This window comes from Malania oleifera, chromosome 9, assembly GCF_029873635.1.
Source record: "Malania oleifera isolate guangnan ecotype guangnan chromosome 9, ASM2987363v1, whole genome shotgun sequence".
Lineage (NCBI taxonomy): Eukaryota > Viridiplantae > Streptophyta > Magnoliopsida > Santalales > Ximeniaceae > Malania > Malania oleifera.
Genome location: NC_080425.1, coordinates 63,446,954 through 63,519,042, shown reverse-complemented (window position 1 = coordinate 63,519,042; position 72,089 = coordinate 63,446,954). Strand labels below are relative to the sequence as shown.

The 72,089-nt window shown below is 34.5% G+C and overlaps 1 protein-coding gene across 1 annotated transcript; it reads left to right on the top strand.

The window, feature by feature from the left end:
* Positions 1-32,778: 32,778 nt before the first annotated feature.
* Positions 32,779-33,414, top strand: LOC131163479 (21 kDa protein-like). The gene has a single exon (XM_058120075.1). It carries the CDS (start codon positions 32,779-32,781, stop codon positions 33,412-33,414), a length of 636 nt encoding a protein of 211 aa, XP_057976058.1.
* The last annotated feature ends 38,675 nt before the right edge of the window (positions 33,415-72,089 follow it).

Here is a 72,089-nt window from a genome sequence, read left to right as displayed (position 1 = left end):
AATACAACAGCATTTCTCAATAATGAAACCGATACAGTGATTATGCTTCTCAGTAAAGCAGATATGTACCCATCTAATCAATGCACCACTGAATGATATAATGAAGTAAGCTCAATGTGGCATAAGTGTCTACTCTCAAATATTTATGCAAATATTGCAATCAGTGCGTGAGAATGTAAATGATATGATCTTTGTGTCAAAATAATGATTTCAATCACAATGTATAAACAAAATCTTTAGCTCCTTAGCACACTTTAAATATCTCAACAAATATTTTTGTACAAATATAAACCTCAAGAGATATTCAAATTTAATTTATAAAATGAATTGATCTTTGTGTTCAATAAGATAAAATCAATCAAAGGATATTTCAACAAAGATCTTTTTGCATATGCACAAATGTCTCAACAAGATATTTCTCAAAGTAAATCACACGAGATATATGAAGATGATTTGAAATATGTTTTAGCAATCAAAAAGCAATGTGAACTCCTTGAGATATTGTAATGAGAATGCAATACTCACAAGATCAAATGAAGTTTCCTTAAGGAAGACTTATCAATAAAGTCTCCTAGGAAAAACTTAAAGCTTTGCTCTAAAAAAAAAATGTAATCTCAATCAACCAAGCATGGGAGAGCAATAGCCTAATAGCGAGAACACTCAAGCACACACTTACGAATGATTTTTGCAATAAGAACTAGCAAGAGTGAGTGTAAGAGGCTTCAAAATGAGTATATAAGAATTTTGAATTTCAGAGAAATTTTCTAATTAAGATTGCTAATTAGATGCTAATCTTTTCAAATGAGGGGGTATATATAGATTACCTAATAATTATAACCGTCCAAGACACATAGGGTATTATTAGTATTGTTTTAAAATATTTTAGCACAATTAACCCTATTTTAAAAAATATAACTGCGGTAAAAAAATTTCCAACCTGAGAGCACCGATAGACCAGACTTGAGCATCGGTTGACCAAGTGACAAAGTTTGATCGACAGGGAGAAGTTTGAACTGATAGTTCGGTCGACCAGACTAAGGGTCCCCAAGGGCGATTTTTCCATTTCTGCACAGTTCGGTCGACCATGTGATCTTGAACTATGAAATCAAAGAGGACTTGCTAAAAGTTTAGAGAATTTGAAGCTCAAAGTTCAAATGACTCAACAAAAGACCAGCATAAAGACTTCATGCTTAGAAAGTGTTTTATAGTCTTAAGAGAGTCTCTATGTAAGTACTTCATTCAAAATGATAATTTGATTGGATTTGAATCTCATTAGGAATCTCATTGACCTAGAGACCATGTTTTGAAAAACCCCGAAAAATACTTTTCAAAAGACAAATTATTTTGGGGAAAGCATAAAAACAAAAAGAATTTGGAAATAAATTTAAAAAAATCATTTTTTGGTCTTTCAAATCGAATGACAAGGTTTTCCTAATCGACTAACAAATATTTAAATTGATTTTGAAACAACCCAAGAGGACCCAGTCGACTGACACAGTTTTTCCAAGCGACTGACAAACATTTGAACTAATTTTAAAACAACCCAAGAGGACCCAATCGATTGACTCGTGTCTTCCCAGTCGACTGACTCGCTATGACTTTGAAAATCTCAGTGTTTTGAATGGATCCAGGTGACTAACTCATATTTTCCAGTCGGCTGACTCTTCAAGATTTTAATTTTAAACATAACGAGTACTTTCCAAATTTGATTTTTTAAATTCTAACCATTATGAAAACTTGGGAAACACTCCAAGTCACTTGGGGAACATGAATACTCTTGATTAATCATCTATAAATACCTCCCCAAGGCTAAGGATTCAAATACACCAAGCAATTACAGCAATCAAGCATTTTTGCTTTCAAAACACTCAATACTCTCAAAAGCTCTCTTGTGCAATCACTTTCTGAATTCTTTACTGCGGTTTTCTAGGAATCTCTCACCCAATTCATAGCCTATACTAAATTCTTTCAATGTAGAAAGAATGCTCACGGTGATGTACTTCTAAAGGCTTCCAATTCTTTCAATTGTAATTTTGAATTAAACTAAATTTCAGTGCTTAATTGTTATACTAATTTGCTCTTTTTGAGAGTGTCTTTGTGCACCAAAACTTGTTCTTGTTTTGTAGATGGTTCAAGTTTTTAAATCGTCGTTGGACCAAACATGGGGTATCGTTTGGAGAGGCGCACTCTAGCCTATTGAAGGAGAGATTGCAAGGCTGCTCCTGTCTATCAAAAGAGTGTGTAAGATTTCTCCTGCCCATAGAGGAGTGGTTATAGTCGAATCCTTGGGTGATTTAGCCTAAGGCGAGGACGTAGGCGGGTATAGCCAAACCTCGTAATAACTCTCGTCTCACTCTCTTCCCTACTCTCATTTAATTTCATGTTTATATTAACTGAATGGTTGGATTTTAATTTTTGATCATATACACTACGTGGATTGGAAATTAAATAAACCAATGTTTAATTTGACTTTGGGATTGTGGAAACCGAACGGGAGTACGTTGGTTGATCAATATATACTGTGGAAACCTTACATGGAGTACGTTGATTGGTTAACACTCAAGACTAATTAACTGAAAGTGTTGACCTAGTTGGTCATATCCCAGTTTTGATGATGACAAATATATTTCGTACTGATGTTTGTCATTAGCTTGCATGCAAGTTCACCCTACGTGTGTATTTGAACAGAAAGTTACATCATGATGGCGTATAGGGATTAGGTAGAAGAATGAAGAAAATTGTGTTGTATTTGTAATTATTTTTATATTCTTCATTCTGGGTTGTAATTTAATTATGGATTGTACCTCAATATGGCCTATAATAATCTACATCATGCATGGTAGGTAGATATGCTCAAACATGACCTTAGTTGGACTTTAGGTTCCTACACATAGTGCACTAAGTCCCCAATATCACATAATTTATTAGGGGAATTATTTGAAGTAAAAATGGACTTATATTGCACAATTGTGAGGTTTCGGATGACCAAACCCCTAGTGTTCAAAACACTGCGGGCAACCGAACCTTTGACTAGTCAGAGTGTTGACTTGGATTCGGACAACTGAACCCCTAGTGTTCAAAGCACTTCGGGCGACCAAACCTTTAACCAATCAGAGTGTTGACTTGGTTTCGGGCGATCGAACCATTTTGACCATAGCGTCCACAGGCGACCGAACCATTACTCTAACTTTTCCCACCAACTCGGCAGCCCGAATTTATACGCTCAAAAAAGCCTCAAGCTACCGAACACATGAGTTTGGCAGACCGAACTCAGGACCGAGCGACCGAACCGCAGTCTTTTGAAATGGCCTTCAGTTTAGCAAACTGAACTAAAATTCAAGCACCCGAACCTAGAAAATACCTTTTCTTGTTGTGTCCGTTCGGGTGACCGAACCTCAGGTCGAGCTCCTGAAACTCTTGGGTTGCACAATTTTTCACCGCAGTTAAGAGGGGTTAAATAGGGTTAATTTTCCTAAACATTTTTAAAACAAATTTAATAATTACCCTTGAGTCCCCAACGGCTATATTTCCCCCCATGTCTATATATATGGGATCATTTGCTCAATTAGTGAGTGATTAGCATATGGATTAGGAGAAAAATCCTCTAAATTTTTCAAAGCTCATTTTTTCAATACTAATCCCATACACTCATCCATTTGCTCTTCCTTTGCAAAATCAAAGTGTTTTTGAGTGATTTCATATTATTCACACTTAGCTAAAACTCTCATTGTTTATTATGTGTTTGATTTTGATTTGAGATTCTATCAAAGTTTTTCCCTGGTTTAACTCAATAAATCCATTGTGTGGGAAACTTTGTAGCTTGTGGGCCTTTGCACTCACATTGCAAGACACCTAAAGCTTAGATTTTTGTGTGTGCAAAAAAATATTTTTCCTAAGCTTATTTTCAAACATCTCTTGTGCTAGTATCTTGAGAAAATATTTTTAGAGATTGTTTGATTTCATTTACTGAAAATCTTTGAAACCCTACGTGTGATTGAGATATTGTGATTGATTGTTTCAAAGATTTTTTGAAAAAAAAAATACACTCATTGCTTTGATTTCCTTTTGACGTTAGTAAGACTATAGTTGGACACATTTTGCCCTGATCTTATAATTCCTATTTGTTTGAGGTGCATTGATTATACTGTGTTATATTGTAGTACTTATTTGCTTGTGTAGAAGCATATTTTCATGTACGCAAAGTTTTACATTTGTTGTATTCCAGGCGTGGCCCTAAAGAAAGAGACTAGTTCTGTTGAATAGTTCTCGATTGGCTTAGACCCGGTTAGAAAAGTTAGGTGCACCATCTTGGTAAGGTGTGTTTGTAAGTTGAGGTCAACCTCGTTAAATAACCTGGTTGTAATCAGTGCCACTCCACCTATTAAGTGAACATTAGTGGAATCCTCGAGCTTGCAAGCTAGAGGCGAGGACGTAGGCAGTATTGGCCGAATCCTAATAACATATCGTATGTGCATTTTATTTTTCCACAATTTATTTCCCGCACGTGTATGTTATATTGTGAATGTTGCATATGATTTAATTTATGCACATTTTATTTGTCTGCGCATTTGGAACTGTATAGACAAACCCTAGGTTGTGGATATACTGCTGCTATTTAATTTAACCTATGAAGAAAGTTTAAAATTCCAATTCACCTCGCTCTTAGGAATACACCAAAGTCAACAATTAGTATCAGAGCCTCGTAGCATTGATGTAACGTTTTTGCTAAAGATCGGGATGGCTCACATTGGTGTATCCCCATTCAGAAAGGGACAGTCACCTTCCAATCCTCCTTTGTTTTGTGGTGTAAATTATACCCATTGGAAAATTCGAATGAGCACATTTGTAAAATTTATGAATTGGAGGGCCTAGTAGATGATTGATATGGGAATTTGTATGCCCGTTAATGAAAATGATACTAATATGCATGCAAATTCATATGCCATGGAGTTATTATATTGTGCTTTAGATTCTGATATTCTTCATGAGATTATGGCATCTAGTAGTGCACAGGAGATCTGGGATGAGCTAGAAAAGAGATATGGAGAGACCTAGGAAAAGGAGATTGCCACTCTAGAAGCTCCAAGATCAGATGATCCGGTAGTGGTGAATCATGAGCTAGTAATCAACGAGGAGGTATGTGATTGACCTCCTGCTTCAGTTAATTATGCAGTTGACGATTCTTATGTTAATTGTTGCAAAATATCATGAGGTGAATCATCTGTCGAACTTTGTGAAGATACTGTTATTGTTGAATGCAATGATTCATGTGAAAATTATTGTGTTAATTCTTTTGTTGAATCATGTGCTGAATTGAATAATGAAAGCAAGCTATCGTATGAAAAACTAGAAAAGACCTTATTGAAAATGAATAAATTTCTAATTAAGTTATCTAAGCAAATATCATTTCTATAAAGTGAGAATAAAAGGATGGCAAAGCAATTAGACGAATTAAAAGATTATCAGGCTATTCTTGGAAAGAAAAAAAATGAGAAGATTTTGAAAATCACCTGCTTACAGAAAGAGATAAATGATTATTCTAGAGGTATAATTAAAACTAAAAATGACAAGAATAATCATAACGAACCCTTCTTAGTTAAAATGAAAAATATTTTCAAAAAGGGTTCATGTTCAATCTATCAAAACCACAGTCATATAAAAATGCCTCATTGAACAAAAATAAGACTTGCAAGCATATTCTTTCAAGCATACATAAAACATGTTTATCTTGTAAAATGATGTGGCACATTCAGTTCATATATCCATTCAGAAGTGCCAGCGGTTTAGACAAAGAAATGATGTAGGTAATCATGAAGGCGAATTCCATAGGACCTAAGGAAGATCGGATTCAAATAGAAAATTATATAAATATTTTAATCTTCCCTTAGTTCCTAGGTTTAGGATTTGTGATAACTGTAGGCTTAGGAAGTGGTTGGTGTTTAAAATAAAAATTCTTAATATATGCATTCACTGTACTCTATATTGAATACTAAGAATCTTAAATAATTAAACCAATATGAGTATTCAAGTAATGTATCCAACCTAAACTTAATACGCACATATTTATATTTATATATATATATATATATATATATATATCATAATGGCTGGATAACATATGATAAACATTGGCTATAACATAATTGAATGAAATCCACTTCCAAATGGACAAAGCATTATTTTCTTGGTAAATAAGTCAAATTGCTTAACTCACGCTTAAATATAATCATCTAAAGTTAAGCATACTCTGTCCATTGCACAAGTTTGAGTTTTAAAAAATGAATCCTTCTAGTTAAACATTTGATCCTAAACTCATCTTAAAAACCTAAAATACCTAATAAAATGTTTAGCCATCACACTAGGCTTGAAGCACTATTGATCATAAATGACTAATATATATTGAGTGCTCATCATAATACATCCCTCCTACTCGCCAGTTGTATCCTTACCTCATAATTATAATTATATCTAAAGGATACATACCACTATTCAAAGAGTTGTATTCAAAAAATTCATACTCTCCTAGACACTCTTTGCTCATACCTGGACACGATTACTAAGCACGAAAATATTTTGAAAAATGTCCACTCATAATGAATACTCTTCAAACCTAACAGAAATTTTAATCCTTAAGAGTAATTAATCTTGTGCCTCTCACACGCATTGAGATTCATAAGAAAAGAGGCAAGGCAGGCTTACGACCTTGAAAAATATTGTTTGTGACTTTTTGGTATGATAAGCCTAAAGCAGTCATAGCCAAGCTTGAATCATCAAAAATATTAAGATTTGTGGCTAAGACATTTTGAGATGAAAAATGCATAAAATGATTAAGTGCATAACTCAAGGGGAGCATCTTCCTTTGATTGTCATATTAACTAAATGCTCTCAAAATCATACTACATGCTTGAATGTCTTAATGAATAAGTGCTAAACTCAAATCTATCCTATGCTCTCTACTATTTATATTCATTGATGGATGGATTATGTATTGTTAAGTTGTTTATTATTACCTGATTGCATGCTTAGTTTAGAATGCCTCCTATATGGCGGATGCAGTGGATGTGAATTGCATTCTGGTAGTGGATTATAGGTTGTTACATGCCTTATATGAATATTTTGTTGAGAACAACCATCTATCAGGTACAGGTTTTATGGAAAACGTCCAATTTACAGATGGCATGTTGCCAAAATTTTGGTAGATTTTTTCCAAAGTAAAACCTTGTCCAAAGATGATTATATTAAAATGAAAGTTAAAATATTTTTGAAAGGATGAGTGAAAATCATTTGAATAATTAAACTTCATCCTGACATAATCATCAGACATTTAGAGGAGCTTAGCTCCATCCTTATAGAAAAGTCTCAAAGAAGTCATATGCATCAATTCATTTCTCGAATATTGAGGCTCTTCTGATACCCTTGAACATTATATCCTGCACTTGAAGTTCTATGATTTGACATGGAATGTTCTTGGGTCATGAACTACATTGCATGCCTTAATATATATCCTCGGATGCATCTATGGTCTATAGGGACAACTATACTGATAGGATAAATATAGTTTATTAATAATTAGTATGGTTGGTTTAAAATTTTCAAGTTGATGGCTTATACTACTAGGCATAATGAAATAAATCTCTAACTAGTATAAACAGTTTACTTCATCTAAGTTAGGATTCAAATCGATAGGGGGAGCATCCAAAACTAAATGTCTATCATATTAAGCTCACCAATATGTTTAGCTTAGATCTTGGATATACTTTTTGTGGCGTGTGTTATAATATAGTGACTTTATTGAAAATATTGAGTTGAAGAGTTTATATATATTGCTTTGCCACATGTTCTTGGTGTTGCCATATGATTTTGCATGTGACTGATAAATTTTTAGGATTATTATGGTTGTGGTTTTCTGGTTATATTTTAGTAGGTCCTTTATTAACAAACCATAAAATTTGTGCTTGCTTGCTTTAAATTAAAATTTCCTTTTCAGCAAGCACCCCCCAGTACCATTTTGCAAACATTATAAGGGATATACATTATATCTTTAAATTGCATAATTGGTTTGGTAAATCATTTTAATAACTAGTTATTGCCCAAGCACCCCTTCTATTAGCTTTCGTATGTCGTGTGCTTTGAACTAAAATCTTCCACGGGTCTTATGAAATATTTGAACTGAAATGGTTTGTGGATAATTCTAGTCTGACCTTGTTTTCATGTCATTTAAATCATTTTAATAACTAGTTATATAATTTGTGTGCTTAATTGCTAAACCTGTCATTGCTTTATATGTTATGAATTTTTTTATGGTATGAAATGCATAGCTATCATATCTCTTTTGCATGTTGAAAGTCATACTTATGTGTTGAGAATAATGGGCTGTTTTAGTAAGTAGTTGTGGATATATTGCAAACATAAAATTCAATCAGGTCCCTTAGGTACAAATTTATTTTGGGAAATGCTCTATTTTCAAACGGCATGCTACTAAATTTTTTCAAAAATCTTCCCAATTTATCTTTTGTATCTAATTGATTGTTGCCTTCATGTTATATTTCTTAACCCTTTTTTCTGTTACCAAAAGAGGGAGAAGAGGAAAAATTGGGTACATTAATAAATAATTGAGTTTTAATTCTCTTTACATATATAGTCAGGGGGAGTCTTTCTTAGTTGTATCCACTTTTGCATAAAGTATTTGTTATCATCAAAATGAGGGAGATTGTTGACCTAATTGGTGAAAACTAAGGTGTAGTCCCAAGAGGGGGGTGAATTAGGTTATTAAAATTTCTTCTAAATCCTTTTATGAATTCTTGATCTCTTTTAAATTATTTCAAAGATTTTCTTGACTTCTTTTCTATTTAGCACACACAAAACTTAATGTTCTTTTATTCAATCCACAACCACACAATCATTCAATTAATCAACCAAACCAATTAACCACAATATATTTAAACAAGATACAAGATTCAACTTTCAGCTTTTGCAGCCCTGTGTATATGAAATTTGATTCAAGCCCTGTAGTAATGAAATTTTTTTTTTCAATGCAAACAACAACTCAAAATTTAAATAAACTCTTAGTTAATTTGTCTTTGGGTGTTAACCAATCAACATACTCCCTTTGAAGTTTACGCAAAGTATTGATCAACCAACGTACTCCCTTCCGGTTTCTGCAATCCCAAATCAAAATTAAAATTTAGTTTATTTAATTTCCAATCCACATCGTTTTTATGATTAAGGAATTTAAAACATCCACGCAGTTTATATGTTTTTTGGAATTAAAAGAGAGTAAGGGAAAGAGAAGAAGACCGTAATTTTTACAAGGTTCGGCTTATCCCCAGCCTACGTCCTCGCCTTTGGCAAACCACCAAAGGATTCCACTAAACCTGCTCCTTTCCGAGCAGAACAAAACCTTTACAAACACTCCTTCACTAGGCTAGAGTAATCAACTCCCCAAACGATACCCCACACTTGGGCACTCCTTCAATAGGCTAGAGTAGTCACCTCTCCAAGCGATACCCCATGCTTGGGCAATGATCCAAATCAACCTTGAACTGTCCAAGAACTACAAGAAACACAAAATAAACACTGCGTACAAGAACACTCTCAAATATAGCAGATTAGTATAAATTCAGTACTATGTACTTCAAGAATTTAAATATCAAGATAAAATAGAATTAAAGTTCAAGTATAGAATTCACCAATTCCTTCTCTAAATGAGGATTAGCAGTAAAAAACAGAGATAGATGGATTTAGCACTTCAGATTACTTAGCAAATCAATTTTGCAATGAGTGAGCAAGAGAAGATTGAATTTAGAGAGCTTGAATGCTGATATTATGCTTGGGTAATTAATTTCATGGGTTAAAGGAGTAATTATAGAATTTTTAAGTTGAGTTTCCTTGTTTCCCAAGTTACTTGAAGTGTCCACCAAGTTTTTATAATGTTCACATTTGAAAAATGAAATTTTAAAATTTTCCCGTTGAAGTTCAATATTTGAATTCATGTAGGGTCAGTCGGCTGTATAGGCGACTGGGTAAGCATTTTATACAAGGTCAGCCGGCTGGATAGGCGGCTAAGACCTTTCTATCTGTCAGAAATTAATTCCATTAATTTGTCAGTCACCTAACTGAACATAATTCAAAAAGTGTCAGTTAGCTAGGCTTGTCAATCGGCTGACTGATCATAGGTCAAAATGGTCAGTCGGCTGGGCTATTATTCAACCGTTATATTTTTGTCAGACGACTGAGAAATTTCAGAACATTCTGGTCAATTAGCTGACCACTCAATTTTTCAGAACTTCTGTTTTTTTAAGACTTTAATCCTTTTGTTATTTGAAAAACTTAAATGTGACTTTTCAAAAACATTTTCCAAGGTTTTTAAAAACTGGTCTCTAAGTCTTTGTTACATCCTAATAAGTTTCAACATATTTTAAAATATATTTAAAATATGAAGCATTTACATAAAGACTTCTACAACTTTGGACATTCTTGGCACTTGAGTCTTCATGCCTGTTTTTCTTTGAGTTCTCTTACTTTGCTTTTCTTTGGCTCTTCTTCAAGCTTTAATAAGTCATCCTTGAATCTATGCTTTAAGCTTCATATGATCATCCTTCTTTGAAGTATAAGTTTGCAATGGATCCTTGTGAATACTTGACCTTTCATTTTCTTAGTTAAGTCCCAAAATGTCATATCTTAACCAAATATGTTAAGTTCCTCTTGTCTGTTATCACCAAAACAAGACGTTAAACCTTGTAAGGTGAACAATCTCCCCCTTTTTAATGATGACAAACAAGGAGCAAAAATTTTAGTGAGCCTTAAAAAGACTCCCTCTTACAATAAGTATCATCTCAAAAACTTAACAATATCAAGATCAATTTCAAAAACTCTTTTACTATGATCATCTATTATTTAAGTTCAAGATCATCATTCAATATCAAATACTTCTCCCTTTCTTTTATACATATATCATGCTCAGATTTTTCAAAATTTCAAAATTTTTCAATACCAAGCTCATTTTTTGCTCAAAACTTCTCCCCCTTTTGACATCAATCAAAAAGAGTAAGATATAAAAAATGATTAGATTCAAATAAAATCATATTTTGAGCATATGAATATCAAGCATATGTACACACTCAATTTATTTATTTTTTTCAATATGACATGTGTAGTGTGCTTCAATAGCCAAGTAGTTATGTATATTTCATATTCATATATGTGTTGTAACATCTTTACTAACAACTAAACTTTTGAATTTGTGATACCAATTAAAACATTAAAGAATAATACTAATTGAACATTTCATTAATTCATGAGATCAATTGAAAATTTCATTAATGATATCAACTGAAAAATTAGGGAAAATCATAGTACAAGTAATGAGTCATATGACTCCCCCCTAATTTAATTCATTCATATTTGATACCAATTATGTTTTTAAATTTATCATTCCATGTTTTAAAGATTGATTCATATTATGTATGTGCACATGGATACTAATATCAAATACCAATATCATATCAGTATCATCATAATATGCTCATGGATGTAATTATACTTTTCATGCTCAAATATTAATTGATATATTCATGGATACCAATATACTTTATAGATACCAATGCTAATGTCACATTATGCACTGCTCATGGATACTAAATTATTTAGATGCAAATTTTTTAATTTATCCATGTGATACATCATTAGCATGTATGGTCAAGGATTAATTTCATATTTATATATCAGTATCATATCAAAATTTATGCTTCTAAATCATGCTTAATAACTTCATGCTCATTCAATATATAGTGAGCAACAAATCATCAATCATTTTCATGCCATTGGCACTATCAAGATAACAGCATGTAAGCATGTAACATAATATATAAGCAGAGAGCATATCATTATTATTTGTATTGTACTACACTTTTTCTTAAATTGTTCTTATGTTACTCAAGTATCTCTTATTCTCAAATATATTTCATATTAAATTTAAGTTCCATTAAAACTTGTTTAAAAATTTTACTTTCAATCAGTCAGCTAAGCTTATGGTCAATCGGCTAACCTTGTTCAATAAGTCGGCTGAGCTTATGGTCAGTCAGCTGATTAATTTATTGATTAAGGCCAACAATATTACTTAGATTTTTCTTATTGCATCTTGGTACCCATACTTTCTTGGATCTCGATGGTCTAATAAGGGATGTTTCTTTTTCTTTCCAAATTTGTTTAGTTTTTACACCCTTTCTCTTTAATGGACATTCAAACTTTATACGTCCCTTCTTTTTACATAGGCAGCATGTGGTGTGAGTGTGAGCATTTGAAAAAGTGCTAGCGTAATCTTCAAAGACTTTTGTAAAGTATCCCATGTAGAGATTCCTTTTCTTTGTATTCTCAACCCCATTAAATCCTAGGCCTTCTTTATTTAAGGATATTCTTTGTGACCCAATATCATTTGGTCAAAATTTTCTTTTCCTTTTGTGAAATTGTAAATGATTTTGGCTTGATCCTCAATTTCTTTCTTTAGATCATAAATTTCTAAATTTTGTATATTTTTGCTCTTTTCTTTCACCTTTTCTTGGTTTTGAGACATCTTAGTAATTTTATTCTCTAATTCATAAATATATATGTCTTTTTCATTATCCATGAAAGTATTGGACTTTAAATCTTTTAGTTCCTTTATTATCTTCTCATTCTTGCTTTCTAATCTCTTGATTTTCAAATCTTTTTCTTTTTCAGTAGGATTTTTAGACTCTAATTTATTCATCACAGCTTCATTCTTATTTTCTATTTTCTTGATTTTTGAATATTTTTCTCTTTCAGCAAGTTTAAGGGATTCTAACTCTTTCATAACTCCTTTGTTCTTGTTTTTCAATGATGTGTATCGTTTAGTCACATTAACTAACATCTTATGCACCTTGAATAAATCATTTTGAAGTTCTTTATAAAGATGGCATGCACTTATCATTGGATTCTTCTACTGAATCATCACAAGACCTATTTAAGGATTTGAATAAGGAGCTTTCCACATCGTCCCAAGCCATATAGCAAGCAACCTCTTGGTCACTTGATTCATTATCGGAACTACTTGTACTCATATTGTCTCAAGTAGTGGCTTTCATTGCCTTTTACTTTTTCTTTTTAGAATCTTTCTTAAGTTTTGGACAATCCAGTTTTATTTGTTCAACTTTCTTGCAATTATAGCATGTAGGTAGTTCTTTCTCTGTTTCTTTCTTCTTAGTTTATTCCTCATTAGAACTTGAGTTTTGGATTTTTCTTTTGAATTTATTTTTCCTTCTTAGTATTCTTGCAAGTTTCTTAGATATGAAGGCTAGTTCATCCTCTTCATCTTTACTACTAGAGTTTTCTTTTGAAGCTTTGAACGCTATAGATTCTTGGGCTTTAGTTTTTCCACTTCTTTCATTCATTGTCATTTCATATGTGAAGAGAGAACCTATGAGTTCATCTAAGGAGGTGTTTTTCAAATTTCTTCCTTCGGTTATTGTAGTGGCTTTTGGTTCCCATATAAGTAGTAGCCCTCTAAGAATTTTTCGGATCATCTCATAGGTGGTGTAAGTTTTTCCTAATGCATTTAGGGAGTTTATTATATGGGTGAAACTAGTGTACATACTAGTAATGGATTCATCCAGGTACATCCTAAATGCTTCATACTCGCTAGTGAGCATATCGATTTGATTGTCCATTACATCAATAGTACCTTCATAGGTTACTTCTAATTTATCTCATATTTCTTTGGTTGATTTTCAAGTCATGACCCTATTAAATTCGTTTATGTCAAGAGCACAATATAATGCATTCATAGCAATTGAATTTACTTGTAGCATCTTATGGTCATTGTCGGTTATCTCTTTTTCTTCTTTGGGTATTTCTTTTCCATCTACATGCTTGGTAGGAATTAAGTCACCATGTGTGACAACCTTCCATGCTTTCCAATCCATGGTTTGAAGGTAGATTCTCATGCTTTATTTCCAAAATGTATAATTTAAACCACAAAATATGGGCGGCCTAGTTGAGGATTGACCCTCTCCAAAGGGAGCTATGCCTAAGTGTACCATATAGATCTTTATGTAGCTTCTAGTTAGGATTTGCTACAACCCCGCTCTGACACCAATTGAAAACTAAGGTGTAGTCCCAAGAGGGGGTTGAATTGGGTTATTAAAATTTCTTCTAAATCGTTTTATGAATTCTTGATCTCTTTTAAATTCTTTCAAAGATTTTATTGACTTCTTGTTGATTTAGTAATCCCACAAAATTCAATGCTCTTTTATTTAATCCACAACCACACAATCAATCAATCAAACAACTAAACCAATTAACCACAATATATTTAACAAGATAAAAGATTCAGCTTTCAACTTTTGCAGCCCTGTGTATATGAAATTTGATTCAAGTCTTGTAGTAATGAAATTTGTTTCTTCAATGCAAACCACAACACAAATTCCCAACAACTCAAAATTTAAATAAACTCTTAGTTAATTTGTCTTTGGGTTTTAACCAATCAACATACTCCCTTTGAGGTTTCCACAAAGTATTGATTAACCAACGTACTCCCTTCCGGTTTCTGCAATCCCAAATCAAAATTAAACTTTGGTTTATTTAATTTACAATCCATGTTGTTTTTATGATTAAGGAATTTAAAACATCTGTGCAGTTTATATGTTTGTTGGAATTTAAAGAGAGTAAGGGAAAGAGAATGAGACTGCAATTTTTACGAGGTTTAGCTTATCCGCAGCCTACATCCTCGCCTTTGGCAAACCACCAAAGGATTCCCCTAAACCTATTCCTTTTTAGGCAGAACAAAACCTTTACAAACACTCTTTCACTAGGTTAGAGTAATCACCTCTCCAAGTGATACCCCACGCTTGGGCACTCCTTCAATAGGTTAGAGTAGTCACCTCTCCAAGCGATACCCCATGCTTGGGCAACAATCCAAATCAACCTTGAACCATCCCAAGAACTACAAGAAACACAAAATAAATAGTGCGTACAAGAACACTCTCAAACATAGCAAATTAGTACAAATTTAGCACTATGTACTTCAAGAATTTAAATATCAAGATGAAATAGAATTAAAGCTTAAGTATAGAATCCACCAATTCCTTCTTTAGATGAGGATCAACAGTAAAAATTAGAGTAGGATGGATTCAGCACTTCAAATTATCTCAACAAATCAGTTTTGCAATGAGTGAGCAAGAGAAGATTGAATTTAAAGAGATTGAATGCTGATATTATGCTTGGGTAATTAATTCCTTGGGTTATAGGAGTATTTATAGACTTTTTAAGGTGAGTTTCCTTGTTTCCCAAGTTACTGAGAGTGTACACCAAGTTTTTATAATGTTCACATATGAAAAACTAAATTTTAGAATTTTCCTGTTAAAGTTCAATATTTGAATTCAAGTACGGTCAGTCGGCTAGATAGGCGATTGGGGTAAGCATTTTATACAAGGTCAATCAGCTGGACAGGCGACTGAAACCTTTATGTCTGTTAGAAATTAATTCCATTAATTTTTCAGTTGGCTGACTGAACATAGTTCAAAAAGTGTCAGTCGACTAGGCAATTATTCAACTGTTATATTTTTGTAAGTCAGTTGAGAAATTTCAGAACATTCTGGTCAGTCGGCTAACCAGTCAATTTTTTCAAAACTTCTATTTTTTTTAAGACTTTAATCCTTTTGTTATTTGAAAAACTTATATGTGACTTTTCGAAAAAAAAATTCCAAGGTTTTTAAAAACTGATCTCTAAGTTTTTTTTGCATCCTAATGAGCTTCAACATATTTCAAAAGAAATTTAAAATATGAAGCACTTACATAAAGACTTCTAGGACTTTGGACATTCTTGGTGCTTGAGTCTTCATATTTGTTTTTCTTTGAGCTCTCTTGCTTTACTTTTCTTTGGATCTTCTTCAAGCTTTAATAAGTCATTTTTGAATCCATGCTTTAAACTTCATATGATCATCCTTCTTTAAAGTAAGCTTGCAATGGATCCTTTTGAATACTTGACCTTACATTTTCATAGTTGAGTCTTGAAATGTCATCACTTAACCAAATATGTTAAGTTCCTCTTATTTATTATCATCAAAACAAGACGTTAAGCCTTGTAATGCCAACAGTTGGTCATATCCCAATTTTGATAATGACAAATACATTTGGTACTAGCCTTTATCATGAGCTTGCATGCTGGTTCACCCTACGCGTGTATTTGAACAGCAAGCTACATCATGATGGCATATGATAATCATGCAGAATAATAAAGAAAATTGTGTTGTATTTGTAATTATTTTTATATTCTTCATTATGGGCTGTAATTTAATTATGGAATATACCTCAATATGTCTTGTAATAATCTGCATCATGCATGGTAGGAAGATATGCTCAAACATGACCTTACTTGGACTTTAGATTCCTACACATAGTGCACTAAGTCCCCAATATCACATAATTTATTAGGGGAATTAATTGAAGTAAAACTGGACTTATAGGGCAAAATTATGAGTTTTCAGTGACCGAACCCCTAGTGTTCAAAACACTTCAGGCGACCAAACCTTTGACCAGTTAAAGTGTTGACTTCGTTTCGGGCGACCGAACCCCTAGTATTCAAAACACTTTGAGTGACCAAACCTTTGACTAGTCAGAGTGTTGACTTGTGACTCACTCGAAAAATGAGCAAATCAGAAGCTATCTCAAGTATAGGAGTTCTGTCGTGTAATATTCAGCCCAAAGGTTAGATCATCTCCTCATGGAATGTGTTTTAATCTCAAATTTCACGTTTTCCCAATCAAAATTAAAAAGGGTACTAAACTCATATCAGATTCAGGTTTTCAAGATGGTTCAATTTCACTTTTGACGAATTAAATGACACATAATTTAAAAACCTTAAATCTGACAAGCACTAAATTAATGGGCAAAGATGGAAACTCTAATTTACTCAAGGAAACACTGAAACACGCGTTAATCAAAGATGGCAACCTAGAACATGGAATCAAAAATGCGTAATGGAAACTCAATCAAACACTCACGCGCGCAATAAAAACCGAACCTTTTAACAAAACTATGAAATTGAAGCAAGCATCATAATTTAAACGCAAACATGAACTCAACAAGAATTTAAAATACGCAAATAATAACGGGACACGATAAAAACACAAACTTTAATAAAATAGACCCTAACTAAATCAAATTTTGACAAAAAGATTACTTTTTTGGAAAAAAAAACCAACTAAGTTAAATTATAATATACTCAAAGGCTAAATTAAAATAACCATCAATTGGATAAACAAAAAAAAAAAAAATCATTCAACAAGAATGAAGTACCTAACAATATTCAACTAAAAAAAACTCAAATAACATTAAAAAAAAAAAACTAAACTTTCTTCAATATTCAAAGACTCAAAGAAAAGTAAATAAAAGAAAGAAAGGAAGGAAGAGAGAGAGAGAGAGAGAGAGAGAGAGAGAGAGAGAAGCAGGGGCCTATTCTGGTGTTCTTAGAGAAGCAGAGAGCCTCTCGGGTAGTTGGTATTGCTGCTGAAGTTGCTGGCTACATATTGCAGCAGCTGGAGCTCTTCTCGGGTGTTCTGATGCTGGCAACAGTAAGGGGATGGCCTCGGGTTCTGCTCTGCTAGAGGGTTGCTACTATGTTTGCTGGAGTTGCAGCTGGAATAGTTGTTGTACTGGTTTGCTGCTGTGTTGGAACAAGGAAGCCAAGGAGTTGGTGTTGTTGTAGCTACCGGAAACAAAGGGAGTTGAGGGAAAGGGATGAGACAAGAAGGAAGAGAAGGGAATAAGGGAAGGAGAAGGAGGGTTGCCGGAAGAAAACAAAGAGGAGAGGAAGGAGAAACAGAGTGAGAGAGGAAGAAAAAAAAAAAAAAGCCAAAAGAGAGAGAGAGAGAGAGAGAGAGATGAGATGCTAAGAGGAAGAGGGTATGGCTGGGGCAACGCCCAACAAGGAAGAGAAAGGGAAAAAAACAAATAAATAGAAGGGTGGAGTTATGAAGCCCTATGACCTGTGCTGGAGAGAACTAACCCGGATAATCCAAGCCCATTTGGAAAGAGCTGACCCGGCCTGCATGGCCGGGTCACATCATATATCCATTTTATTTTTTTTTTCATTTTTTTTTAATTCTCTATTCATCACCAAATTTAACCCTTCTGGAGCCCGTTTCTCTCAAAACTCGAAACACAAAAGTTGTAGATAATCTTTTCCTCTTTCTCCATAAATTTGAATCGTCTCGATCGAAACTCGGATGGAAACGTTATGCATGAAATACGAACAGGTGTCGGTTTTGGTTCCCGGGACTTTTCCTGCGATAAAAAATTATCAAAATTTTGTAAATTGCACAATAAAACTCAAGAATGATAATTTTGGCACTTTATTAAAATATTGGAAAAAAATGGATATTTAATTAAAAATATAAGTTGTAAAAACCGAATTAAAGTACCCAATTATGCAGTTCTGACGCGTAATCAACTTGGTTTCGAGCGACCAAACCATTTTGACCATAGCGTCCACGGGCGACCGAACCATTACTCTAAATTTTCCCACCAACTCATTAGCCCGAACTTATACGTTCTAAAAGGCCTCGGGCTACCAAACACATGAGTTCTATAGACCGAACTCAGGACCGGGTGACCAAACCATGGTCTTTTGAAATCGCCTTCGATTCAACAAACTAAACTAAAATTCAGGCACCCGAACCTCGAAAATACCTTTTATTGTTGTGTCTATTCGGGCGATCAAACCTCAAGTCAAGCGCCTGAAACTCTCGGATTGCACAATTTTTCACCGTGGTTAAGAGGGGTTAAATAGGGTTAATTTTTTTATAAAAAATTTTAAAAAAAATTTAATAATTACCCTTGATTCCCCAACGGCTATATTTTCCCCCATGTCTGTATATATGGGATCATTTTCTCAATTAGTGAGTGATTAGAATATGGATTAGGAGAAAAATCCTCTAAAATTTTCAAAACTTATTTTTTTCAATACTAATCCCATACACTCATCCATTTGCTCTTCCCTTGCAAAATCAAAGTGTTTTTGAGTGATTTCATATTATTCACACTTAGCTAAAACTCTCATTGTTTATTATGTGTTTGATTTTGATTTGAGATTCTACCAAAGTTTTCCCCTATTTTAACTCAATAAATCCATTGTGCAGGAAACTTTGTAGCTTGTGGGTCTTTGCACTCACACTACAAGACACCTAAATCTTAGATTTTTGTGTGTGCAAAAAAATATTTTTCCTAAGCTTATTTTCAAACATCTTTTGTGCTAGTATCTTGAGAAAATATTTTTAGAGATTGTTTGATTTCATTTGCTGAAAATATTTGAAACCCTACTTGTGATTGAGATATTGTGATTGATTGTTTCAAAGATAGTTTGAAAAAAAAAAATACACTCATTGCTTTGATTGCCTATTGACATTATTAAGAGTGTAGTTGGAAACATTTTGCATTGATCTTATAATTCCTATTTGTTTGAGGTGAATTGATTATAATGTGTTGTATTGTAGTACATATCTTCTTGTGTAAAAACATATTTTCGTGTACGCAAAGTTTTACATTTGTATTGCAAGTGTGGGCCTAAAGAGGGAGACTAGCCCTGTTAAATAGTTCAGGATTGGCTTAAACCCGGTTAGGAAAGGTAAGTGCACCATCCTGGTAAGGAGTATTTGTAAGTTGAGGTCAGCCCCATTAATTGACCTGGTTATAACAGGTGCCGCTCCACCCGTTAAGTGAGCATTAGTGGAATCCTCAATCTCGTGAGTTAGAGGCGGGGACGTAGGCAGTATTGGTCGAGCCCCGATAACATATCGTGTGTGCATTTTATTTTTCTGCAATTTATTTACCACAAGTGCATGTTATATTATGAATGTTGCACATGATTTAATTTCCACATGTTTTATTTATCTAAACATTTGGAACAGTATAGATAGACCCTAGGTTGTGGATATGCTACTACTATTTAGTTTAACCTAGGAAGAAAGTTTAAAATTCCAATTCACCCCCTCCCACTTGGGAATACACCAAAGTAAAAAGAAAGTTTATTTAAAGTCTGAGTTTTTGGAAGATTGTTGGAAGTTTGAATTGTGGGTTATATTAAGAAAACAGGTACACAAATGCAGGGCTTCTTATCAAAAAACAAATATTCTCAAACTCTACTTTGGTTTGCTAAAGTGCTAAAACTTGACAGCATTACTGAATTCTTTATCTATTGTTGATTGTATTGTGTTGAGGTACTGAACAGGATATACAACTTGGTATACACATTCATAAAAGCTTTATAAAATTAATTTTCCACTAAACTTGTAATTGAAATCAACTTTACTTGAGTGATTGCTAAACTTAAAATAAGGTAAGAAAGAATCAATCAAAAGAAATTTTATAATCCCAATTCACCTCCCCCCCCCCCCTCCCCTCTTGGGAATACACCTTCTGTTCCAGAAACATCTTCTGAAAATAATTAAGTATAAAGAGAGGTTAATGAGCTACCTAGGGAATGAAAGTGTGTAAGGAATCACCCCATTGATCTAATCATAGGTGAACCATCACGTGGAGTTGCTAAACGATGCTCACTTAGAAATATGGTTAGTCACTTTGCATTCTTATCATGAGAAGAGCCTAAGAATGTGAATGAGGCAATTGAGGATGAATCATGGGTAATATCTATGCAAGAAGAATTAAATCAATTGGAAAGAAATAAAATCTGGACATTAGTTCCTAGACCAAATGATCATACAGTTATTGGAACAAAATGGATATATAAGAACAAGAAAAATGAAAATGGAATTGTAATTAGAAACAAAGTTAGACTAGTAGCTCAAGGATATAACCAGAAGGAAAGCATAGATTTTGAGGAAACATTTGGTCCTATAGTTAGGATGGAGGTCATTCGAATGTTATTGGCATATGCTGCTTTTAAGAATTTTAAATTATATCAAATGGATGTGAAAAGCGCATTCCTAAATGGCTATATTAATTAGGATGTCTATGTTGAACAACCCCCAGGGTTTGAAAACCACAAATTTCCAAATCATTGACTAAAACCTTGTATGGATTGAAGTAAGCTCCTAGAGCTTGGTATGAAAGGCTTAGTGGTTTTCTTCTAGATAATGGGTTCACTAGAGGGAAGATTGACACAACACTTTTCATAAAAACTAAAAATGATAACTTGCTCCCAGTACAAATATATGTGGATGATATCATTTTTGGGGCAACCAACGAAGAGTTGTGTAATGAGTTTGCCAGTTGCATGCAAAGTGAATCTGAAATGAGCATGATGGGTGAATTTAACTTCTTTCTGGGACTTCATATCAAACAGGCAACACATGGGATTTTTATAAACAAATCAAAATACATTAGAGACTTGCTCAAAAGGTTTAACATGGAAGATGGTAAAACTTTAGGAACACCTGTGAGTTCTTCGACAAAATTGGATAAAGATGAGCAAGGTATACCGGTGGATGTTAAGCTCTACTATGGAATGATTGGTAGTTTGTTATACCTAACTACTAGCAAGCCTAATATTATGTTTAGCGTATGCTTGTGTGCAAGATTTCAGGCTGCACCTAAAGAGTCACATCTATTAGTAGTTAAAAGAATACTTAGATACCTTATTGAACTATTGAACTTGGATTATGGTATCCTAAGTACACTTCCCTTGAGATTGTCAGTTATTCTGATGCTGACTTTGCCAATTGTAAAGTAAATAGAAAAAGCACTAGCAGCACTTGTTACTTTTTAGGATAATCCTTAGTTTCTTGGTTTTCCAAGAAACAGAATTCAGTTGCATTGTCCATAACCGAGGCTGAATGCATAGCAACTAGAAGTTGTTGTGGTCAAACGCTATACATGAAGCAACAACTAAAGGACTATGGCTTGCACTATGAAATTTTTCTTATAAAGTGTGACAATACGAGTGCAATAAATATATCAAAGAACCCCATATCACATTCACAAACTAAGTACATAGAAATTAGACATCATTTTCTACGTGACCATGTGCAAAAAGGGGATGTGGAACTTGAGTTTGTGTGCACAACTTAACAAAGGGCGGATATATTCACGAAACCACTTTCGGAGAATAGGTTTATCCAAATTAGATATGAATTAGGCTTGATGCACAATAGAGAATTTGCCTAGAGATATATTAGAATACATAATTGAGGGGTAGCAACTTAAATCAAAAGTAAGTAATGGCTATTGCATGTTAAATATTTTATGGATCTATAATACATGTTGATGTGCACATGAATTTTAAACTTTAATGAACTGAATTGCTTATCTATATCAATTTCAATTGGAATCTTGTTGTATGTTAAACATGAAATTTGATTTCACATAAAAGCTATCTTTTTTAGAAAGGGGGAGAGATAAATTTCTTAACATAGGGGGAGAAATAAATTTTTTTTTACAAAGGGGCAAAGTATTTAACCTTATATATTTTTGTATGCCTTTTTGATCGATGTCAAAAGGGGGAGAGAATATTTATTAGAGCAAAATTTTATTTGTAATATTTTCTAGATTACATTGCCATATTATTAGAAAAGGGGGATGCAAAATTTTCTGGATTTAATTACCATATTATTTGAAAAGTGGGAGAGAATATTTATTTTTACTCGTGTATTTGTCATCAACAAAAAGGGGGAGATTGTTGACTCTATGAATCTAATCATGTTTTGATAATGACAAATCACATAGTATCTTACCTATGCATTGAGATTGTGAATATGATCATTACTTAGCATGCACGAAAGGTGAGGAAGTCATGGAAATCATGAGGAACTTAAAGCATATACGACTTGGCACACTCCATGAAATTAGAAGAGCGAAAGGATGAAGAAGCTTCAAGTTTTCTATTGTAACGGGCATTTAATATTGCTTGAACTTACATATCTCATATGATATAGTTGGGAGCTCAAAATAACAAATAGATGGACCTTAAGATACATGCATTTTATGAAACTTTACATTCACTTATCCTAGGTTGAATCGGGCTGAAAATAAGGCAGCTCGTCGACGAATCCTTGGCCTCGTCGATGAACACATGAAGGTCACTCAGCGATGAACATTTTGTTCTCATCAACGAGAAAATATTGAGACCTCTAAAATTTCAGACAAGCCACTCGAAGATGAACCCATGCTTCTATCGATGAACGAGTGTAGAACACTCATCGACGAACGTGTGCACTCATCGACGAGTCCATCAGGCAAAACAATGCTCCAATGCGCAATGGGCAAAATTTTTCTTAACAAAAATATACCTAAATTGATCCAACGATCAAGATGCGCCTATCTTCCGACCATGCATATATATATATATTTCAACCTAAAACCCTAGTTTTTGCAACAATATCAAAAAAAAAAAAAAGAACAACAAGAGCTAGAAGATAACAAGAATGAAAGATTTTTATTGTGCTTGAACCTCTTGCCTACGTACTATTGTATTCATATTTTTGGGCATTCGTTACTCTCATGATCAAAGGTATTTCACTCATATTTTCCTAAGCAAGATCGTGTCTTTGAGGTTTGGTAAACATAATATTATTTTTGACATATAGATTTTTATTTTCAAAGTACTTATACTTTCATAATCATATTCTTATGTATTTTAGGAGCAAGAATGTGAGTTTTTTATTTTAAGATCATAGAAGTGATTTTTAGAAGAACGAGGCACAAATAGTTTAAGGGGAAACTTGCAAACTATGGATACACCTTCTTCTAATAATCGTTTTTCTTCTTCCATTTCCCTTCCTCCCTCCATTAAAAGAACTACTTCTTCCAAGATTACCAACCGAGTAGAATACTCCTATATTCCTGATTCTGCCCAAATCCAAGAAACCTCCCTTCCTCTTGTAAATCCTTACAATATTTTCAAAAGAAATAAATCCTTAGCCAACCAAGTTCGTACTCTTCTTATATCTCAAGTTAAGGAATTTGTTCAGACTACAGTCCTTGATAAGTGTCTTATCCCAGCCTCTTCTAGAGAATAGTATATTGATCTTGAGCTTGATCAAGATCTGATCAACCAATGGATCAGAGAAGGTTATACTCACCTTCACTTTGGTGTTGTTCGACTTCTTCTCACCTTACATAGCAGAAAAGGACTTCCTGTTATAGCAAGAATCACTCTTCTCAACATCACTTATACTCAGTATAAGCATGCTGCAATCGGAACTTCTCTCACTACACTTCAAGCTGGAAGTGCCCGCCTCACCTTTTTCCTGAATTTCAATATTCCTTTAAGGGATAAGAATTTGAAGAACTGCATAAAAGTTCAGCTTCAAATCACTAGTGCTCCTCAGATATAATTTGCTTACATGGCTACTCTTCACCATCAAGTTATCTATAGACTACAAGATCATGTTGTTGATCTTCCCCTTTTGGGACAGTCTAACAACACCATTCTGATCACTACTGAAAGAGAATATGAAGTGCCAACCATTATGCAGATTCCACGACAAATCCCTAGAGACGAATTAAAGCAATTGATCCCTCTGGAGTGGATTACCGGCTATGAACAGCTTCACCAGCAGTCAATACCTATTCATCTTTCAGATCCAAAGTTCCAGAGACTACCAAATGGAACAGTGAAGATGGCGTTTGACCCAAAAGATAGTGCTTCTTCCAACACTCCACCAGTCTTCTAGTCCTTGATGATAAAGCCTGTTACTTTTGAAGATGAAATTCCCATTGACAATATCAATCTAGATGGATCTCCCATCTATACTGATAAGATTAATGGCCACTTTATCTGGGATGTCGACCCTATGATGTGTGATCCAGATTGTGACTGCCACAAATCACACCAGAAAGAAACCAAACCATCTTGTAAACCTTTTTCTCCTCATAGAAGGCCTGATGACCCAAGCAGCCCATGGATAGGAATTCAGCGTCCAGATCCTAAACCAAAGCCTTTATGGATCTACGACAGAGCACTTGAAATTCTTTGTCAAGAAGGATTACTTCCTCCAGAAGAACCTAGCCCAGTTCCTTACCAGAACCCAGTACCTACCCAAATCCAGACCCAACCTATTCCTTGTTTAATGGCTTCTCCATGTGACAAAAAATTTCCACCCTTGGAACCCAAAACGCATCCAGAATTAAACATCCATTCTAGACCTTTTGTTCAAAACACTGAAGTTCAACCAGATGGCTTTAGAAAGCCTCCCACTCAAGCAGAGCAAGTTCTAAACTGGCAAACTCTGAATGCCAGATCTCAAAATTCAACTTTATCTTCTATCAATCATAAATGTGACAGACTTATTTCTCATGGCACTCAAATAAATCAAAGGCTTGATCATTTTGATTCTCAACTTAATGAGATGTACACTAGCCTGAAAAAAAGGATTGCTAGTCATGATACTAAGCTTAAACGATACATTGATGAAGGATATTTTAGGCCTATGTTCAATCAAAAGGAGTTTGAGATTAACAGACTCAAAGATCAGTTATCTCAGATGGAACAACATCTCCATCGTCCTCCTCCAGTATCCTATGTCCCTAAATCCTTTCCATATTCACCATCCTATTCCTCTTTCCCATCTCATTCACCACCTTCTCCCTCTTACATGCCATATTATTCCAAACATTACAAATCCATAGTTGAAATGTTCAGAAGAAATTCTCTCATACCACCCTTCAAACCTTCCTCTTCGAGATCCTCATCTCTGCCCAAAACAGAATCCTACAATCCCACTTTTGTTGGCCAAAAGTTCAAACAACCTTTTCCATCCCAAGATCAGCCACCATCGATGCTTGTTGACAATATTCCAATTATCCCTAAAGCATCCTCTGAAGAAAATAACAGTGATGTTTCCACTGAAGCATCGTTAGAAGCCTTGTCCACATCAAATGACGAGATTACAGATCTCTCACATATGCTTATGGCAACACCAACTGACCCAAGATCATCCAGAACCCAGGAATTCAATGAACAGACTGAGACTACAACTCCCATTGTAGAAGAACCTATTAAGGTTGAATAAGCCCTGGTTGATTCAGCCCCAAAGCAATTTGTTCCCCAGAATGGTCCTTGGTTTTCATTTGAAGGTCTATCACAACTAAATGGAGAGATAGAATTTGAGAATTCGGTGCTTGGATTGACCTCCAACTATCTAAACCAGGAAACAATCTTGAGACTCTTCTATTTGAATTCGTTTCTAGATTCACTGGAACATTAAGAGATTGGTTTCAAAGTCTTGGTGAATATAGACAACTGACGTTCATTAGATCACATTCTCCTTCTCAAGCCATTGGTGTTATTTATCGAGAATTTATTGGAGATCCTGATACTCATGCTAATGAAATCAGACAGGAATTCTTTGAGATGAGATGTTGTTCATTGAAAAGGAAAGATATTGATTTTCATTATCAAAGAATTTCCAGATGTTATTATCTTCTTGGCAGAATGAATGATGAAAACCTCAGACAGGTCTATATTAATTCTCTCCGAGAGGAAATTCAACCTGAACCCTAAAGAAAGCTCTCTGCTCTTCAAAGATCTTTAAGAGATATTTCTCTTGGAGAAATTCACCAACTTGCTTTAGCCTCTCTTGAGAAATTATGTGACACTCATCAACTATTCTCGAAGATGATGAAACAGAACCAGAAGTTCAATAAACAGTGTAAGAAGTCGTATCTTCAAATCAAATGCAAAGAAAAGGATTGCATCTGTATTCCTAAAAATTAAGAAGAAATACTTCAAGAATTATGGTTTTGATAAACAACTCAGGAAAAATTCCAAGAAAAGAAAGAAATTCATATTCTTCAAGAAGAAGGATCAACAAGGACATGACAAATCTCCTCAATGTTTCATTCGCAAAAGGAAAGGACACTATGCCAAACAGTGCCCGATGAACAGAACAAAGTCTGCAAAACTCACCCAATAGTTACAAGTAGAAGATCTTGATGCAAACGCTGAATCTGTCCTATCATAAAAAGAAGAAATGACTGAAGAAACAATCTTTGTCCTTACTGATTTAGAAAATTCTGATCCAAAAGATGATTCCCAGTCAGAGGAAATATTCAATATTCGGCCTGTTCTATCATCTGAAAACTCTCAGATAAGTCCTCATATTCTAATCCAGTTTCTTCCTAAAAAGTATGGTAAACCCATACCTGCTGTTGCATTCATTGATACGGGATCCCATAAGACCATGGTTAATCCAAAAGTCCTACCATCAGATTGTTGGTCTTCCTATACTCAATTCTTCAGAGCTGTGAATGACCAGATTTTCACTACCACCTTGATTTCCAAAAGAAAAATTGGGATTAAACTTCTTCCTAATTGCATCATTTGGACTCATGTAATTGGAAGTCCACTTCCTCAAAAAGATGTTTTATAAGGACGGGATGTCTACTGTCTTTCAAAATCCCTAAGGATTCTTCCCACAGGAATTTAGTGCAAAAGTGAATTCAAAGCCTTTACCCTAATCGACAATATCTATTCTTTTTCCCATTCCTCTTCTGATTTCCATCCCATACAAAAACAGTTGTTGAATCTATGTGCTAAAAGCCATGATCAGTTCGTCCATAATCATCCCCTCTAGAAAAACCCAGATTTCTTCATTCACATCCCCTTCAAACTTAATGAAGATATAAGTCCAACCAAAGCCACCCATCCGGGTATGTCTCCATCAAATCTTAAGCTTGCCGGAGAAGAATGTCATTTATTATTACAATAAGGTTTAATTGAACCAACCAGTTCCTCCTGGGCATGCCAAGCATTTTACGTTGAAAAAAGATCAGAAAAGATCAGAGGAAAGAAAAGATTGGTTATTGATTACAAGCTATTAAATATGTTCATTAGGGATGATAAGTTCCCTATTCCAAAGGCCAAAACTCGGTTCATCCATCTTGCTAAAGCCATGATATTTTCTAAGTTTGACCTAAAAGGAGCATTTTGGAAACTTGGAATTCATCCGAATGATAGATTCAAAACAGCCTTCTGTATTCCAAATGAACAGTTCCAATGGACTGTTTTACCATTCGGATTGAAGATTGCACCATCACTGTTTCAAAAGGCAATGACTAGGATTTTCAATCCTATCCTGCACAGTACTTTGATCTACATTGATGACATCTTATTATTTTCCAAAAGTCATGCAGATCATTATCACCTCCTTGAACATTTTCATCAGTTAGCCTCATAATTCGGGATAATGCTATCAGAAAAGAAAAGCATGATTGGACAACACGAAATTGATTTTCTAGGAATGAAGATATCCCATGGAACCATCTGCCCAGGTCCTCATCTTGCTGAACAATTATTACAATTTCCTGATGATAATCTTTCTGTCAAAAAAATACAACAATTTCTTGGCATCATTAATTACATTAAAGACTTTATCCCGTATGCAAGTCAATTCACCAGTCCCCTATCATAGCCGTTGAAAAAGAAACCACCCCCATGGGGCCCTGACCAAACACATGCTGTCAAACACCTCAAGAAAGTTGCAAAGAATCCACCGCCTCTGACTATTCCATCCATAGGAAATCTTATCCTTCAGTCAGACGCTAGTGACCATTATTGGGGTGCTTTACTGCTTGAAGATAAGGACGACAAAAGATCCTACTGTGGACATGCAAGTGGAGAATTCAAAGATTCCCAAAAGCATTATCACACTGTGTTCAAAGAGATTATTGCAGTAAAAAATGGAATTCAGAAATTTAACTTCTATGTCAGATCAAAACACTTCACAATTGAAATGGATAACTCATCTTTCCCAAAGATGCTTGAATTCCGAAACAAGATTCTCCCTGATCCACAGATTCTCAAACTAGAAGATTGGTTTTCCATATATGACTTCTCTGTGAAGTATATCAAAGGCAACCGCAATGTTCTTGCCGACATGTTTTCTCGCCCTTGGAAAACTTCCTTCCTTATATCCAGACACCGAGTCATTCCACTTATCCTCATGGCCTCATCATCCTCTTCACCACCGGATATCCTCTATCTTGGTGCCTCTACCCAGATACAATTCCCTCTAGAAATACTTCCTGAGACCAATGATGCATCCAAAATCAAATCCTATGCAAAGACCTTCATGGCTACTATGTTAGCCTGATAGACCATCACCTAACCTTCCCATCATACCCTTTCCTCAATCCTTACATCATCAAGTCATCGTCCTTTAATACTCATGTATTATGGTATATATGGCATATCTCTATTTTGTAGGTACATGTTGTATTCCTCCCACTTCACGAGACGTACGCTCATCTTGATGATCCAACCAATCAGAAATCCCTGTTTTGGACTTTCCTCTAGCTGTTTGATCCTCTGTTCACTTGAAAAAAGAAATTGACTACCCTTATGGGTAATCACAACCTTTGAAAGATGGACCCAGTTAAAGCAGCCACAGTACATAGTATCTTCATTCTGCATAGACCATATTTCTACAATTCAAACAAGAACGTCTTATGATCCCAAAATCAAGTCTACGAATGGGATACGCTGTACAACTTCCCCAGTACATGGCCAAGCTACAAGACCTCACTCTTAAAACACCTCTGTGAAATGAACGATCTCCAGTTCTGTTCTGAACTCGTCTAAGCTATTCCATACGAGATTCCAGCTCCGAAGCCACTTGACAAGGACCGCCATGATTATGATCCTATGGATACTGATGAAGATTATCACTGGGATCCGCTAACTTACCACCATCCAATCTGTGGAGAGATCACGTATGAGGATTACATCAACCTCAACCTCTCGCTGTCTCATCGCATCTAGCCCCACATATTATTTACTTCATGTATTATTGTCACTAAAGTCCACAATGGTGGGCCACTTTATGTTTGCGTATGTATTAAGTTTGCAAGTTATTGACGTGATTAAAGGTGGTGGGTCACTCCCACACAAATGCAGCCGCCCATGTGCTGTCACCTTTGTCGTGCCAGTTGTTAGGTCGTCTCTCTCAGAAGTCAATCGTCGCCATAAAAGTCTTCACCCACTTTAGCTCTATGTCTCCGTCTACTTTATGTCCCTCTCAATGTTTGCTTTGTGTGTAAGCTTTGAAGGTCTCAGATCTCTATATAAGGGACTGCCTTCCTGTTTGTGAGGCAGAGTTAGAAGAAGTTTGAAAGAAATAAAAATTCTTATGTGTGTTTTACCCATGGCTCTCTAAGTTCCCTTTCCCCTAAAGACTATTTGTCCGAAGGGCTTCTATCTTCCACTTCTATGAGCTTGTAATACCTCCATGATATTATGAGGGAATATTTTACAATGGATACCCGTAACCTGCCGACTCACGGTGCTAGCACAAGGCAAACCTTAGGTTTAACGAAACTGTAATGGGTTCCTCTGATGATCATGACATGGTGTCGAGTATGCTCTGTGCTTGCCTCTAAGGAGGATCCTACACATCAGAAAGGTTGTACGGTCCCCATTGACGTCCTCTAGTAAAGCATTGGATGAAAGACCCGAGTTCTTCGTTTGAGTGGCCATGGGAAGGCCTGTGTTGGAGATGTGGTCTTATATTGGTTGCTTTCCTAAGGAAGGTCAAAGGGGCTCCCGACCCTCATGTGGTATCAGAGCCATGTTCTTTCCTAGAGACGAGGAGAGTTAAGATCATCGAAGTGATTTAAAGTTTAAATCTTTGAAAACATTCAAGTTTATATTTTATTCAAAGATTTAATTTCAAGTTCATTATTGTAAAATTGATTTGATTTAAATCTTTGGAGGAAAACTATTTCACATATATTTTTATAAAGATCATATAGTTGGATTAGATCTTTAGAACATATTTGTTATACATCTTTTCTTATACAAAGATCATTCAATTTTTATTACTAAAGATTTTATCAAACATATTACATACACAATCAACTGGGCTTCGAGTTATATCATCTGAATATGTATTAGTATTTCAATTGTACTCATTAGCTTGTTAAGGAGCATTTGAGTTTTGCAAAAAATTGTAATCTTATTATTGTATTGATAGTTCAGGTTGTGAACTGAGATGAGGAGGAAACTACGCCTCTTGTAAGTAGCGGACTATAACGGGAAGCTCCGTCCCAGTTAAAGGAGCGGGATTAGTGGAATCTCTGAGTGGGTTGCTCAAAACGATAACATAGGCCGGGTTGGCTGAACCTCATAAAAACTATGTTTGCATCTCTTTCCCTTAACTCTTTTAATTTCCGCTTGCACTTACTAGAGTGGTTGTTGTGTATATGTTAATGAACTGAGATGAGGAGGAAACTACGCCTCTTGTAAGTAGCGGACTATAACGGGAAGCTCCGTCCCAGTTAAAGGAGCGGGATTAGTGGAATCTCTGAGTGGGTTGCTCAAAACGATAACATAGGCCGGGTTGGCTGAACCTCATAAAAACTATGTTTGCATCTCTTTCCCTTAACTCTTTTAATTTCCGCTTGCACTTACTAGAGTGGTTGTTGTGTATATGTTAAATGTTTTAGTACATCTATAAAGTAATTGGGTAAGATTGATTAATTAATACAATCACACATTAAAAAGTAGAACTTGAGTGACATACATTTTAAAATACCCACTTCACCTCCCCCCCCCCCCCCCCCCCCCCCCCCCGACATACATTTTAAAATACCCACTTCACCTCCCCACCCCCCCCCCCCCCCTTACTGGGATTACACATAAATTCACGGATACCATGTAAAAAAACAGCAAAACAAAAGACATCTTAATAAGGAGAAAAAGTACAAATAATAATAATAATAATAATAAATAATCAACAAATTAAAAATAAAAGGAATATAGCTGGTTAGTTGGACATCCTGCAGCTTGGTGTTGACCCTCAATATGTAATAAATTTGTTTGTTCTTTCATCTAATTGTCCTTAATTTAATGAGTAATTAAGGGACTAATGAAATAATTTCATCCTTTAATTAAGCTACCTTTATTTTGATTCCTTTTCTTGAATTGGGCCTCTAGATTTAAAATTGAGCAAAGCTGGACAAAAGTTTTTATTTTCAAATTCAATGCATCTACCTAGATTTGAAGCATGTATAACTTTAGAGACGGTAACCAGGTATGAATAGAATTATTAGACAAAACTTGATTCTGTCAGCGGTAACCTTATAAAAATTTTGATGACTCCTTTGAGAAACTTAAATTCTTTACTTGCTGAAGATAAATTTGATATCATGTTTTTTAGGTAGTTTTTTTTTTTTCTCTTTTCTTTTCTGAGTATAAAAAAAGTAGATGAATAAATTCAATTTACATCAGCATCAAACAATCTTTTATCCAAATGCATACAATATTTTCAAAATTAATGCTCTGTAAGGAATGATTAGATGAGTAAACCGAAAAATCTAAAATTGTTTTTGAGAATATGAATACGAATGCCGTAAGGAATGATTAAAACAGTAAAACCGTAAATCTAAAATTGTTTTTGAGGATATGAATGCCAGACGTTTAATTTTAAGGAAAGAAAAAGCAATATAATTTTATATTGTATTTACCTGAATTCATGCACATTTATATCTACAATTTCAATTCCAAGCATCCAACACGGGATAAAGCAAAAGAGCATAGTGCATTGGAGCGCCAAAGAATGTGCCTTTGTAACCTGTAGCCTGTAGGCTTCCAGCAGCCTCCGGAGTGAAACCAACCGAAAGCATTTAAATTCATATGCCTTGATCTCTCCTGCTTTCAGCAGCCTCTCTTTTTTTGCACTTTTCGCAAGTTGAAAATTGCAACAAGCAGTGCTTAAACGTTTCCTATAAATTTGAGACTGACCACTCTCTGCTCGCCAGCAGCCTTCCCTCTCTCTCTCTCTCTCTCTCTCTCTCTGAGTCTCTCCTTCCGTGATGGCCGGTTCATCTTTCTTCCAGTACTATCTTTTGCCTGCCCTCATTCTTCTTCCATTCTGCGCTTACAAAGCAACTCCTTGTCTTCCTCTTTCCGCTTCCACTCCCGAGAGCAACCGAAACATTGCGTACATAAAAAAATCATGCAACGACACAATATATCCTTTACTGTGCAATCAAATCCTCTTGGTCAGGGCAGACGAAATCCATTGTAGCCCTAAGATGTTAGCAAAAATCTCCATCTCCATCGCACATGCGGCTTCAATTAATGTCTCAAAAGTCGTAAGTGCCTTCCAAGGAAGAAACAACTTGACGAAGGAAGAGGCCCAAGCAATCGAAGTGTGCGTGGAAGAAGTAAGAGACTCGGTGGATGAGCTACAGAAATCTATAGACAGTATGGGGATTGAGGTCGGAGATCCCAACTTTAAGACGCAAATGGAAGGTATTTTGTCGTGGGTGAGTGCGGTATTGACGGACGGCGAGACCTGCACTGATGCCTTTGAGGAGAAAGGCGCAAATAGGGATGTCTCGACTACAGTCGTCCCCCAGGTTGACTACTTGAAGCAATTGGCGAGCATTGCATTGGTATTTGTTCGAAAATATGCCTCCGCAAATTCCCACGCCCACGCCAATTAAGGTGCGTCATATATTTGAGAAAATTTGAATATTGTGTAGTGTGGAACTTGTTAGGACGAGGAACTTAATACATATTGGTAAATAACACTAATTTGACCCAAAAGTTAATAGGTAAACAACACTAATTTGATCCAAAAGTTTAAGCCTATTGGGTTTTAGGTTAAACTTTTTCTTTTCTTTTTTTAATAAAAGAGAACGACACCTTAAGTTTAAGCCTATTGGGTTTTAGGTCAAACTTTTTCTTTTTCTTTTTTTAATAAAAGAGAACGACACCTTCATTTATTTATTAATATACCCTTACTTTTGGCAGAGGAAAATCATAGTTACAAGATAAAACAATTAAAAGGAAGAGTACTGAAAAATCCGCTAAAAAAAAAACTAACACCAGCAACCAACCAAATTAGAACAACAAACTAAGCATAACTAACAAAGAAGATAAAATAAAAACACAACCAAAAACAAAAACAAAACAAAATACATTAAATGAAACTTTAGAGTTGAACTAACGACGAACGGAAATGAGACCCCACATATCCATCCGAAGAATACCTTTCAGATAACATGATAGAAAATGTTGTTTTTCGTAAATTACATTGTCTCTCATTTCTCCTTCTTTAACAAGAAAATCAGTCGCACTATTACCTTTCCTATATTGATGCATCACTATGACGTTCACTCTTTCTAACTCCACCACGAACTTCTCCCGAAATTCTCAAAGATGCCACAAAGTACATCTACCTTTCTGAAATCAATCAACTACAATTCGCAAATCACTTTCAATAATCACATTAAAATAATGCAAACATTTGTACAAACGAATTCCTTCCCTGATTACTTTTAATTCTTCACCATTATTCGTACCATTACCAAAATAACTTGAAAAAACCGCTTTTACCATATCATGGCAATCCTGAATAATTTCTCCACCTCTTGAAGTAACCGAATTGCTCCTATAACTTCCATCACAATTAAGTTTTATCCACCTTACTGGAGGTTTAACCCACGAAATAAGCACCCACAATAATCTCTCCCTCACTTGTGAGTTCCAACTGTACAATTCCTAAATAGTTGTTCAAGTATGTCCTACCACTGGAGTCTTACATGCCTCAAATTGCATTATACGTGCCTCCGAACCAATCCTACCTCTCAAGTCTTGACCCTGTTCGGATCCATCCTAGGCTTAGATGATTCTTATTAGTCTCGGTCACATACTTGATCCTTCAACTATTAGCACGTCAAGAGAATTAGCTTCACATCTCGACTTTACGTTATCGTTTGCCCCGAGTTACGAACCAATGGCTCTGATACCACTTGTTAGAACTGGATGAGCCTTTGGTTGGACTTGATACACATGGGTGAACACCAATTTGACCCAAAAGATTAAGTCTATTGGGTCTTGAGTCAACACATGTATATAAACACTAATCATCCACTCAATTTTTCAAGTATGGGACAAACTGACAAGTGAAATTCTCAACAGTACTTAGCAACCAAACAACACACTTTTTTTATTTATTGTTTTTAATAATTGTCCCATATACATAATATAATACCTACAATTATTATAAATAAATAAAGGTGAGTGTAGCATCTCAACTTTACTTTTTTGTGACTCATTGTCCTCATACAGCACGTTTAATTTGGAATTGTAATGCGAAGCATCCTAATAATGCAGAGGCGTTGTGTTCAATTTCTCACAGATGACAATCTCTTAATTTATGGATTGAAAATAGTTGCACATCTAAGCCATGTTCTCTCTAATTAGTGGGTCCAAAGGACTTATTAAGATTCAAATTTCAAATTATCAACAAAAAAAAAAATAGTTTATAATTTCCTAATTGGGAAAAATACACTTACAACAACTAAACTATATTTACAACAAATGCTCACTTAAACTTCTAAAAGTGACACAAAATTGCCCTTACAAACTTAAAGAATGTTATCACGTACTAATAAAGTTTATGAAATGAGCATGGTAAAAATGCTGATAAAGGAAATAAAAATACATATTAAAAACATAGAAAAATTAACTAAACTATAAGAATAAAAATAATTAAATTTAAAGGAATTAAATAACTATATAAAATAAATATATACTATATCCATATTTCATGGGTACTATAATACACATTAATAAAATAACATATGCAATATATTGTAATTAAATTATTTTGGGACATGGATGGCAATAAATAAATAAATAACATATTAAAAATAGAAAACTTAACTAAACTATAAGAATAAAAACTAATAAAATTTATAGGAATTAAATAATTAATTCTATAAAATAAAAATATACTATATCTATATTACACAAATATTAAAATATACATCAATAAAATAACATGTACTATATGTTGTAATTTTTACTTATTCACATAACGTAAATCTTAAGAATTACATTACACTGTAAAAAGAACTAAATTAAAGTAATAATTTAACATAATAAATGAAATTATTTATTTATTTATTTGTAAACTTTAATGCATTTTATACACGTTGAATATAATGATATTTAAAACTTTATAATAATTTTAGCAATCCTAGTTATATTTATTTGATTCTTATTGTCGAGAAGTTGGTATCAACTTGGATGAAAAGAGATTAAAATAAAATGGTATAAAAGTATTCTTATTATTTTAGTTAACGGATTTTAACTCCGTTCTCTTTGATAGTTTAGAGGTTGTAAGTATCTCTTTTAAGAGTTTAAAGGGATATTATAATTTAGAGGTGTAAGTTTATTTTCTCTTTTATAATTTTATCCAAGAATTTAAATATTTTCCTAATTATTCCATTACTCACTTTAAAATTTGTTAGAAAGCTATCCAAAAAATTCAGATATATAATTATTTAAATCAGTATGTACAAATTTCTCCATTTTTTTTCTCAATTTTCTAATGTTATTTTATTGAAAAGATTATGAAAACCTCTTTATGGTTTGACTTAAAAACAATGAGATGCCTTATGATTTCATATAATCACTAAATTCCTTTATCCTTTTCAAAATTATATTAAATCATAATATCATTTATTTTTATCGACAAAATATGCTAAATAGATCGACCAAACCGTTTGCACAACAAATAATAATTTGATTAACATTCAAGTAAAGTTCAAAGCATACCCCTGCTAATTTACTTGCAAGCTCATCAATGATGGTATTATGGATAAATGTTCTAAGGCTCAAATGTTTTTTTCTCTCTTTGCAGGAAAAGATGCTTGGGCATTTCTAATGAGTGTTCGGCTTCACTTCGTGCTTTCAATCTTTTACGATGAGTTTGGTTGTTTTGTACCTGTTAATTATTTTATGTGTAGTCTTTGCTTTCACGTTTATTTTTCTAGTTATGCTAATTAATAAAGAGGAAGTTTGAAAGACTTACCCTTGCACTCTTAACAAGTTGAAAAGCAACAAACTCTTGGAGAGTGTTGTATGTAACCTACTTCATGTCATTGTGAAGTTAGCTTTTAATTATTCAGAATAAGGGTGAGTGCTTGCAGCTCTTTTATCAAACCCAAGTAAGAAAGGAACTTATTAATCTCTCCAAGCATTTATATGCATACAAAAGATACTGACTTAGTATTTAATAAGATCGTAATTCATAATCCGATTCGTGTTCTTACTTTATAAGTTATAATCAACTAACATTTAAACTTGAATAAATAATAATCTATCAGAAATAGCATGGAATAAGTTGCAATTCATGTGATTTAGATCTTACATAGAGAAACTAGTCTTTCTAAATTTACGCTTTGGAATATGAATTTTTGACATTGAATTTTGATTTGTATGGATTTAGGCATGTAAAATTATTTTTCAATTAGTTTCAAATTTAATTCTTGAAATCAATGCTCGTTTTGGGATTTGAGTTCCAAATTATGTAAATCCGCACAAATCCAAATCCAAAACTCCAATTCTATGCTCCTAAAGGATGGTAAGCATTTAAGAGTAAAATCCCATGTTGAGTTTTTAGAGTATGTGTTACCCTTCACTCCTTGATTTTCTTAAAACTACCAAAATACCCCTTAAGATTTAACTTTATAGACTAAAAGAACCTTTTGTTAGTCTGTTAAGTAAATGTAAGAAAATATATTTTACTCTTAATAACATGACATTTTAACCCGTTAATTCAATAATGATAAAACAAAATAGGAAAATAACATCACTTTCATTAATTAAGTTGGAGAAATTAGTTAGTTAATTAAGTTTAACGTTCTGGAAATTAATTAGACATATAAGTGAGTCAGATAATCAATTATCGAGTTAATTGGTCTAACATGTTTAAGTGAACAAATGACATAGGCATTATAACGTATGTAAAGAATTTTAAAATATGTGAAAATAAATTAATGAGTAGTACTAAGAAACTAGAACAACACTTAAATAATTATATCGTTCAAAAATCTTTATTATATAAAAATTTCATGCAAATTAAATAGCTAAAAAAATAGTTTAATATTTATATATTGTAATAACTTATCAAATTAGAATAAACATAAATTAAAAATAACTTTATGTTTCATAAACTAAAATTATAAAATTAAATGTTATCTTTCAATGGAGTCGTTAGTAACATGTTATTTACTTAAGTGTGGTTAGTTCACCTAATTACTATGTAACGATCCTAAAAATAATATGTGTGCAAGTGTAATAATAATAATAATAATAATAATATATTAAATTAATTAAATAAAAATAAAATAAAATGAATTATATATATATATATAATCATCTTGAAGCTGCTCCAATTTCAATTCAACATTCCACCCCCCACGACTCTCTCTCCTTAACTCACTTTCTCTCTTCTCGATTTTTCGGCGAAACGTGCACCGATTGAAGAACGGAAAATATCTCTGGGTTATAAATTCAACCACCAACATTTTAACCGGAGTGAATTCGTCATTTGGATGTTATAGGCAGCACTCCTGAGATAAGGTAAGGGGAATAAATTATGTTATTATTTTAGAAATTCACTCGGTTAAATTATGGTATATAATTACTGGAATATTGTATATGAACTTCTAAGAAATTTTATGGGTATGAAAATTATGGTTTATTTATTAAATTGTAGTATTTATTTAAATTAGATTTCTTAGAATATTTTGGAATTAAATTAAACTGCAGGGATTTGATTAAGTTTGATTTCTAGGAATATTTTGGAATTAAGTTAAACTATAGGGATTTGATTAAATTAGATTTTTGGGGATATTTTTGAATTAGATTAAATTGCGGGGATTTGAACTTAGTGTTTTTTTTAAATATGTTAGAAATTAAATTTAAGTATGGGAAGTAGATCATACCCGCATTTTTATTTTTATTTTTTAGAATTTAACTGGCTAACGGGAGCATGTAAGCCTAGGAATGTTAGATAATTATAATTTCGAGATTGAGCTGATTAAACTTAAGTATGTGAATACAAGGATTTGTGCAAACACTGCGGTCATCAGTTTAGAATACTTGCAGGCACGTTCCTAGTAAGCAGGTATGGGGATTATATTATGTCAGTTTTTTAAAGATTTTGAACCAATTAAATTTGAGTATATTATACAAATACGCCATATTTGAATTTTTGTATGATTTGGGCATATGAAATGGTCATTTTTGAGTGTTATACATATTTGGGAATGGCCAGGAGGGTGGGTCGTGTGCCTCTATTTTAGGAAAAATTGCATGTTTAAATTAAATAGAATTTTCGAAAAACAATCGGTTTAGAAATACGTGCTTTTTCCTGATGGATTACTTAAATGAAAATTTTAACGTATAATCGTGTGGCATGAGATTAATTAACAAATAATTTCATATGAATTTGTTGAAATTGTTATGGTAAGTTATTATGAGTATGTGGCGTAATACTAGTTTAGGGATATATGTATATAGAGGGATTACTGTGAAATTATAAAATGATAGGTTTGATATGGATATGGGGATATGACAATTTAATTTCATTAATCATGAAATGGCAAGTTTGATGTGGGTATGGATAGTTTAATTATGTTTTATGGTAACTTAGATTTTGCATTTAATTGAGAAATATGAAATGGTGATGCTTAGTATAGAAACTCTGTGTGAAGTCTATACTGATGTAGAAGGCCTGTGTGGCATATAAATTAAAGTGGTGATGCTCAATATAGAAACTTTGTGTGAAGTCTCTACTGATGCCAAAGGCCTATGTGGCATATAAATTGAAGTGGTGATGCTCATAAAAAAACTCTGTGTGAAGTCTATACTGATGTCGAAGGCCTGTGTGGCATATAACTTGAAGTGGTGATGCTCAGTATAGAAACTTTATGTGAAATCTATACTAATGTCGAAGGCCTGTGTGGCGTATAAATTGAAGTATTGATGCTCAGTATAGAAACTCTGTGTGAAGTCTATAGTGATGTCAAAGGCCTATGTGGCATATAAATTGAAGGAGAAGGCATGTGTTAGAATTGGTGTATTCCCAAGAGGGGGGGTGAATTGGAATTTTAAACTTTTTCTCCTAGGTTAATCTATGCAATTTCCAAATGCGTAGATAAATATAATATGAAAATTAATTCATACGCATCATTCACCCATAACATACATGTGCGGTAAATGTAAAGTGTGGAAATGTAAGCAAACACACGATATGTTATCGGGGTTCGGCCAACTGTGCCTACGTCCCCGCCTCAAGCTCGCAAGCAGGAGGATTCCACTAATAGCTCACTTAAGGGTGGAGCGGCACCGTTTACAACCAGGTCAAATTAACACAGGGCTGACCTCAACCTTAACCAGGTCAATTAGCTGAGCTGACCTTAACCTACACGCCTTAACAGGACGACGCACCTAGCTTTCCTAACCGGGTCTAAGCCAATCCGGGACTATTCCAGGGCTAGTCTCCCTCTTCAGGCCCGTTCCTGGAAATACAATCAAAGTGTATTACAATCAAATGGTACAGTGATTGTGCTTTCGTGTAAAACAGATATGTACCCGGATGCGCGCAATAACAAACACCACAGTATGATTCTATATGTAAGCTCAGTGTGGTTTATGATGTCTACTCTCAAATAAATTTACTATCGTGTAATGCGTACGTGAGAGTGTCAATCAAGCAGTCTTTGTATCACAAGATATTCAGGCAAGATGTTCATATAAAGATACTAGCCAAACAAAATATATATGTATTACAATGAGCGGATTTTCTCAATCGTATTATGCTCTAGTAATGTATATGTTTGGTTTGCAAAAGATATCTAATCTTTGTATCCAGCAAACAATATGTAGGTTAATGAATATTGCAACAAAGATCAATATCACATAAACAAATATCTTTTCAAAGTTATATCAAGATAAATCCCACAAGATATTTGGAAATGTTTTGAAGAGATTTTGCAATCCAAAAACAAATACAAACTACACAAGATATTGCAATGAGTGTGCAATACTTGGAAGTTTAATATAAGTCTTCTTAGGAGAGACTTATTAACAAAGTCCCCTAAGAATACTTGGGTTGGCTCTCAATTAAAATCGTTACAAACAACTACCACACTTGGGAGAGCAACCCTAGAAAACAACAACACTTAAATCACACTTACAAAGTATATTTGAGTGGAAGATCTGGTAAGAATAAGTATTGGAGACTCAATAAATGAGTATTATAAACTTTGGGATTTTCAGAGAATTTTTCTTAATTAGATATCCTAATCTCTTACTAATTTTCTCAAATGAACTTGTATATATAGGCAAGGGAGAAAATATGACCGTTGGGGACCTATTGGGTATTATTAGAAAAGTTTAATGATGTTTAAGGCATTTTAACCCTGTTTAAAAAATATTAACCACGGTAAAAATTGGACCAACTCGAGAGGTCCGGTCGACCAGAAATAGTTCGGTCGACTAGGACTCAAGTGACTCGATCGACCAAGGGCATTTTGAACTGAGTGGCCGGTCGACCGGGCAAGGGCGATTTTCCAAAACTCCGAGGTTTGGTCGACCGGCCCTTTTTGAACTGCATGGCTCGGTCGACCAAATCGTTGGCAATCCTCCCAAGACCCCTCGGTCGACCAGATAGTTGGACTACAAATCTGGTCGGTCGACCGGGAGGTCAAAATGTTGACTCCCAAGTGGTTCGGTCGACCGGGCCTGGGTCAAATAGTTGACCCGGACTGGTTTCGGTCGACCGGGCCAAATTGAACTGAATTGGCCGGTCGACTGAAAGTGCACCAAGTGTGCATTTTGGTCCCGTATCTACCCAAACAATTCCTATTCAAGTGCCTAACAAATATATGTGAATATGTGTGTGTCCTAAGGTCACTTGGGGTCCAATTTGAAAGCACCGAAAAAATTCGGTGTCGGTCGACCTTCTCTAAGGTCTTTCTACGGTCCTTTCTCATTCATGGTTCGGTTTGAGCTTACGTAGTAAATCATACATGTGATGTGCGTGAGCTTATTACAAACCGAATGCCCTAATTACTATTACTGACCAATATAAGTATATTACAAAGAATATGATTTGGTCTTCAAGCTTTTCTTGCTTTGTGCACATCTTGATCTTATCATTCTTGATTCCTGCACAAAACCTCAAACGTTCATTAGATACAATGAGTATTTGTCATAATCAAAACCGGGCGTGACCAATAAGGTCAACAGCATGTGTGGCGTATAAATATGAAGTGGTGATACTCAGTATAGGAACTTTGTGTAAATTCTATATTGATGTTGAAGGCCTGTGTGGCATATAGAAGTGCTATAGAAGTGTAAATTTAATTATTCGGGATGTGTCGTAAAACTTACGTAAGTAGATGTATTTGAACTGTATTATATTGTTTGTGATATGTCGTAAACCTTACGTTAGTAGATTTATTATAAATTGTTCTACCTTGTGTGTGATATGTCATAAAACTTATGCTAGTAGACATATCTAACTGCCTCATATTGATTATACTGATGTTGAGTATATTTAAGAGAATATAAGAGACATATAAAAATAGTTGACACAATAGAGCTCATTTTCCACACATTGATAATAATGTATTTCGTCTTACTGAGAGGTGTCTCACCCCATCATTATATATCAATTTTTAGATACCGTGTGGAGTATGACAGTAATCAGAGTAGCGCAGTGGAAGTGTAGAGATCCAGAAAATTATAATGATTAAATAATTAAGAAGATAATAAATGGAATAGATAAATAAAGAATAAGGGAAAAAGGGAAGATTTAAAATAGGGAGAACAGCAGACCTCGCCGACGAATATCCTATTTTCGTCGACGAGTGTTCTTTTAGAGATCGTCGACGAAATTCAATCCCTCGTCGAAGAAAAGATCCCGAGTGAAGAAATTTCAGATTTTAAGTTTCGTCGACGAACACGCCCTCTCATCGACGAAGTCCCTTCTGTGACTCGTCGACGAATCCTATCTTCTCGTTGACGAAGCCACGTGGCAACATCATGTATAAAAGGATCCGAGGTAGCTTCTTCACGAAAAAAACATTTATTCCTCCATGTTTTATCTCTTTAGAACATTTCCTATGCCTTCTCTCTAACTTTCCGGTCTAGATTCCGCCTAATTCAACAATCGGAGACCGCTACGATGTTCTAGGGGTGATTCTCTACACATCTAGCGAAGCATATTTCTAAATTGGGCTTTTCGGGAAACGCTCCAAAGTTGAGGTAAGGGTTAGGATTCCTAATTCTAAATGTTTATTTGAGGTTTATAAGTTAAGAATATTCTGAAATAGTAGGTTATTTGAGGTTTATTTAATTAAATTAGGATTTTTGATTCAGGGTTTGGGTGAGCGCCACAGGCATCATTTTGGAGTTCCTGCCAGTGTAGTTCAAGAAAGTAGGTAAGGGGAATATATAAAATCATGAATTTTTGGTGAAATTAATCGGTAAAAATGGAAAATTTACGTATTTATGTATATGATTTTTATGTGGGTTCTAAAATACCAACCGTTTAAATGGTAAATTTCTAAGCCTATGGCTGTGTTACTAGTTATATTTTCAAAAAAATGAAGGATAAAATGGCAAATTTTCTGGATAATTATGTAAGAAATTAAAAGGATATTTTTAGTATATTAACAAAGAATATGGATTGGCTTATTTTATAGTAAATGTATGAATTATGTTGATAAATTGTGTGGCATGAGTAAAATGAAAAATCTGTGTTGAATTATGATATATGTATGAGATGCAAGAAATACTAGAAATGTATTGAGAATAAAAATGTGATATGGGTTATTCTGCATGTGTATGGAATTGTTAAATGGGCAATGTATGGTTTGAGGACTCTGGTAAACTGGAAAATGGGCACAGTACTGTTGCGGATATATTTGGCGAAGCTAGTGCACCCACACGTCTTAGATAGAGTGTGGAGATGGGATGGTCGATTGTGCTAGGAAGGGTAATGTCCCCCTAGAGTCTAGACCAATATGGGAGTAGCCAATTGGACCTATAGACAGTAGAATGTGGTTGATTTAGCTCTGGTAAGCCAACCAGAGTTAAGTCCAGCCTTCAAGCCGCACAACCCATCATGGGGCGGAAGCATGACTATGATATAATAGGTACAGAGAGTTCTAAACACATAATTGTTATTTTAACCATGGTTAATATGGAAAACGACAGATATGAGAAAAATGGATATGGAAACTGGAAAATGGAAATGATATGGACAAGAATGATATGGAAACAGGTTATAAGAAATATGGAATATGAATATGAATGTAATGAATGATACGGAAATAACAGATATAGAGTAAAGAAAGAAATGTATTATATATGGTATTATTACATGTATTTGGGATGGGGTATACTCTTCGCCTAAGGGCTTGTCGAGAAAGGTGAGTGCCCTGATAGGTATCAGATGTAGCTGTAGGCTGCATAACGTATTAGGGTAGAGGGAAGCTACTTATATGTGCGGGTAATCTTCCATATTCTCGGGAACTTTTGCTCATAAACTTTTGTATGAATGTGTGAGTACGAGATAAACTAATCACCTGAGGGCTTGCTAAGTAAGGTAAGTGTCCTGATATGCTTCAGTTGTGACCGTAGGTTGCTTAAAGTATTAGAGCAGAGGGGGGTTACTTGTATGGGTGGGTAATCACCCCAATCCTTGGGAATTCTCGTTGGTAAAATACCCTGCATGTGTTTGAGTAAGAACAGAGAATGGTTTTATAATTATGGTATCATTTGAAAACAATGAATGTATATTTATATTGTACACAAATCTCATGTTGGCCACACTACTTTAATGTATTCCATCCTTACTGAGATGTGTCTCACCCGATAGTTGAATTTCATCTTTTTAGGACCTTCACGGGATTGAGCTTAGAGAGCTCGGGGCTGTTGTAACATTTTTGTAGAGAGAGAGAGGTTATAAACTTTGATTATGTTTTTGGGTTGTAATATATTTATGTTTTCAGAGATGTATATGGATGTTTTTGAATACTGGATGTTGGGTTATGTTTTGAGATATATATATATATATATATATATATATATATATATATATATATATATAGGTATAGAAATTTGGGTATATTTTATTGAGGATATGTTGTTAATTCCGCTGCGTAATTGATATTGAACTAGGTATTATGATATTAGATGCATGTGAGATATATTGGAGATATATTTTGTATAACACTCCGAACCCTAGCCTCAGGTTCGGGGCATTATAGGAAGCATGGGTGGGACTAGATAGAAAGGTTTAGATTAATTGTTAATTTTGTTATTATGGTTTATCTTGAAATTCCTAAGGATATATTAAATTGATATTGGAGATATTGTTGATATTTTATTTATTTTTTGATAAGTTCAGAACTTCATTGTGATATTGGGATGGATTTATTATTATATTAGGATATTTTAGTTACTCTAGTAATTGTTATGGAGATATTTCGCTGTGTATTTATGTGGTATCAGAGATTTATTTAGAATAACACTCCGAACCCCAGTTTTGGGTTCGGGGCACCACGGTTGGTATCAGAGAAATTGAATGAAATTTTCAGAATGTCACATACTACTTGTTGATTGGTTTCTAGACTAATCCTAGGCCAAGGAACCAATAGTCTCAGTCTGTATCTACCAAAGTTGGGATCAAGAATTCAATTATGCGAGGAGAAGGTAGTAGCACCTCCTACACACCCGTTCTACGAATGGTACCTAATTAAACATAAATTATCCCTAAATTAAATTTAATGGTCTTTAATCAACTTCCTTTAAAAAAACCCAAATAAATACTTAAATTTTCAAATAAAATATAAAATAAAGTGCAATTTATGAATGTTTAATAAGACCTCCTGAGGGGATCTTATTCAATAAACCTCCCTTAGAACTAATATAGGTGGGATTTGAAATACCTATTTACCCTTTATTTAATAATTGGAACACACACCCATAAATATATATATATATATATATATATATATGTATATATATATACAAATAATAAATTCATCAAGTTTAATAAAAAAAATAAAGGAGTCTTTAAAACATTCCTAGATTTTTTCCAGACAACTTTAGAATTGTTTGAACATTTTTCAACATTTTTTCTAAAAATTTTTGGAAAAAGACTTTTTCTCCATTTTTTGAATTTTTTGTTTTTCCATTTTTTTTATTTGAGTCAAAATAACTCAAATTTGTTTTTCTAATTATCTTTAAACTACTTTTTTTCTATTTTTTTACTATGTTTTACAATTTTAAAAAATTTAAAATCATTTTTAAATAAATTTTAAATTTAAATAAATGAATCGGTGGTTCGAAAAAGGTCATATCAGTTCAACTAGTCTGAATCGGGTTTGATCCGGTTGAGATGAGTGGCCACGTGTAAATTTTTTTTTTTTCTCTTTTTTATTTTCCTCCTCTCTAATTATTCCTCTCTTTCTCTCCTCTCCCTTTCTCTTCTTCATTCTCTCTCTCTCTCTCTCTCTCATAACCCTCTCCCTCTGCTCTCTTCATTTTCTCTCACTGACCTCTCTCTCTCTCTCTCTCTCTCTCTCTCTCTCTCTTGTTTTCTCTCGTAGACCTCTCTTTCTCTCTTCCTTTCTTTCTTTACTCTCTGATTCTCTCTCTTTCTCTACCTTCTCTTTCTCCCATTTCTCTTTCTTTCCTGCGCTCCTCTCTATCATTCTCTTTCTTGGTTCTTTATCTCTATCTCCCCTCTCGCAAAATATTTTTTCTATCTTCCGTTCTTTATCTTTCTCTTTCTCTACTCTTAGCTTCTCTGATCTCTCTTTCTTTTGTTTTCTGATTCTTTTAATATTTCTAACTCTTTTCTTTAATTTTTATTTGTAGGTTTCAATTCAAAACAATAGCTGAAAAACTTGTAAAGAAAAGTATTCTAACTCTTTTTTTTTTACATTATGAATTTTATGGTTATTTTCTTTTATTTTCCTATGAGCCAAATAGGGTTGGTTGACCAAGTATTAACTCAGTTTAGGTAGGAGTTCAAGTTAGATTAGGTTAAGATTGATTGGGCTTGATTTTGGGTTAATGGGCTTAGATTAGGTTAGTTTGGATTTGGGTTCAATTGTCTTAGGCCCGAATGGGTCAGGCCCAGCTAAGTCTTAGAATGTTGGGCTTAAACTAGTTGTGGGTTGGTTGGCATAATTTGAGTCAAACCCAATTATGCCTCTAGTATTTTGGGCTTTAACTTGGGTTTGAGTTTTAATTGGATAAGGCCATTTGGGCCAAGAAATAGGCAACGAGCTAATTAGGCTAAACTGATCCAAGCCAACATTGATTTGGGTCCAAGTGTCAGGGTGAGACTCGAGTCACAAGACCTGGGTTGGGTATTCAGGTCAAGTTGACTTGGGTTTTCGAGTTGGATCTCAGGTAATCAAATATGGGTATTTTGGATTCAAATATGGATCTTCTCTTTCATATGCAGACCTAATATCCTAGCTCCCTTTTTGTGGTTTTTGGTGTAATCCCAAGAGGGGGTGAATTGGATATTTAAAAAATCTAGGTCACTTTTTTCCTAATTTTAAAATACAACCACTCTTCAAGTTTATGCTTAATCCAGTAATCACAAAACTATAAATATTTGAGCATACACAATATTTATATCTCAGAGTTTCTCAACCAATCACAACAGTATATCTCAAGCATACACAATAATTACAACAAAATAAATGCAAACATACAAGTGCGGAAATTTAAAGAGTGTAGGGAAAGAGAAAGAAAACATGGAGATTTTTTATAAGGTTCGACTATCCCCGCCTATCTCCTCGCCTCAAGACAACCTGCTTGAGGATTTCACTATTCCACTAAATAAGGTGGAGCCATCTTATACACACTCCTTCACTCAGTCGGAGCCTCCCGTTATTCCACTCCTTCTAGGTGGAGCTATGTCTCCAAGTGATACCCCACGCTCGGCATGGTTCTATACCTGAATCGTAAAATACAAATGAGATAAAAGAATTTTTTTGTACAAGGAAATGCTTCTTCAAATAGCTAAGTTGTACAATGAAATCCTAATACACTTTCACAAGATATGATTTAAGTTCAATAGAGTTTGTGCATTTTTCTCAAAAGGATTTTTGCAATATATGAGAGTAAATGATCTTTGAGTAGAAATATGTATAATCAAGGCTTCAAAGATTCAAGCCTTAATAAAATATTTCTCCAAAAATAATTTTCAAGATAAGAGTAGGAGAAGCTAGGGTTTTGCTCTCAACAAATTTTGCAAATAAATAAGTAGGAGAGTGGACGATCTTCGATGCAAGAAAATGAATGCACAATAAATGCTTCTTCAAAAAACTAAAGAGCAATAAATGATTTTTCAAATGAAGAGAGTGAATGCTCTTTGATTTGAGAAAATGAGAGAGTGAAATGCCCAAATATGTGAGAGTATGAAAATATATTGGCAAAAGTTAGTTTAAGGGTTTTGGGCTTGGCATATATAGGCAAAAATCACATATGACCATTTTATGGTCGTTGGGGTAGTAAAATAATAATAGATTTTAATTTTATGACCGTTGGGAGTTGTTAACATCAATCTGCCTATTGGAGTCATCGACTAGTGGCTGTCATTCATCAATGAGTCACCACCATTCATCGACGAGTCACGTGGGTTGAAAAAATATATTTAGAAACTGGAAAAGCTCATCGATGAGTCAACCCCATTCGTCAAAGAGTCTCCTTCATTCGTTGACAACTAAGCTGGGCAGAAACTCAATAAGGCTTTTGGTTTGATTAGTCGACAAATGCATTGCATTAGTCGACGATTATACTGTTTTTCCATGCTAAAAGGCCTTCTAATGAGTTAACCCAACCTAGGACAAGTGTATATGAATTTCCATGAAGAGTTTGAGTTCCTAGGGTCAGTCTACGATCATTATTGAGCTTTCCATCATATCAAGTAAGACCTGCACGTATAATATAATATAAATGCATTATAACTGAAATAATATTTGTCTTCACTTGTTTGCTCTTCAATCTTCCATGGAATGGGCCAGGTGATATGTGCTTTAGGTACCTCATGGCTTCCATATTTGCAATGATCATTTGTGTCTTGCTGAATTATAAATTTGTTCATACACTAAATGTACAAATGAGATACTTAAGATTTTTCATTATCAAAACGGGATCGGACTCAAAAAGTGGATAATCTCCCCCCTTTTGATGATGACAAATACATGGGCAAAATAAGGTTACCCTTACAAGGCTCCCCCTTACAGTATGCATAATTGAAAAGTTTACAGTGTAGTTTAGGCATATCTAAGAAAGAAGATATTGACTTTGGTGTATTCCCAAGAGGGGGGGTGAATTGGGTATTTAATTTTTTTTCCTAAGTTCAACTAATCCAACAATCAGTATTACACAAAGTTAGGGTCTTTCTATGCAATTTCAATCCCAGATAGATATTTAACCAATAAGCATAAACATACAGGTGCAGAAAATAAACTAATACCAGATATGTTATCGGGGTTCAGTCAAAGTGCCTACCTCCCCACCTTGGCTCATTTAACAGGTGGAGCGAAACCATTTACAACCAAGTCAATTAGCGGGGCTGACCTCAACCTACACCTTACCAAGATGGTACACCTAACTTTCCTAACCGGGTCTAAGCCAATCCGGGACTATTCCACATATCTAGTCTCCCTCTTCAAGCCCACACCTGGAATACAACAAATGTATATAGATTTGTGTACATGAAAATATGCTTCTCAAACAAGCAGATATGAACCACAGTATAGCTCAAATAATAATGCAAGCATGAATGATAGTAAATATGCTTTATGCTTAATATTGTGCTAAACACTCAATCTAAAGCAACTCAACAGTTAAGATCTAGAGTGTATATCTAAGCAAACTTTGAAACAAACAATCAAGGTAAATCAATCATACCAAGTTTCAAAGTGTTTCAACAAAGATATTCAAAATATCTCATATAAGATTTTCTCAACAAATAATAGCTCAATAGATATTTGAAAATGTATAAGCTTGTGTAAAAAATATTTTGCAAATAAAAAACACAAGCTTGATGAGTCTTGCAATCAATATGCAAAGACTCACTAGCTGCAAGGGTATTTCCACTCAAAGATTTATTATTTAAATCGGGGAAAGAACCCTAGCTAAGAACTCTCAATGAAAATAACAATCAATGCAAGCAAAGAGAGTTTTAGCAAATATGAATCACTCAATAACACTCTTGGGAACTTGATCTATCAAGGGAATAGTAAAATAAAGAGTGTATGGGCTTAGAATAGGAAAAATAAGCACTTGAGATTTGAGAGGATTTTTGGCTAATCTCTCTTAATCTTTGCAAATGAAGCCCTGTATATAGACTTGGCCCAAATTATGACCGTTGGGGACTTATTAGTCATTTATGGAAAAGTTTAAGTGAGGTTAATAATAATAACAGCATTTTTAACCTCGGTAAATTTTGACAACCCAAGAGCATCGGTCGACCGTCTTGAGTGTTCGGTCGACTGAAATGCTTAGTTTAGTCAACTAGGGAAATTTTGAACTATGTGTTCAGTCGGTCATTCATAAGGTAATTCTTGAAACTCTGAGGTTCGGTAGACTTAAGTGAGTTTGGTTGACCGAACATAGGTGTTCAATCAACCAGCCATTATTTGTATTGAAAGTTTGGTCAACCGAGAGGTTGGGAACACCCCATGTGTCGGTTTGGTCGACCAGAGCATTACAACTCATTTTTGGTTCAGTCGACTGAAGGGTCAAAATGTTGACCCGGCCAAGGTTTAGTCGACTGAATGCTTCTGTTCATTACAATTCGATTGACCGAACATGCCTTTTTAGAGCATTTCGGTCCTAGTCACTTTATAAAATTATCCCTATTCTTATGATGATTGAATTTAATTCAATAAGGCATATTGTAATGTAAACAGGAGGGTCCTAAGGTCAGTTTAGGTCTTTTTGAGTATATCATCCTACCATGCATGATGCAGATTATTACAGACCATATTGTAGTACAGTCCATAATTAAATTATAATCCCGGATGAAGAATATAATAAAACAATTACAAATACAGCACAATATTCTTTAATCTTCCGTGTTATCACCATACGCAATCAAGATATAGCAATCTGTTCAATTTCACATGTAGAGTGAACCTACATGCAAGCTCATAACAAACATCAATACCAAGTATATTTGTCATTATCAAAACGGGGTATGACCTATAAGGTCAACAGAAGACATTGCAATTCAATATGCATTTAGGTTTGACAATGTGGCTCATACATATACCAATTATGAGTAACAAAAGGCAGGAGGCTGCTATGAAGACCAATGTTATTTTCTTATTCTATATTGATGCAATGGGTACCCATAGTGTCTATTCTACCTCTCATTAATTTCAAAAACTAATGTCGTTGCTACCTGTTCTGCCCTTATTATTACTTTCTGTTCTACCTTCTCAAGATCAAGGCAAGAGGATACAAGTTATGGATGAGTTAAGAGAATTATGCTCCAAAAATGTTGACCTTATTGGTCACACCTAGTTTTGATAATGACAAATACTTTAGTATTTGATAGCTTTCAAGTTTGTGTGCAGATTTGTATTAGCAAATCAATTGATGGCAAACGACGTAAAGCCTAAAGACCCTAAAGATTATTTCTTGTTGTAATTTATATTATTTGGGTCTATAATAATTTATACCAATTTTTGCATGTTATTCATGTAGGTTTTGTAAGCTTAAAATGACCGTAGATTGACCATAGGGACTGAATGACCTTAGGGCACCCTTCGGTCAATCGACGCTAGATTTTTGGGACTATCTCAAAATAGCCTTAAAAAAGACCTTAGGTCCTAAACACTTATGCACAAATATCATTCACAATCACAAGTGTTACAATATGAATTGAATTGAACATTATAGGAAAGTTTTAGAGAGCCCGAGTGACCAAACCGTAAGAGTTCAAAACTCCTTCAGCACCCAAACTGTTGAAAAGTCAACAGTTGATCAAGCTCTCGGATGCCCAAACCCTCTGAAAGGGACCCCTTACCAACTCGGGCTACCGAACCTCTAAGTTTGGGCTACTGACCCACTGACCGGGCACCTGAACCTATGAACAAATGGTACTTACTTTTGTTCGAGCTACCGTACCAGAACTTGGGCTGCCAAACTATTTTAAAAGGTTTTTAAAAATGAGTCTGCTCGAGCGACCAAACCTCGGTTCAGCCACTCGAACCTTCTCGGGTTAAATTTATTTTACCTGAGGTAAATAAGGGTTAAAATGGATTAATTACTCTTAAGTGTTTTTATACTTTTCTAAGAATACCCAATAGGTCCCAAATAGTTATATTTTTTACCTTATCTATAAATATGAAATCATTTGTGAAGATTAAGAAGAGATTAGCCAAAATCATTAGCAAAAATCTTCTCTATCTCAAAATCTCATTTTGCCCAAAATACTCTCAAATATTCATTACCTTGATACATCTTGATATTGTGAGAGTTTATTGATTGTTCTTGTGTTTATTAGATACTACTAATACTCCCACTATTCTTGTTTGATTGTGTGATTCATTTTTGGGGAGTTTAGTTAAGTTTATCTCACAGATTTCAATATTATAAATCTTGTGTTGGGATAACAAGCATAGGAATCTTTGCATTGTCATTGCAAGATTCCCTTATCTTTGATTTTGTTGTGCAAAAACTTTTTCTACAAGCTATAATATTTTTCAAATTACTCTTGAGCTCATTACATTGAAGGAAAATATTTTGAGTTAGTTTGAATATTTGATTAAGCATCTCTGAAACTCCGATTGAACATTGAGATTTAATATTAACTTGTTTCAAAGATACAGTTTGTTTAGAACACTCTTGAACACTATTGTGATCATATCTTGTTGAGTGTTATTTGCACATATATTCACATCACTGAGCTTACATTACCTATACTGTTGATGTGAATGTGATAGATTATGTTAGGTACGTATTTGCTTGTGAAGAAGCATATTTCCATGTACACAAAATTTTAGACACATTTGTTGTATTCTAGGCACAGGCCTGAAGAGGGAGACTAGCCCTAGTAAATAGTCTCAGACTGGCTTAGACCCAATTAGGAAAGCTAGGTGCACCATCCTGGTAAGGCGTGTTGGTTGAGGTTAGCCTCATTAATTGGCCTGGCTGTAACCGGTGTCTCTCCACCCGTTAAGTGAGTATTAGTGGAATCCTCAGGCTTGTGAGCTAGAGGCGGGGACGTAGGCACAGTTGGCCAAACCCTGATAACATATCGTGCGTGTTCTTTATATTTCCAAAAATTTATTTTTTGTACTTTTATTTTCAGCACATGTATGTTGTATGCTTGATTCATTATATGTAGTACATGTGTTGATTGAGTTTATAATTGCATTGGCAAACCCTAGGTTGTGTAATACTGTTGATTTGGATAAACCTAGTTAGGACAAAATTTTAATACCCAATTCACCCCCCTCTTGGGAATACACCAAGGCTAACAAAAAACCTTCTCCCCCTTTTGTCATCAGTAAAAGGACTAAGCTAAGCATAAAAGAATTTAAGCATAGAAAGAATTCCATAGCTTAAGAAGAAAGGCTACCCCTTTTTTCCAAAATGGGCATAGATACCAGTCTTACGACTGTTTTAAAAAATTTGGCAACTTTGTACACAACAATAGTAGAAATGCCCTTTTAAGTTCAAAATGACATGTTCAACAAGGTAAGGCCAGAAATAAGCTAGGACAACATCTATTTGAAACAAAAAATGGCAACATGCTGTTTGTAAGTAGTTCATTTCTCCATAATGTAGTTCAACGTAAACAACTACCAGCATGCATTTCACAAGTCTGCATCAGCCATACAGATGGCGTAAAAATCAAATAGCATGCAAATCTCCTAAGTTTTTTCTACAGCATGCATTCTACATTAACCATGCAGATGGTATCAAAAAATTCAATATAACCAATAATAGTTCAAGATGCCAGATATTAATCATCCATTAAAATAAATTTAAGCATTTAGTATATTATAGATAGTAAGCTGCAGTGTTGTTCTCACAAAAACATATAATCATAAAACAAGATAATATTTTGAGAGTATTTAATTTTCAAAATCTTAAAATTACAACAAGATATGCTCCCCCTTAGTTATACACCCTACTCATCACCACGGGATATGCCTTATTCCTCAAATGATTACTTAGGTAATTGTAGGCAACTTCCCTAGTGTGCAATAAGCCTATTGCACTTCTAATTTGGATAAATCTATCCTCTTGAAGTGGTTTCGTGAATATATCGGTCCATTGTTCATTAGTGCTTACAAACTCAAGTACTAGGTCCCCCTTTTGCACATGATCACGAATGAAGTGATGTCTAATCTCAATATGCTTAGTTCGTGAGTGTGAAATGGGATTCTTTGAAATATATATTGCACTAGTGTTATCACATTTTATGGGAACAGTGTCATAGTGCAATTTGTAGTCCATAAGTTGTTATTGTTTCATGTAAAGAGTTTGAGCGCAACAGCTTCCAGTCGCTATATATTCAACCTCAGCCGTGGACAATGCAACTAAATTATGTTTCTTGGAAAACCAAGAAACCAGAGATTGTCCTAAAAAGTGACACGTACCACTCGTGCTCTTCCGATCAACTTTGCTACCGGAAAAGTCAGCATCTGAATATCTGACAATCTCAAATGAAATATACTTAGGGCACCATAAGCCTAAGTCAATGGTCTCAATGAGGTATCTAAGTATCCTCTTAGCTGCTAGTAGGTGTGAGTCTTTTGGTGTTGTTTGGAATCTCACATGCATACTGAAAACTAAGGTGTAGTCCCAAGAGGGGGGAATGAATTGGTTTTTAAAAGTTTCTTTTAACTTTTTTTTTTTTTTTAAATCCTCAGCTTTTTGAAATTTTATTAATCACAAGATGATTTGAGTTATAATATCAGCTAGGAATTATTATTCACTTTTAAAACTTTAAGAATGAGTAAACAGACTTGATCTTGCAGCAAGGTCAATCAACACCCAACCAATCAATCTGTAAGCTAACACAATCCACAAGTAACTTAACCAATATATGAATTGTAGTAGCACTTCCAAGATTCAAACTTTGTTAACAATTAGGTTTCTTGATTAATGCACCTTTTTTAATCAAGGTTTTTGCGAACGAATAATCAATGTACTCCCTTTAAGGTTTCCGAAAAAGATTAATCAACGTACTCCCTTTAATTAAAATTTTCTCAATCTTAATAACAATTTAATTGCCCACACTTAAATAATCATCCCCGCAATTTATATATATGCAGAAATTTAAAGAGTAAGGGTAGAGAGTGAGACCGAGTTTTTACGAGGTTCGGCTATACCCGCCTACGTCCTCGCCTTAGGCAACACCACCTAAGGATTCCACTAAAACACTCCTTTACGGGCAGGAGTAACCTTACAATCCCTCCTTCAATAGGCAAAGGTACACCTCTCCAAACAATACCCCACGCTTGGTACAAAGATTCAACAGCCTTGAACCGTCAAGAAAACAAAGAAAGAAAGAACAATTTCTTGTGTACAAGAAATACTCTCAAAAGAGCAGGTTAGTACAAGTTTAAACAAAGCTAATCAGTACTTCAAAGTAAATATCAAAGAAAAATGAAATTGAAACTCAAGTAGTAAGTCACCGGGATTCTTCCTTTGATTGAATCAAAACTCAGAAGTTTAGCTCAAAGATTGGTGATCAAAGACTCAGTGATTCTTAGAAAATCTCAACAAGTAGATGTGTGCAAGAGGGCTTTGAGAGAGTATGAACAGTATAGCTGGAAATCAAATTTTCAATTCTTGGTATTCAATTTAGTTTGAGAAATTATGTATTTAAAGGCTCAAAAAGGTATATTTTCATGTTGCCAAGTTACTTGGAGTGTTTCCCAAGTTTTTACAAAGTTTGGGGCACAAGCAACATAATTTGGAAACTTTAAAGCTATTTAAAAACTAGCCATTACCAAGGTCAGTCTCCTGAACCCATCAGGGTCAGTCACCTGATCTTTACATACAGTGTATTTTTCAGTTCATAACAGGGTTAGTCACCTGAGGTTTCAGGGGTCAGCCGCCTGATCCTACACTATCTGTCAAATTTAATTCAGCAAAAATTTTAGTCGCCTGATCAGACAAGGATCAGCTACCTGAATAGTTAAAAACACTGTTTTTAAAGTTTGTTTCCAAAAACCTTAGCCAACTTGCTTTGATACTTTTAAAGAGTATTTTCTAAAATTTTCAAAATAAGGTCTCTAAGTCCATAATAAACCCTAATAAGCTTCAAAACATTCGTTTTGATATTTAAATGAAGTACTTACATAAGACTTCCTAAAGACTTTGAAACTTTCTAAACTTGAAGTCTTCATGTATATTTTTACTTTGAGTCCATTTTTTCTTGAGCTTCAATATCCTTTAAGCTTCCAAATGTTTTGACCATCTTTGACCTCTTGAACTTTCTTTTGATCACCTTGTTGTTGAAGTATAAGCTTTCATAGCACTTTGTGATCTTGGACTCTTAATTCTTTAACCTTTTGAACTTCACATACTAGATTTCCTAAAATATCATGACTTAAACCATAACATGTTAAATTAACCTTTATTTGTAATCAAAACAAGATTCGAAAGCCATGATAGGCCAACAATCTTCCCCTTTTTGATGATGACAAATAAGGAGCAAAGATGTTGGAATTGGTGTGATCCCAAGAGGGGGGGGTGAATTGGGTTTTAAAAACTTTTTGGCTAATTTAAACAATTCGCCGATTCACCACAGTATCATATCTTGTTCAACATGTATACGTGTATGTAAAGCGAGTTTAACAATAAAAGCAAACATACACGTGTGCAGTATCTTATTTAAATCAAATGTGTGCATGAAAATAATTTCGACATTAAATAAACATTCATACACATGCTGAAGTTAAAGTGCAAGAATTTAAATAAGATAGAAAGAGAGACACCAGATTTGTTATCGAGGTTCGGCCAAACCAACCTACATCCCCGCCTTGGGCTTAGCCTCAAGGATTCCACTATACCTGCTCACTTAACTGGGCGGAGCAAAAGCCTTTTACATCCTCTCCTTACGGGGTGAGGAAAACCTCAGCTCAATTACTAGGCTGAGCCAAACTAATCTCACTTGCGGGGCTGAGACTCCCCAGTTTATTTTCAGGCTGAACCGAACCGGTCTCACTTGCGGGGCTGAGACTCCCCAATTCAATTAACGGGCTGAACCGAACCGTTACAATAAAATCATTTTGTACATAAAATATGCTTCTGAAATACAAGCAGGGATGTACAACATTAAAATCTAATATGCATTCTCATATGATTTTGAAATGAAGCTCATGTAAAGTATGCGTTTTCTCTCAAAATATTTTTCAAGTAAAACTTGAGAGTTTGGAAAATGATTTTCTTTTCTAAAATGATTGACCTTTATAAAATAAAAGGAGAAGCCTCTCAAGCAAGTATATATTAAATTGATATATGCTTAAAGCTCCCTCTTGTATAACCCAAAGAAATTCTTCAACAAATGTATGTCAAGATAAGAGTAGGAGAATATTAGGGTTTTCTTCAAAATGATTGACCTTAGTAAAATTAATCCCAAGAAGGCATTCAAACAAAATATATAAGCAAGCATATTAGCCCAAGCCTTCAAGACATTATTCACAATAAATTTCTCCAAAAAATATTTTTCCAAATAAAAGAATATGGGAGAAATTTAATCTTTGAAAACATGAAAAATAGAAAGGTCTTCAAGCAATATACATATAGAGAATGTTATATACTCAAGCCTCTTCAAATATAATTCCAAAAATATTTTCCTCAAAAATAGTTTTCAAAAAAAGAGAATGGGAGACATTTTAATCTTTGAAAATATATCACAAATGAAAGAAGAAAGCCATCAAGTAATATATATGTATATGATATATGCTCAAGCCTCTTCACATAAAACCCCCAAGAATGTTTTCTCTAAAATGATTTTCAAATAAAAGAAGAGTAGGAGAAAAATGAGAATTTAAAGAATAAATGAGGTATAGAAGTGTGGGAGAATCAAAGAATGATAAACTAAATTAACAAAGGGATTCTCCAACCATTTTCAAGTGTTTTGGGGTTGTATTTATAGGCAAAAATCCCTTGTGACCATTATATAGCCGTTAGGACCTTAAAATATATTTTTATTTTGAAAACTAGCCATTTTTTGGCCATTGGGACACTTTCCAGAGAAGGTCGGTCGACCAGGGTCAAGGTATGGTCTACCGAGGCTTGAAATCCATGAGTTTTGATCGACCGTAGTGAAGGTTCGGTCAACCGGCCTCGACTTTTCTACACGGATACTGCTCAGTGTTTTGTCCATAACCTTTTCTATGTAACTCCAAATTGGATGTTCTTGATATCAATAGAAAGGTAAGAGAAAATCCCACAACTTTCATGTTGAACACATTTTAATATAATGAGTTTTGGTTTGAAAAAAATGCCCATAAATGAGATGGAAGAAACATTAAGGGAGTTTTTCTCTTACGGACACATTTCAGTGTTTTGGCCATATCTTTTTTTGTGTTACTCCAATTTGGACTTTATCGGTATCAAACTCAATATATGGGAAAATTCCACAATTTTCATGTTGAATATGGTTTGAGATAAGATCGAATTGAGTGAGAAAATTGCTCATTTCTAACATTCGGTCGACTAGACGATTGACCGACCCCTTTGAAAAATTTAGTTTTTGCCTTCTTTTAACTTTAAAACCATTTAAAAACCTTTGTATAAGTTAGGCATTTTATGAAAAGAGTTTTTCATATTATTTGGAGGTCCTATGGTCAATCTAAGGTCAGGTAGAGCTTCAATTTTAAATCATATAAGATGCATGCACATTCAACCCTAATTACTATTACAACCTAGAAAATAAATAAAGTCTTTGTGTCTTCTGCTCCATGGAATATGCCGATTGGTGTTCTTCTCAGTGCTCTTTATGACTTCCATTTTGCATTCATCACTTGTTCTTATAGAAATATAAACTTGTTCACACTCAGTTACACAAGTGGGATACTATTGTTTGTCATTATCAAAACAGGGATCGAACTCAAAAAGTCAACAAAAGATGAGAGAACCTTAACAAGACTCCCCCTTACAATAAGCATAATTTTAACAATATGTATCAAAATCAAGATTTCAAATGTCTATATATCAAGTATTATTGCATCATAGTTCATTTCAACATATTAGTATTAGTAACATTATTATTAGAGTATTATCTCATTTAGTTTGCATTATAGATCATCTTAATTTTTCTTATATTTCCTCATTTTGGTTTTCTCCCCCTTTCTATTTATGTTTTCAAAATTTTTGCTTGTGCTCTCATTTTTGCTCTAAGATTTCTCTCCCCCTTTGACATCAATCAAAAAGGAGACAAATAGCATAGTCACAAGGATTCTTAGAATAGAGCACAACAATAAGCATAGTCATGTAGTGCGTCAAGGTGCACAAAAATTCACGACCATAGGGAGTTACATGCCAAAAGGAAAAAAAAGAAAAGACACAACAACATAAGTGCAAAGCCAATACATAAATATAACTGAAGTACAACACTAGAAACAACAAATAGATCAATCATCATCAGAAGCATCATTATCATTAACTACATCATCAATTGCAACATCTTCTTCAGTACCTTCATCACTTCCTTCTTCAGACTCTTTATTAGAGGTATCATCACTACGAGGTGCAGAGCTGATATCCATGGGATCAACACTCCGAGAAGAACTAGCCCTATACTGCTCTATGTGAGTAAGGCACCGGTCAAGTGAGGAGCAGGTAGTCTAGAATGAGGTTTCGTTCTCCTGAAGTGACTGGAGTTCTGAACACATGTCACTACTGAATGTAGTGAACTCATGGTGGAAGGGTACAAACTAGGATGGAGTATCAGGTGTCGGGTCTTATTGTTAATCTGGAGGTAGAGGTACAACTGCTAGCCTTGGTGGCCATCCCCCTTTCAAAAGCCAACCCTGCTGATGTTTTTCATATCCCATTTGTTTCAAGGTCGTGGAGTTGAAAAGGTCATACCAAGTACGCTTTTTGAATAGCTCAGCAGGAGTGGTGGCACTAAGGTGTGCAAATATGAGGTTTAGAACACCACCATATGAAAGAGTGACTCGATGAGCTTCTAATTTAGCCCACATCCATTTTAGATTTAAGCTACACAAATAGAGTTTCTTCCCTTACAGTAAACACCATAACACAAAGCAATCAACATAGGAGATGTGATCATATGAACCAGCTTGTGGTAGGATATTGTTAGTGATTATTTTTCAAAGGATTTGAACTTGAAGGTTCAGTTGTTTATTGTTGGAATTGGTTTATTCCCTAGAGGGGGGTGAATTGGAATTTTAAAACTTTTCCTAAATTATGTTCAAGTCAACAAGCAGTATAGCTCAGCCTAGAGTCTATCTAAACAAATACCAATTACCCAACAAGAAATTAACTGAGCAAATAATCAAAGAAAATACAACAGGCTCAGTTTATCCCAATCATTCACAATATTTAAATCATGCACATATTTATAATTAATTAAATATAAGTATACATGTGCAGAAAATTAAAGTGCAGGAATTTAAGAGCAGACACAAGATATGTTATCGGGGTTCGGCCAATCCTACCTACGTCCCTGCCTCTAGCTCGCAAACCTGAGGATTCCACTACGGTTCACTTAATGGGTGGAGCGGGACCTGTTACAACATCAGGTCAAATTCCCAGGGCTGACCCCAACCTTTACAACCAATCCTTACGGGCTGGATTAACACCCCCTCAGACCATACCTGGAATACAACAGATAATCAAATATAAATTTTCGTGTACAATATATGTGCTTCTCCAATAAGCTGATATGTACCAGTATAACCAATGCACTTCAATATGACAGGATTTAATGCTCAAGCGAGATTTTCAACTATATCTCTCAATCAAATAAAATATATGACAATGTGAGAGATGCTAATATAAATATAAATATATATATATATATATATATATATATATATATATATATATATATGATCCTTGATTCAAAAGTATAATGCACCCTAAATATTCATCAAGGAAATCAAGGCACAATATAATCTCTACCTCAAATATATTTCAACAATGAAATGTAGGTAGTGATTTGGCTTCAAAAGTAATTTTCAATAATCACACAAGAAGCTCTTGAGTCATGTAATGAATTCGCAAAGACACACAAGCTCTAAAAAGTTTTCCCAAGAGAAATAGATGTAACATTTAAAAAAAGAATGGGAACAACTTCAAGATAACACTCTCAAAAGGATTTTAGAAACTGAGTATATGAGAGTAGTGATTTTCAAGCAAAGATTTGAAGCACACAATAAGACCAAATCAATCTCCGTTCGATCTTGCAATTAATTTGCAAGTGAGGAGAACATCAAAAATGATACTCTCTAAAAATGATTTTAGCAAAAATATTTTGAGAGAGTAGAACAAATAGGCTTGCAAAAATGTGGAGTATAAGCAAATATGAGTATAAAAAATTTGAGAGTTTTTGCTAATCTATTTGCTAATTTTATTGCTAATCAAAGCAAATGAATGACTATTTATAGGTACCCCACAAATTATAGCCGTTGGGGACTTATTTGGTATTTTCAAAATGTTTAATCAAGTTTTAACCGCAATTACCGCAGTTAAAAATTGAGCAACTCGAGAGTTTCGATTGCCCAGACCTTATGGTCGGTCGCCTGAACACTCACAAAGAGAAAAGTTGATTTTATGACTTTGGGTGCCCAATGAACGGTTCGGGTGGCTGAACCAAGGCAATTTTCCAAACACTCGAGATTCGGTCGCTCAGTTCATAGTTCAGTCTGCCGAACTTCTTATTTCAGTCACCCAGGGTATATTTGAACTTAAAGTTTGGGCACCCGGAGACGATAGAAAGTGTCAACCTTAACGTTCGGTTGACTGAGGACATTTAGTTCATTTTCCATTTGGTCGCCTAGGCCTCAGTCAACATGTTGACTATCTACTATTTAGTCGATCGAGACGTATTTAACACACCAGATTCAGTCGCCTGAAGCCCTTTCATACTTAAGATTAGGTCCTGTTTTGAGTTTAATGTTTACCCCTGTTAACATAGATGTGACTTATAAAGTAGAGGGGGTTTTCCAAGTGACGTGCAGGGACCTAGGGTCTATCTAAGGTCATTTGAGCTAACCCAAAAAAACTTGCGTCGGTTGACCGAAGGTGATCCCTGAGGTCAAACTATGGTCTTAAGTATATAAACCTATCATGCATGATGCAGTTATTATAAACCATAAAAAATTACAAAGCAAATAAAATTAAATGCATTACAATACAACACAAAAATGTCTTCATTTTTTGTAGTCCTTACGGCTTCCTTGTGTCCTTACCATCAGTGCGTGCAAAGAATTAACCATGTTCATAAGCTTAGTGCACAGGTAAGATACTTATGCTTTGTCAGCATCAAAACAGGGATTGGACTCAAAAAGTCAACATTTATACAATGGAGGATGTCCAAAGTATACCGGTTCTTCTACCATGATTAATAGAAAAAATTCCTTGGGGGTAAAACCTTGCTTCATAATCCATGTCTGAGAACATTCAAACTCTCTTGGCCTAATATGCAATATAAGGGCCAACGTTTTTGGAGTTAAGGCAATGACTTTGCCTCTAACCTTAGTGGTCAAGATGGACTCTTCGTGCACCATATTGGCATAAAATATTTTTACTAAGTTCGGATAAAGTCCTTTCGATTGATAAACTACAAAGTTTTTCCACCCTATTTCCTGACCTGAAACATTGGTAGGATTTTTAGAATTCTGAATCAAAAAATAAGGTATCGAGGATTTTACCAAAGATTGGTTCGGCAGAATGAAGATAAGTTTTGTAGAGATGCTTGGATTGAGGAGTTATGAGCCATTGTTCGATGTTTCCATCATCTCTTCCTGAAGAAGCACCTCGATTTGCCATAGTCTTGGTGCAAGGCATCTTGATTTTAGAGAATCTAATGAACCAACAAGGGGAAACCCTAGAAATTGTGGGAAAAGATGTAGGATAGTGATTGTGAGGCTTTGATTTGAAGGATTTTGAGCTAAGAATCAAGGGAGACCAAGAGAGGGAGGCCCAGGTGAATCATGGGATAGAGGTCAGTAGACTGAAAGGTTTAGGGTTTTTACTCTAAAATATATAAAGCCCCGTCAGCTCAGGCGCCTAAGGGTTCGAGCTTAGTCGCCTGACATTTTAAGAACTTTAATTTTCAACAGGCAGTAGCACATTAGTCGCCTGAGGTTAGAGGGTTCATGCGCCTGACCCTCCTTTTTGTACAATCCAATAGACTGAGCTTCCAAGCTCAGATGCCTGACTCTTTCAAGTTTCTATTTATTCTCTTTTCACTCAACATGAACTCTTCCTAAACAACTTTCCTACTATGTAATAAACCAAGTTCTCTTCTAATTGATATAAACCTTTCTTTGGGAAGGGATTTTGTGAAAATATCCGCCCATTGATCGTTTGTATTTATGAATTCAAGTAGTATATCTTCTTTTTGTACGTGATCTCTTAGAAAATGATGTCTTATATCAATATGCTTAGTTCTTGAGTGTGATATCAGATATTTGGAAATGTTTATTGCACTCATACTATCACACTTAATTGGTATGGTTGAGTACTCTAAGTTAAAGTCTTTTAATTGTTGTTTCATATTGAGTGTTTGTGCATAACAACTACCTACTACCACATACTCAACTTCAGCGGTTGATAAAGTTACAGAATTTTATTTCTTGGAGAACCAAAAGACAAGAGACTATCTTAGAAAGTGACAAGTCTCACTTGTACTTTTTTTTTTTATCAATCTTACAACCTACATAGTCTGCATCTGATTAACTAATCATTTCAAAATCGATGTCCTTAGGATACCATAGTCCTAAATTAATATTATCTAAAAAGTATCGTAGGATTCTTTTGTCATCTATCTTATGGGATTCCTTAGGAGCTGATTGAAACCAGACACACATACATACGCTACATATAATATCCGATCTACTAGCTGCTTAATATAACAAACTTCCTATCATACCTCGATAGTATTTCATGTCTACCGGTTTTCATTTTTCATCTTTATCTAGGCATATAGAGGTACTCATGGGAGTTCCTATGGGCTTACTTCCTTCCATGTTAAACTTCCTAAGCATATCTCTTACATATTTTGATTGATTTATAAACATTCCATTTTTAGCTTGCTTGATTTATAATCCTAGGAAGTAATTTAAATCTCTTATCAAACTCATCTTGCATACACTTTGCAAATTCCTTACATAATTCATCATTTGTGTTGGAATTGGTGTATTCCCAGGAGGGGGGTGAATTGGAAATTTAAATTTTTTTTCCTAGGTTCGACTAACCAGCAGCAATATATACACAACCTAAGTCTGTCTAAGCATATACCAATTCAACAGATATATAAAATATACAGAAATTGAATTAAGCACAGTAAACACAATATATAAAGTATAACATATATGTGCAGGAAAATAAATTGCGGAAATATAAAACAATGCACACACGATATTTTATCGGGGTTCGTCCAATACTGCCTACATCCCCGCCTCTAGCTCGCAAGCCCGAGGATTTCACTAAATCTCACTTACTGGGTGGAGTGGCACCATATACAATACCAGGTCAAATTACCAGGGCTGACCTCAACCTTTACAGTCAATCCTTACGGGCTAGATTAACACCCCTTCGGGCCATGCCTAGAATACAACAGATAATGAAATACAAATTTCGTATACAATATGCGTGTGTTGGAATTGGTGTGATCCCAAGATGGGGGGTGAATTGAGTTTTAAAATATTTTTCGCTAATTTAAACAATTTAGCCGATTCACCACAGTTCATATCCCATCAACATATATACGTGTATGTAAAGCGAGATTAACAATAAAAGCAAACATACACGTGTGCAGTATCTTATTTAAATCAAATGTGTGCATGAGAATAATTTTGATATTAAATAAACATTCATACACATGCTGAAATTAAAGTGCGGAAATTTAAATAAGATAGAGAGAGCAACACCAGATTTGTTATCGAGGTTCGGCCAAACCAACCTACATCCCCGTCTTGGGCATACCCCCCAAGGATTCCACTATACCTGCTCACTTAACCAGGCGAAGCAAAAGCCTTTTACATCCTCTCCTTACGGGGTGAGGAAAACCCCAGCTCACTTACGGGGCTGAGACTCCCCAGTTCAATTTCGGGTTGAACCGAACTGGTCTCATTTACAGAGCCAAGACTCCCCAATTCAATTAACGGGCTGAACCCAACCATTACAATAAAACCATTTTTGTATATGAAAATGCTTCTGAAAAATACAAGCAGAGATGTACAAAATAAGCTCAATAAAAGTATGCACTCCAATGATATGAAATAATGCTCAGGGGAGTAAGGGTGCTTAACTATATTTAAACCCTAATAAAAAGTTTTCTCCAAAAAGGTATTTCAATAAAAATATAGGAGAACCTAGGGTTTTTCTTTTTCAATGATTTTTGCACAAATAGAATGTATATGAAAAATGAGTATTATGTTCTTCAACAAAGATTTATGCAAGTTAGAAAAACTTGGAGAATCTTTTAAGCTCAATAAAATATTTGAGCAATGAATAACTTCTCCCAAAATATATTTATCAAGGAAATAATCCAGGAGAAAACCAAAGCTATACCCTCAAAACGATTTTCAAAGAGTAAAGAATAAATGAGAGTAAGTATGTAAAAATCAATACCCAGATATAAATATGCTCTCTTCAAGAGTAATTTTCAAATGAAAGCGCATAAGAGAGTTGGAGAGTTTTGTATAAAAATTTGGCCCCAAAATAATGATTCATAACAATAAAAACATTTTGGGGGAACTTTGATTAACAATGGATTAAAGAAAAAATTTGAGTTAATCAAAGTTGCTAATCTGGAGTAATAAGGGGATATTTATAGATTTTTTGAGAATTTTGACCATTGGGGACACGCTATGTATTTTGTAAAAATTTAATTAAATTTTAATGACGTTTTAAACACTTAAAAAATATTCAAACCCGAGAGCACTGGTCGATCAAGACAAGTTCAGTTGACCTAAGTTCTTGGGGTTCGGTCAACCGCGCTAAAAATGAACTGCCAGTTCGGTCAACCGGATATGTATGTCTAAGGTGATTTTTCCATATTTGCGAGGTTCGGCTGACTAGGGTCATTTTGAACTAAACTGGTCGGTCGACCAGGTTGGTGGTGTACAAAATGTGCTCAGTCGACCAAGAGGTCAAATAGTTGACTTGGATGGAGTTCGGTCGACCAGGAGATATATACTTAGCTGGGCTTGGTCGACCGGACTGTGGTCAAACTGTTGACCTGGTCCGATTTCGGTCGGCTAGGGCATTTTGCACATGGGAGTTCAATTGACCGAATGTGCACATTTTGTTTATTTCAGTCTTGTTTAAGCCACAAGTTACCCTATTTCAAATGACCAAACACATGTATGCATGGGTGAGTGTCTTAGAGTCATTTCTAGGTATTTTTGAAGATACCAAAAAAATCTGGTGTCGGTCAACATTGTAAACTTCGTTTAGCCTCGATTTAACCCTAAAGCTATTCCAAAAACTTTGTATGATTTTAGTCTATTTAGAAAAAGGTTTTTGGTGAGATGTGCTAGTCCCTAGGGTCTATCTACGATCGTTCTAAGCATTCAAACACATCATGCAGATGCATGCATTATTACAAACCAAAGATATAAAATTAAATGCGTATATAAATTAAAATTAACGTCTTCATCTTTTGCTCTTCAGTCTTCATGGAGTACGCTGGAAAGTATGATCATTGTGTTCCTCCATGCTTCCATGTCCATTACCTCATGTGTGTGCTAAACAATGAACTTATTCAAAAACACTAATGCACACATGAGATACTTGTGGTTTGTCAGCATCAAAATAGGGATCAGACTCAAAAAGTCAACAACGTGCTTCTCCAATAAGCAAATTTGTACCTATATAACCATTGAACTTCAACATGATAGGATATTATAAGCTCAATGAAGTTTATATGACTACTCTAAAGATAATGCAAGTATAGCAATCAGTATGTGAGAGTGTGTGTGTAGGGATCTTTGAATCAAGATAACTAAATCAATCACACAGTGCAATATCAAAGATCTAAAACACACAAGAAAAAATCTCAAAATTATTTTCAAAAGTCAAGCACACGAGATATTTAGAAAACTAGCTTGTCAAAATATTTTCCTCAAAACAGAAGCCAAGCTCTTGACTCTTGCAATGAGAATGCAAAGACTCACAAGCTTAAGAAAGTTTTTCCAAAATAAATTTATGGATTAAATCACCAAGGAAAACTTTTTGGCTTACTCTCACTAAAAACGAAAATCAATCCAAGTATATGAGAGTGTAAGCTAGAAGTAACAGTGTAGGTTATCTCAAGGTACTCTCACCAAAGATGTTTTTGTAAAAACAAATAAGAAAGGTGGAGTATGTAAGCTTGTATATGAAAAATGGCTCAAGGAATTTCAGAGGATATTTTTTATAATTAAAGTCTCAGTCCCTCCTTAATTTTTGCAAATGAACGTGTATATATATATATATATATAACCTTTGATAAAAATATACCCGTTGGGACATAAAGGGAATTATTAAAAATGTTTAATCAATTTTTAACCTTAATTACCTTTAATTACCCGTGATAAAAATGTGGCAACCCAAGAGTTTTGGTCATCGAGTCCTTATGGCTAGTCGCCCGAACAGACACAGTCAGAAAAGTTTACTTTCTGACTTTAGGTGCCCGAGTGAAGGTTCGGGTGGCTGGGCCAAGGCGATTTTCCAAACACTCGAGGTTCAGTAGCCTGGTTATCAATTTGGTCTACCGAACATCATACTTTGGTCACCTAAGGTATATTTGAACTTAGAGTCCAAGCGGCTGAAAAAGGTGAAAAGTGACACCCCTTAGGTTCGGTCGACTGTGAACAATGTGTTCATTTTGGGTTTGGTTGCCCGTACCATAATCAATTTTGTCAACTCTTACCTATTTGGTCGACTGAGACATTTTCAACGTCCTGAGCTCAATTGGCTGAAGCCCTTTCAATATTAAGGGTAGGTCCAATTTTTTCTTAAGTTTCACCCCTACTTGCATAGATAAGACTTGTGAGTTTAAGGGGATTTTCCAAGTGATGTGTAAGGACCTAGAGTCGTTCTATGGTCTAAATTTTTTAATTTAACCTAAAAACCTGGTGTTGGTCGACCGTATTTTCTATGGTAATTGTGCTTATATTAGCCTATCATGCATGCAATGCATTAGTTATTACATACCATGATTATTACAAACCCAAATAAACTGAATGCAATTACAATTTGAAAGATTTGTCTTCATACCTTTTGCACTTCGTATAGCCATGCCATGCTCCAGGTGATGTTGAATTTGAGCTCCTTATGGCTTCTATGTAATCCTTACCATCCGAACATGTAAAGTGATAATCTTACTTGCATACTCAATGCACAGGTAAGATACTTCGTATTTGTCATAATCAAAACGAGATATGACTCAAAAAGTCAACAATTGTAGCACCAAAAATAATATCATCAACATAAATTTTTTTAATGAGCATGTCTTTATTTTTTGTTTTTATAAATAAAGTGCTATCCACCTTTCCTCTTGAAAATCCATTTTCTAATAAAAATTCGCTCAACCTCTCATACCAAGCTCTAGGAGCTTGTTTTAAGCTGTACAATGCTTTTTTTAATCTAAATACGTGATCGAGATTGTTTATGTCCTCAAAACCAGGAGGCTATTCCACATAAACTTCTTCATTTATGAAACCATTTAGAAAAGCACTTTTTACATCCATTTGATATAGTTTGAATTCTTTATGAGATGCATGTGCTAACAACATTCTAATAGCTTCCATAACTGTTACGGGAGCAAAAGTCTCATCATACTCTATTCATTCTTCTTGATTGTATCCTTGAGCTACAAGTCTTGCCTTATTTCTTACTACTATTCCATTTGCATCCTTTTTATTCCTAAATACCCATCTTATTCCAATTATTGAGTGGTCATCGAGTCTAGGAACTAGTTTCCATACTATATTTCTTTCAAATTGATTCAACTCTTCTTGCATAGCTATTATCCAAGAATCATCACTTAAAACTTCTTCTATGTTTTTAGGTTCTTCTTTTGATAAAAAGACATAGTGATTACATAAGTTTTTCAATGATGATCTAGTAGTTACTCCTTGAGAAGGTTCTTCTATGATTTGATCTTTGGGATGATTTCTTACATGTTTTCATTCTCTAGGTAACTCAGAATTTTCTATAGGATCATCATTTGGAGTTTCTTCATTTTTCTCTCTTTTAGGTTCTATGACTTCTACATCTTCTAGCTTTTGTGAAGCATCATCTTTTTCTTCAATCACAATTGCTTTTGTAAAAGGATTAGATTCATCAAAGGTTACATGGACTGATTCAATAATTGTGTGTGTTCTCTTATTATAGATTCTAAAATCTTTACTATTTGTTACATACCCTGGAAAGATACCTTCATCTTATTTGGCATCAAATTTCCCTAAGTCATCTTTGTCATTAAGTACAAAGCACTTGCATCCAAATACATAAAAGTAAGCTATGTTAGGTCTTCTTCCTTTCCATAATTCATAGGTAGTTTTATTTAAACTTGATCTAATGGACACTCTATTTATTACATAACACGCGGTATTAACCGCTTTAGCCCAAAAATGCTTAGGTAATTTGTTTTCTAACATTGTCCTGACCATTTTTTGGAGGGTTCTATTCTTTCTTCCAACAACTCCATTTTGTTTGGAGTTCTAGGTGCTAAAAAGTTATATTTAATTTCATGTTCATTGCAAAATTTTTCAACATCTTTATTGTTGAATTCTCTTCCTTTATCACTTCTAATATTTAAGACGCCATAGCCCTTTTTGTTTTGAAGTCTTTTACACAAGTTTATCAATGTATTACATGCTTCATCTTTTGAGGCTAAGAAGAGTACCCAAGTAAACCTAGAGTAGTCATCAACGATGACAAATGCATATTGCTTTCCTCCTAGACTTTGTGTCTGTTGACTTTTTGAGTCAATCTCCTGTTTTGATTATGACAAACCATGGTATCTCATTTTTGTGCTAAGTGTATGAAAAGGTTTACTTTTCTAAGCACGGATGACAAATGAGAAATGGAAGTCGTGAAGCACTTAAACAAGCACATATTTTGGCGCAATCCATGCTATAGAAAAGGAGTAGAGCATGAAGTTCTTTCACTTTTCTTTCAAGTTGTATTGTATTGCGTTATATTTTCTTTGGGTTTGTAATAATCCTTGGTCTATAATAATTAATACATGGCATGCATGGTAGGACTATAAGCTCAAATGACCATAGTGAAATCAATGACCATAGAAAAGACTTCGGTCGACCAACGCCAGGTTTTTAGGCTAAATTAAAGACTGACCATAGGTCCAGCAGATCACTTTGATAAGTCCCCCATAACTTAAAAGTTATAGCTATGTGAACAGGGGTGACATTTAATACAAAATCAAGACCTAAAATGAACATTGAAAGGGCCTTGGCTGATCGAACCAGCCTAGTTATAATGTGCTGGTTGACCGAAGCACTGTTGACTGAGGAACTTAAGCCTCGGTCAACTGAACATATACAGTATAAAAGATTTGGTCAACCGAACCGTACGAAAGTCAATAATTTGACTTCGTATGATCGACCCACCATTTTCTAACACACCATTCACGATCAACCGATTTGGTATGTGGCTGATTCCCAATGTCCTGGTCGATCGAACCTCTGAATTTGGTCAACTGAACATATCTTGGTCGACCAAGACTCAGATCACTCAAAATCACCTGCATTATGGTCGACCATATTTGTAGTTCGAAAAGGCTATGGTCGACCAAACCTCCTAAAGTGGTCGACCGACTTTTAATAAAACCTCATTAAACCTTTTCCAAAATTCCTTTTATGTCCCCAATGGTTATTTTTTAAGTGTATATATATATATATATATATATATATATATATGGGTTCATTTGCAAAGATTAATAAGTGATTAGGGTTTTTGATTAAAAATTTTCCTCTGAAACTTTTAGAGCTTCACTTCCATATATAAACCCATATACTCTACATTTTTTATTTTTTTCATTTCTCTGCTAAAACGAATTTGGTAAGAGTATTGTGACATATCCCATAGTGTTTACACAAGCTTATACTCTTATTGCTTTGATTGTTTGTTGATTTTCATTGAGATTTAAGTTCAATAGTCTTCCCCTTGATTTAATCAATAAATTCTTATGTGGAGAAACTTTTTACTAGCTTGTGAGTCTTTGCATTTTTATTGCAAGACTCTTAAGCTTGTCTTGTGATTGTGAAGCAAAAATATTTTTGACAAACTTGTGCTACAAATATCTCGTGCTAAATATTTTTGAAAATCATTTTAAGATATTTGATCATATTATTTGAAATCTTTGAAGCCCTATTTCTGATTGATATATATTGGTATATATTGTTTCAAAGATAGATTGAGAATACACTCTTGCACTTGATTGCTTAGTGACATTACATTGAGTGTTATTGCACATATTGCACTAAGCTTATAGTTCTTATCTGGTTGTTGTGCATTGATTATACTGGTACAAATCTACTTATTGGAGAAGCATATATTTTGTACACGAAATTTATATTGTAAATTTGTTGTATTCCAGGCATGGCTTAAGGGGGTATTGATCTAGCCCATAAGGATCGGGTTGTAAAGGTTGAGGTCAACCCTGGTAATTTGACCTAGTGTTATAACCGGTGTCACTCCACCCGTTACGTGAGCATTAGTGGAATCCTCAGGCTTGCGAGCTGAGGCAGGGATGTAGGCAGTATTAGCCGAACCCCGATAACATATTGTGTGTCTGCTTTAATTTCCATCACTTTATATTCCTACATATATATGTTATATTCGATATATTGTGAATGCTGCGCATGATTTAATTTCCGCATATCATCATCTGCACAATTGGTGTATGATTAGAAAGACCCTAGGTTGTGTATTACTGATATCTGGTTAAACCTAGGAAGAAGTTTTTAAAATTCAATTCACCTCCCTCCCCTCTTGGGAATACACCAATTCCAACAGTGTCCTAGTTGGGCCAAACAAGTCTAGGTGAATAAGCTCTAAGGGCTTGCTAGTGGAGATGTGTTTCTTCTTATTA

What these genes read in the sequence shown, in the direction of transcription:
- LOC131163479 (XM_058120075.1), top strand. Translation starts at nt 32,779, where the DNA reads ATGGCCGGTTCATCTTTCTTCCAGTACTATCTTTTGCCTGCCCTCATT.